The sequence below is a fragment of the Pungitius pungitius genome, chromosome 18, assembly GCF_949316345.1.
Source record: "Pungitius pungitius chromosome 18, fPunPun2.1, whole genome shotgun sequence".
Lineage (NCBI taxonomy): Eukaryota > Metazoa > Chordata > Actinopteri > Perciformes > Gasterosteidae > Pungitius > Pungitius pungitius.
The window spans coordinates 1,588,692-1,640,349 of record NC_084917.1 but is presented as its reverse complement, the minus strand read 5'-3'; the positions used below and the strand labels follow the sequence as shown (position 1 = coordinate 1,640,349).

Below are 51,658 nucleotides of genomic sequence, written 5' to 3'. Positions count from 1 at the left end.
TAATTAGTACACGGAGCCGATCGGGCCGCTCGTTTACAACTGTCAGTCGGGCTCCGGCGCTGGCAGCTGCCCCTCACTCCGGCCCGCCGGCCTGCACCCCCCCTCCCCCCCTCCCCCCCCCCACCACCCGAAACCACGTTTGTTTGGGTTAAAAGCGGAACACGTTTGGTTCCTTTGTGGTGGTGTTTACGAGGAGGTTCTTCTCCATTGTGACATGTGTTCAAACACACTTTGGGGCTTTAGTGACCTGTCACTCAAACAGCCGCATACGCCACACGAAGACGTATTTGGGGATTTGGGGGGAAATATTTTTTTATTACATAAGGTTTGTTTGTTCAGGTGAGATATTACATGACATTACATGTCATTTAGCTGATGCTTTTATCCAAAGATATAAACAGACTAACAGCCAAGGACCAGGTTCTCAACCAATCACAGCCTGTCGGCCACTGGGAGCCTCTGGGAGCCACTGGGAGCCACTGGGTGCCACTGGGGGCTACTGGGAGCCCTCAGAGTCTTGCTGAAGGACACCGGGATCAAAGCGGTGACCTTTCAGCACAAGGACAACGCGCCCCGTGTTTCGTGGACCTTCTCACGTCGTCTCAATCATCTCACAGGACTTTCCCCCCGGAGGCAAAACCCAGAAGTCAACGATGAGATGTTCGTTCCGTGATTCATCTGCGGTTATTTTCAAAAGAAAAAAAATCACATTCATATAGACACAACAACGCAAAAGCAACGCTGGTACTCTGGTAGATCACATGACGCCAAAAACGCCAAAGTGTTGAGAGAAATAGTTTGAGGAGCATCAGGGATTTGAGTTCTTCTGTGAATTGACCAATAAGAGATTGTATTTCAAAGGGTTCAAAAAAGCAAGAAGGATGAGAAATACAAGACATATGTCATGTCAGTTTGTCGTGTTTTATGTATGTACTTAATATAATCATATTATATATCATATTAATCCTGATACTCTACTACCTGCTGATTTAAACATGTGAACGTTGGTAAATATTGATGCTAACATCTGGATTATTTGTTATGAACAAAGGGTTTTCTCTTCATCTATAAATATATTTTAAGTTAAATACTGCACCTCAAAAGGCCTCCTGCAAAATACTTTAATAAAGAGCACAGCACTTGATGTAAGAGGCTACACCCTAAAAAAAAAAAAATGAAAAAAGACGTTGTGACTCCTTTAATCCAAGAGGCTCGACTCTGAAGTACTTAGATGGAATTACATTTTAAAAATAAACAGCCGTTGTGTAAGAAGGTTAATTAGCTCGGCAACGCGGGGCGCCAAGACTCAAAGCTACTATCTTTCCAAATAAACAATTACTCCATCGATTGGGTCCGATAGCTGTGAGCGGAACGAGCGGCGCCGCTCATTAGGGCCGAGGACGCCGCTCGCGCCTCGTTTTCCTTTAGTGCTACAAAGGCCTCGCCAGGAGTATTTCACAATAAAACCGGATCACATTTCACTAATAAGGCAAATCATCTCCGTCTGAACCGATATTCACGACGCGTTCGCTGAGAGTCTCCCCCCCCCCCCCCCCCGCGCCCCCCCCACGGTTCCTTAGATTTTCTGCATTCGAACCCACTTTCTGATTGAAGCGACACATCAAACCGTGGGGGCCCTGCTGCGTCCAATGTGAGCTGACGGGGGGGGGGGGGAGGGGTCACCGTGGTCGCAGACGCGCCGTAGTGTGGGAAAAGCCCACGTTAAGTCCAGACCAGCTCTCCCAGCACAATGCCCCCCCCCCACCCCCCTCTCTCCCTGAAAGGTGGTTATCTCACTGCCTGAGTCACTGATCGGGGTTTTGTCTTGTCACCTTTTTTCCCCTCCAGCGGCCATCAGACGGCTCAATCCACTCCATCAGATCAGAGTGTCCCCCTCCCTCGCTGCTGTTCCCTTTGCTTCCTCTCAATAAAAAGGTCAATCCCGCATCAATAAGGGAGGCTCCTTTCAGCGGGTCTATTCCCCCGAGGTGGCCTCATTACCCCGCGCTGTTTTGTTTGTTTGTTCCTCCGTTAAAGAAGCTGAATTGAGCAGCCGGCAGGGGTGGACTTAGCTAGAAGGGGGGGGGGGGGGGGCAGGACACAGGGACAAGGGGACGCGGGGGGGGGGGGGGTCTCTGTGTCTCTGAAGGGGACGGATCCCGGATCACAGGGAGGGAGGTCACGGGAGGTCGCGGCTAGCTGATGACTGCCTCAGTGCCGATGAGGATGATGATGATGATGATGATGGCGGACACAATCGTCCTTCAGTCCCAGATGACTCCGATGAGCAGGTGCAATTGGAGCGTCGAAATCAAGCGCTCCATCTCCCAAAAGGTGCGCTGTGGGACCGATCCCAGGCGTTTCCTCCATGCGCCATGCGACCGCCCCCCAGCGCATGTTCTCTGGAGCGATCTCACACTTTTCTGTTGGTTGTTACATTCAGATTTAAAGGAATAGTCCAACATTTGCTTCCTCACAGAGATCTGGATGACATGTTTGATGCCGCTGGGCTCGGCTGCACTTGACAGCCAGGAGGCCGTTAGCTTAGCTTAGCTTAGCTTAGCATACAAGAAGAAAACAGGGGTAATCAGGCAGCTGGCTCTGATGACATGGTCACCCACGTATACAATACATGAGAAAGTTGTTGCATTTGGTGAGATTGCCCGCACACACACACACACACACACAGCCTTCACCCAGGAGACCTGTTTTGGTCAATTTAAAAGTTTAGTGCGCAGCACCTTTTGTTCCCTCCAGAGATGAATCATCATGACGTCCTGATGTGACCCCACACAGGGACACACATGTGCGAATGGGAGTCATTGTTCACACATTTGTGTCCCTGGATTTTTCATCCGCACAATGAGGTGTGGGTCACCTCAGCCGAAGGGTCCTAACCCGCTCCCTTCAGAAGGCCACCACATGATGGAGGCTTTGCATCAATAAAAAGGAGAAGATCAAGGAACACTTTGCCAAAATAACAACCGATTTTGCATAAAAAATGAGCTAAATTATCAAAACCGTTGGAGAAGAATTTTCTTTCAGAAATCAACTAATTAGTAAACGTGATTCCAGTCAGATTAACAAATTAAATCAAGGAGATATTGTGAAAAACAGAATACTTATTTACTTGTTATAATTAAGAATTCTGTTGAATGCTACTTTCACTTTGGTAAGATGTAAAGAGGCGACTTCCTCCACCACCGTAAAGATTCTCTCTCCAGCTCCTTGTGAATCAAAAAACAACAACAACAGACCCCCCCCACACACACACAGGCACTGTGTGAAGGACACAGGCCGATTAATTACTCGCAGCACGCCGCTCTATATCTGGAGGAAGGGCGGCGTGTTGTTGCTGCAGAACGGGTTGTAATTAAAGGAAGCCGAGCTGCAGCGGTGGGAAAGGCCACACATCACGTGATGGCAATTTATGCCCCCCCCACCCCCCATCCCAAATGTACATTGAATGCCACCCTCAGCGGTGTGGAGTCAGCTGGCGATCGGTTCGGGTGCAAAGGAATTCGAGGGCCCCCCCGTATACAGAGGACACGTCACGGCGAGGGAGACGCACAAATCAAACCGCTCGCACACAACAGGGAGCGCAATTTGGCCCCGGACACATGTGAGCACGCCCTCCTTCCCAACAGAAAGCGAATTGATTTCGTACGAGTCCTCTTCAGCGCAGGGATTCATGTGAACGAGCTCAAAGTGTCTCCTTCACTGGGCAATGAAAATTGGATACACCCCCCCCCCCCTTTTCTCTTCCTATATTTCTATTCCGTCTTTCTCCTTTCTTATTTTCCACTTTTCTTTCATGTTGTCACGTTCCATCTCGAGGACACATACCCCCCCCCCCCCCCCCCCCATATCTCACGGGCTGTGTATACGTCTGTCTGCTTCTACCTCTCTGTGCATTTTTACACCTCTATCCTTCTCCTCCCTCCCAATCGCTCCATAAAACACTCCTTCTACCCGCTGCTTTCTGACGTCTCTCCTTCCACCTCCATCCATCTCGCTCCCTCCCCTCCCTCCTCCCTCCTCCCTCTCAATCCCCTACCGACAGCCACCCCCCTCCTCCCCCCTCCTCCCCCCCCACCACCACCACCACCTCCTCGCTCGCTCTCACAGCCGCTCACTCCATTTCTCTGCACATGAGATTTGCCTAACAATAAGTGGCTCTGCCAAGGTCAGATAAGAGAAGCAGCCCAGGAAGCCACAGCCGCTGCTTCTTTCATCCCCCCCCCCCCCCCCCCCTTTTTTTTTTTTTTTTACTTCTCCTCTCTCTCCTCACAGCTTTCGAATTATCTCTGCAGCACATAATAATAATTACTGAGGATGGCAACATAGAGATAAGAATGCAGGAGCTGAAATGGCGAGAGGGGGGGGTGGGGTGGGGTGGGGGGTGGGGGGGTGTTGGGGACAGGTTAGAAAAACTATAGCAGCAAGAAGGTATAAAAAAAAGGAGGAGAAGGAGGGGAGAATGGTACAGTGCAGAGAAGAAGAGAGCGCTGTGGAGATAATGGAAATTATGAAAAGAAAAGGCCGGATTTATACTGGGCTTTTCTTATTTTCCGTGTTAGTCCGTCTCTCCTCCTGGAACACGTGAAGACGCACGCTGATGAAGAGCTAGCAGATGCACATCATGTCTGAGAAGAGTGACTTCCCAAAACAGCTGTTTTTTTTAAGCTAACAGCAGTCAAACAGAAGAAAAGCGGATTAATACACGTTTAGTACAGAATCCCTAGTGGTTATTTTTATGTTGATCTAATTCTGCTCTTCGTTATTCATGTGTATTTTACATCCAATATTATGGGAGAGGTTCGTCTTTTTATGTTGGACCAGTGTCTCTCGACCTTAACTGGAATGTAAATGTGTGATTTAAACCACAGCAGTGGAAGTCTTCCACGAGGAGATGTGAGAAGACCCGAGGCCTCGGTACCCGGACCAAGCCGGAGCGCCGCATGGACACCGTACTGACCACGTCCTTAGCTAGCTAGCCGTTAGCCCGGTCCGCTAGCGCCGCTAACAGCTAACGGGCGCAGGTTTCATTGAAGGTAAATAACGACGCCGTCGAGACTCTGAGTTTTTTAGTTTCTGTTATTCGTGTCGTTTCGGGGGCGACGACAAGTCACGGCGTCTCGGATCAGGAGACGAGGTCGTGTTGTTGGAGGCGGGAAGTCACAGCTACGCACTGCGCCGCGTCGCGTTCAAAGAGAAAGAGTGGAACCACAAAATCAGACATTAGGAAGTAATCTCTGTGTCATTCACAGAAGGACAATCACAAGACCAAATTCTCATTAATTTTTTGCCCAACTTCAGTCGAAAAAAAGAAGAAAAAAAAGCTTGTGGACGGCACACAAAGGAAATTGCTTTTCTCTTCTTTTAAATGCCGGCATGTGGTTCAATAGCGCCGCTGCACCTGTGACAATACGCCGCTCGCCGCCACATCAGACCCGCTCTCTGCGGGGGTCAAATTGCCACATTGCCACGAGATGAAGTTTCCCCCCCGAATTGATTATATTTCCGCAATCACTCCGGGAAAAGACAAAAGAAAAAAGAAGAAGCGGAGACGACAATTTGTCTTTGTGAGTCGTTACACCTGCGTCCCACGCCGCGGCCCGCGGGACGGCGGGGGGGCGGGAAAAATGCAGGCAAGGTTTTTTCCGCCCGTTGAAGTCGGACGCTCCCTCGCCCGCCTCGCCCCTGACCTCCGTATCCGAAGGAGCAGGGTGAGCCTCCTAGTCCCCGAGCTGCTGCCCCCCCTGGGCCCCACACCCCCCCCCCCCTCCTCAACCCTCCCCAGAGGACCCGCTATCTGCCGGGCTGAGCCCTCCTGCTCCGGCCTGATACCCGCAGTGGGTCGGGGTGGAGGAGCAGAGGGCCGTGATTTACAGGGGGAACCGGGGTGCTCCTGTGTGTGTGTGTGTGTGTCCTTCTCTCCCTGCATGTAGTGATGATTATCACCAATGTATTATTGCTTCAAACGATGGCAGATTAGCCCCCCCCCCCCACCTCCCCGTCCCCCGTCCCGCTCCCCCCGCCCCACATCTCTCCATCCAGCTGTCGCCCCGGCGTCACCCCTCAGAGTGTCGGGCGTAGTAATGCCATTCTGGCCTCTTCTTATCTTCCAGCTCAGGCCCTGTCACCCGGGTGACCCATGAACTAACCATCAAGAGGGAGAGAGAGGAGGGAGACCAGGAGGAAGGAGGAGGAGGAGGACGAGGAGGGGACCGCGGGTGGTGGTTGAATGGAGGAGGGAGGGGTTTTCGTGGGATTGAAAGGCAGAGTGGGTGGTTTGGAGGGAAAGCTGTCTGGGATCAGTGGAAATCCACCTGCATGTTGTCTGAGACGTCTTACATGGATTTCTGCAAACTGGACGGCTGCCGTAATCTTTTTTTGTTATATTTCTAGAAACACAATTTTTTTCACCAAAAAAAAGTATATTGAGATGTGGGTTAAAAAAAAGAAATCATTGAAAGCAACAAATTTGCTTGTGTGCAGATGGCATTGCACAGACGGCTCTTTTCTCGGGGGGGGGGGGGGGGGGGGGGCGCACTTGGGGAGGAGAGCGTGCTCGGACGGGGTCGGGACCTTCAGGTGGGTCGCCAAATAAACTCGCTCAATTTCTTCCGTTGAATTTAATTCTACGTTTATACCTGCAGTGTAACCTCCGGCCACACGAGGGCGCCGCGATGTTCGTATTTACCCTAAATGCATGTTTGTGATTTCTACAAGACAACGCATGTTTCTCTTCTTAGGAGCTAGAGAGAGAATCATCGGTCCGGGGAGGGATTCGGCCTCCTTGTGATTTGGGCTTTTATTTAACACGCCATTGTTTTGCACTATGTTGTCTTATCTGTCTTGTTGCCCATTGTCTTACGGTCTGATGCTAAGCACCAACCTTCAAGTCAAATTCCTCTTATGTCTGACTTATTTTGCTAATAAATGTCCCTGATTCCTGAAAAGTTTGAGATTGTCCGCCCCCCCCCCCCCCCAATAAAAGAAAGAACATTTTTATTTCAGCTCGACTTTAGACGCGTCCTCGGCCTAATCCCGTCATGATTGTGTGATTTGATCGGGCAGCTGTGGAGCTTTCGGGGATCCAGTCAAACACAGTGAGGTGTTTCGAATGATGGATTCTACCAAATTGCCATTTTATAAAAACGCATATTTTAACATGATTTTAAAGCAATGAGATGCAACCTCTGGCAGAGAAATTTACCTCAAGAATAATGTTAAATAATAACAATGAATGAATGTCTCTTAAAGGTCTGAACGTGAGCCGGAGGAACGAATACGTCGCCAACGGAGACACGATATCGCAAACAGCACCTCCAAGAGATTTAAGGCTGAGCCGCTAACAGAAGAAACGCCAGCGGGAGGACGGCGAGGCGGGGAGACAATGAGGCGCACAGGTCTGAGGGGCCACTGTACGTACATGCCATCTGCATATTTGTCTTCGGTAAAGCAAACTGCAAACACCGATTCCGGAGGCCGACCTTATCTGTGTTTCTTCTTTTTTTTTTTTTTTGCTCAAAAAGCCGCCGCCGCCGCCGCCTGACTGTTAACCCTTCAGAAAATCATCATTCAGCCGCATTGATTAAAAGATGAGTGAACTTATTATGCATTAAAGCGTCATGTCAAAGCCCTGGCACGGCGAGATAGGGGCCTTATCGCGCCTCCACCTGATAAGAGACAACATGGGAGAGGGAGAGAGACGGAGGAAGGCGGGGGGGGGGGGGGAGGGGGGGGTGATGGAGAGAAGGAGAAGCAGAGCGGGGGGGAGAGACACGGGGGCGTGGAGGAAGGGGGAGGAAGGGGGTGCAAAGGGTGGTGGTGGCGGCTGGGAGGTGTGGGGTTGTTATAAGGAGGGAGGGGAGCATACAGTACATCCAGGGGGAGGGAAGGGGGGGGGGAGACAGTTCTGGGGCATCTAATGTTCCCTCTGTCATCGCATCGGCCTTGCTCTCCATTCACTGCGCTTCATGCCATTTTCTGGCCCCCATTTGCATTTTCATGTTTTTTTTTTCTCCATCACCCAATGGTCCATCTTACTCTTTCCTTTTTTCTATGTATATTCTCTCTCTCTCCCCCTCTCTCTCTCTCCCTCTCTGCCTCTCTCCTCGGAAGGTCTTTGAAGGGAGGTCACGAGGGAAACAATGCAAACACAGGCCCCCTGAATAGAGAATGGGAAGAGGACAGCTGTTGGAGATGACAGCGATGGCTGTTAAAACGCAATCTGTCTCTCTTCCCACCGGCCTGTTGCAGCGCCCGCGCACACATGCACACACAACACACACACACATGCACACAACACACACATGCACACACAACACACACACACAACACACACACACATGCACACAACACACACACACGTACAAAACACACACACCGCAGCTCCCGTCTTCTTTCACACAGGCCGCGATGTCACGACGACACTCCCAACTGTCAAACACGAGTGTGGGAGCACGCTAACGGGGCATGTGTCACCGCGCACACACGCACGCACACGCATGTAGATGCGGACGGACTGCATAATGCATGACGGCTACGTGAACAATGAGCACTCGGCGCAGCGCGCTCGAACGAGGACGATAACTCAGAACCTGCTATCAGACATCACACTGTGGAGATGCTCCACCAGGAGGAGGAGAACCGCACTGGAGATGTACTATTGTACTGACAGTAAGCACGTTTTATATGTGGCATTATAACAGATTCATTCATGGGAAAAGGTGTAGGTGGTTTCATGTGGAAACTCTTTTCTTAGGAATCTAAAGTTTGTCAATAGATTACGTAATAAAAAGAAGAGTGCAGTATTTTTATTTTATGAAGTGTTGAAGCTAGACATGTTTAGTATCTCTTTAGTTTTTTAAATATTGGTGAACATGGTCATTTGTGCTACACTGTATAGCTGCTAAAAGCTACGCTACCTGGCTATCTGCTAAACGCTACGCCTCCTGGTTAGCTGCTAAACGCTATGCTACCTGGCTAGCTGATAAACACTACTCTACCTGGCTAGCTGCTAAACGCTACGCCTCCTGGTTAGCTGCTAAACGCTATGCTACCTGGCTAGCTGATAAACACTACTCTACCTGGCTAGCTGCTAAACGCTACGCCTCCTGGTTAGCTGCTAAACGCTATGCTACCTGGCTAGCTGCTAAACACTACTCTACCTGGCTAGCTGCTAAACGCTACGCCTCCTGGTTAGCTGCTAACTGTTTCTGTCTGCTGAGCAGGAAGTGCAGAGGTGCGTTTATTTCTGATGACATCACAGTTGAGAGCAGCGGGAGTGAGAAGAATCACTTATTTTAACGATGAGTTTAAAAACACAAAAAAATGCCAAGCAGTAATCAGCACTAAAAGGTGACTGGGTGGGACTTGGAGGGGGGAGGGGGGGGGGGGGCAAAGAAAAAGAAGCGGGGAGAGGAGTGTCTCTATCTCTGACCTCCACATCCACCTCCTGATGGAGCAGGAGGAGGAGGAGGAGGAGAAGTCTGAGGATGCAGCGGATGACGAGTGTGAGCCGTATCTCACGCAGCCCACACTCCTCTGACAGCAGGAGATAAACACGGGCCGACTGACCACATGATTTATCAACAGGCATTTCACCCCATCCGCTATCTCGCCCTCCTTCACTTTCCCTCTCTCTCCTTCTCTGTAGGCACGCACACACACACACACACACACACACACACGTCCCACTCGTTAACTGTCAAAACGCACTAATGAGAAATAAAGAGATTGTCTACAGTATATTGGATGGAGGGTAAAGAGCGGCATGCCAGCAGACACAAAAGAAAGAAACGAAGACAAAGAAAGACTGAAAGACTTGGAGAAGGGAGGGGGGCTGAGGGGGGGGGGGCTTATTTTAGCGCAATGAGATGAAGCAAAGGACATAAAATGTCAACGAGCAAGGTGCAATATAGAAAAAGGTATCGAATACCGCAATTAAAAGCTTGCATTAGATCTATGCCTCACAGGCAAAGACATAATCACAGCCAGAGAATCTCAGCACGTACACACACACGCACGCACACACACACACACACACATGCACACATGCACACATGCACACGCACACCTTACAATTAAGACAGCTCCCTGTGCTTGGTTTGAGTGAGGGGGCTCCGGTGTTGAAAAAGGTGTTAACACCTTGTCTTCCTGCCTCCTCGCTCCTCCCTCCTTCCTTCCTTTATTCCTCCTGTGCTCTATCCCTTGGCTCAGCCCTTCACCCCCCCCCCCCCCCCCTATACCCCCCCCACACCACCCCTCCTCCCTCAGAGCCAGATTTGGGCGAAAAAGGTGCCAGACACTAGAACCCATATAGAGAGTCACTCTGCTGGAGATGGAGTAGAAGAAAGAAATAATGATGTAAGGAGGAGGGCTGGAGATGTGCGTGTGTGTGTGTGCGTGTGTGTGTGTGTGTGTGTGTGTGACCCGCAGTGGTCCTCCATGTGTCTCGCTCACACAAGTGTTAGCGTGTTAGCTTGTTAGCTCGCCGTTTGGACCGTGCGGCTTGTCCCCTGACAACCTTGATGAGTTTCACTCCGCGAGGCGCTAACTAGCGCGCAGCTGCTCGGCCGCTCTCTCTCCACTTTACGTTCCAATGCCGATCGGGGGGGGGGGGGGGGGGACCTGAACAATATTGTCAAAACATTTGATGGTGATAGAAATAAAAAAAAAAAGAAGAAGATTGTTTTGCTCCACAGCAGCTCATCCGCTGTCACTTGATGCCTTTCCGCTTCCAGTTACACATCAAAGAGGCAAAAACTACTTCTCACCGCTACGTCAATCCCACAGACGTGGTTACGTTGCAGATAACACTTCAAATACGCTCAACAGCCATTAAAGAGCCAACGAAACTAAAAGGAATCAAAATAATAAAAACAATTATTTGATTGGCGAATTAAAAACTCTTAGGCCTTGATTTAAAAAGAAGAGAGATTTGCTGACGCATACTTTCACTTAAAGGAGCGGTTTGTAGGTTTAGTGGCCTCTGGTGGTGAGTCTGCAGATCGCATCCAACGTGACGTCCCTCGCTCACGCCTCCTTTCTAATATATTATATTCCAATGGGATGAAAACCTGTGGATGTGCTCTTCGTGTGAGGTTTTGAACGTTGACTCAAAGGTTTTTTTGTGTGTGTGTGTTGTAGTGTTCAGTAAAATTGTCGCATCATTGCCAAAGAAAACCGTGTAGTTGCTCTACTTTTGGACCGTATCCACTTACAGTACACGCCGTGTATTGATCAGGATTGTTTTAACAGACTGCTGTGAGGTCCATTAACCTGTGGTGATGACAAAGCATTAGGAGACTAATGTGTCCCTGGGGGAGAGTGGGGGGGGGGGGGGGGGGGGTAAGAGGAGGAGGACAACTCAGCAGCTCTACACGGTGAAGTGGTGATGGCTGTGAAGATGATGCATCACGTGTCGGGCTGATGCCAAATCAATATCTGATTTGCACTTAGACTGCGCCAACACAACCCTCAGCGGCCTTGTTAAATACAGTTACCCATGTCGAGCAAATGCATTTTAACACTTTTTATTTTATTTTAACACATTTTCAGTTCTTTTTAAAGCTTGATAGTTGCAGCTGGACTTGAAGTGAACGCTAACTACAGTTTTATTCCTTTGAGTTGGTTGAAGGTCGTTGAGTCGATGTGGGTTGAAGGTCGTTGAGTCAATGTGGTTGAAGGTCGTTGAGTTGTTGAAGGTCGTTAAGGTGGATGAAGGTCGTGGAGTCAATGTGGTTGAAGGTCGTTGAGTCAATGTGGTTGAAGGTCGTTGAGGTGGTTGAAGGTCGTTGACTCGATGTGGGTTGAAGGTCGTTAAGGTGGATGAAGGTCATTGAGGGGGTTAAAGGTCGTTGACTTGAGGGGGTTGAAGGTCGTTGAGTCGAGGGGGTTGAAGGTCGTTGAGGAGGTTGAAGGTCATTGAGTCAATGTGGTTGAAGGTCATTGAGGTGGTTGAAGGTCGTTGAGTCGAGGGGGTTGAAGGTCGTTAAGGTGGTTGAAGGTCATTGAGTCGATGTGGTTGAAGGTCATTGAGGTGGATGAAGGTTGTTGAGTCAAGGTGGTTGAAGGTCGTTGAGGTGGTTGAAGGTCGTTGAGGTGGATAAAGGTCGTTGAGTCAATGTGGTTGAAGGTCGTTGAGGTGGTTGAAGGTTGTTGAGGTGGATGAAGGTCGTTGAGGTGGTTGAAGGTCGTTGAGTGGTTATCAAAAGATTATTCAGACGTGTTCCTGAGAAGAGAAATTAAGGAAACATGGAAGGAGCACCTGGCAGAGGATGCAAGTATCGATGTAAGAGTCACATCTTAGAGTCACGCAGCGGATCCGCTCAAAAGAAACAGCGGAATAAATTGAACTTTTAGAGATTACGTTGTCTTCAAGGCAAAGAAATCCTTTAACTGGTATTATCAGTATAAAGTAGTATCAGTATAACGTATTATCAGTATGAAGTATTATCAGTATGAAGTACACTAAAAGCAGAATAGAGAATAGTTTCATTTAAAGATAGATAGATAAGAGAAAGAGACTCCTCCACCGAGGTACAGAAACATGTTCAACTTTCTGTAAGTACAGGAGGAAATCCTTCTGTTCTCTCCTCCTCTCCTCCTCTCCTTCCTCCTCCTCCTCCCCTCTACTCCGTCCTCTCCTCTTCTTCTTCCTCCCCTCTACTCCCTCCTCTCCCCCAGTTTCCTTTCTCCTCTTCCTTCTCAGTCCCGTCTTTGTGTTGTGGCCCCATTTCAGAGGCTTTTTCAGGGGCTGAAGTGGCGCTCGGCTACGCTGAAGTGTCTCCACTGCTGTGCCCGAGCCTGCAACTCACCCACTGTGTGTGTGTGTGTGTGTGTCTGTGTGTGTGTGTGTGTCCGTGTGTGTGCCTGAGCCTGCAATTCACCAATTTCACCGCTAATTAGCCAACAAAGGCTACCGGCAGGGAGGAGCTGAGGAGGAGGAGGAGGATGGAGAGGGGGTGGCATACGCGGGAGGTCCAGGCTTGAGGGGGGGGGGGGGGGGGGGGGTACTGTGAGGGGGGGGGGGGGGTGATGCTGGCACAGCTGAGACACATAACACGGGACCAGACGTCTTTGTGTGTGTGTGTGTGATGATGAAGACTAACGTATGTGTTTCTGTGTATCTGTAGTAGAGTGTTGGGAGCATGTGTCCCATGATCTCTCTCTCTCACCCCCCCCCCCTTCCCCCACCCTCCCCCGTCTCTCTCTCTCTCTCTCCTGGTTGGTCGCAGCTGTAGTTCAGCGAGTCTTAACTCCTGAGGCTGGTCCCAGCATGCCCAGTGGTTCCACTACGCCTACTGGCAGAGGCTGCTGGTCCTCTGCCATCACTCACACTCCCAGTGTGTGTGTGTGTGTGTGTGTGTGTGAGGGGGGGGGGGCACAGATTCACATCCCCCTTGCCAATAGTTCTAGCAGCATCAGACGGGGGCCTTCCAGGGAGGCTGCCTGGCGAGGGGCCACCGGGGCTGTGGAGATCATCCAATGTTTGGGTTTGTTGGATTTCTGTTTCAGTGTGGTGTGTTTGTTCTGGTTATTCTCTCACACACACACACACACACACACACACACACACACACACACACACACAGGTATGTATACTGACACGCACACATATCATTGGGCCGAAATCCTATTATATCCTAATCAATAGACTTCTCTGTTGCTGTGCCAACATACATGACTCGTAGTTGAAATGATGCAAACTTGATCTCATCCTTACAAACCGGACGCTTCCTGCCAAACGCACTCTTCTGGTCAGGTGGCGTCCGACAGAACGAATTAGCATAAGTTATATGAGGGCGCCTCAGCAGACGGGACCATAACAACCAATCTGCACTTTGGGATTTATCTTGACATTTAGGTTTTACGCTGTGTGAAAGATACTTTTGGATAAATGAAATATTTCTGTGTCGGGATCCAGATCAACGCGGAAAATCGCTCTATAATAATTCCACTGAAAATGAGAATGACGCGATGCTCACAGTGCCGTACCTTCTAAAACTATTGCTATTTTAAAAGAATCCCCCCCACCCCACACACACACACACACGACTGTCACAACAATTATCACAGTTACACATCTTTACAAACTGGTCACGCGTGTAAACTCAGCCGAGGGTCTGTTGGTTTCGGGGTTGATGAGAAACGAACTTTATGGATTAAAAAGGAGACGACTTCTGGTGTGGGACGCGACATGTTTTTGTCCCCGAAACTTTGCTTTGAACATTTAACAGCATTCGAACATCACAGGAATACGTACGAATAGAGATTATTTTAAATGACACGTGGAAATCATGTGAAAAGCACTAAACGGAATCCAAGTGGCTCACGGACACATTCGACTGGAACGTCACCACTGACATTCTCCTCCAGTTGGCCATTCGGCCGGCTGGACTAGAAAGGTGTGTGTGTGTGTGTGTGTGTGTGTGTGTGCGCGTGTGTGTGTGTGCGTGTGTGTGTGTGAGTGAGTGATGGCTTCCTTGCCCTGTCTCTCCTCCAGCTCACCACTTGATGGATTAAAGCTCTGGACAGGTTTCAGCCCTATTGATCTCACCTGCCACGGCTGCTCACATCAGTGTGTGTGTGTGTGTGTGGGGGGGGGGGGGGGGGGCGGTAGATGGGATGGAGAGCATGAGGGGGGAGGGGGGGGGGAGGGATTAAGGAAGGTTTTCACACTTCGTCGGCTTCAACTTTTCTTTCCAAAGGGAACTCTGTGGTGATTAATCAGCAGGTTTTTTCAGGCTGAACTTTGAACCCTGAGCTCTGAAAACAATTGAAAATATGAAAATGGTGAGAATAATTAACGAGGTCTGAAGGGAAGGAGCTATTTGGTAATTAAATTAGCTATTTCTACAGAATCGCATGTTTGCTCTGGTTTGTAACCACCATCCCAACTAATTCAACAAACAAGCACTGATTAAACCAGAAAAATCCATTTCTTCTCAAAACATTATTATTTGTTAATAATTGATTCGAGGCAAAAGAAATTTGATTTTCGAAGTAATTTGCATATTGTGTAAAAGGACAGAAACACATTTATGTCTGTCTCTTCAAAATGACCTCTGATCATGTGAGATTCTATAAATTAGGATACAGATGCTTCCCAAACTATTGGTTTTAATTTAACCAAATCTTTTCAGAATTGATCAAAAGTTTGTAATGTAATTGATCTACGAAGTCATAATTCACTAAATTGGAAAGAATAAACTGCGAGACAAAAGACTGGGCTACATGAAGGAAATAAACTATATTTTATTTTACTATATTATATTTTGACTAAAAACCTAAATACTGTATTGAAAGGATGTTGTAGACTTGACCACCAGAACCTTTACAAAATATAAAAAAATGAAGAACAAGAATTGGATTTTGCTTCATAATCAACGTTGATATAATGATTCAGGCATGTTTGTTTACATGTTCAAATGATTACTGAATAAAACATTACATGTAAAAAATAAAGTCACATGATCACAAACCAGCTCCCCTATGAAGGCACTGACGTCTCCGCTAGCTTAGCTTAGCATGTTAGCGTGCTAACAGCGAACACAGAGGCTAATGGGAGCTCTGGAGCTATTTGGGTACAAACTAACGTTCTGGGACACATTAATAAATGTTCACATCTGAACTGCAGATGTTGAGATGTTTCAGCCGACGTAACATCAGAAGACAAACAAACGTATTTTCTCATTTCGCGCGATAAGCGGGTTTAAGTGAGCGAGTGTGACAATCTCCCGGAGGCCGCGTTTGTCACCGTCGATTCACTATCGGGGGGGTCGTGTGTGTGTGTGTGTGGGGGGGGGGGGGAGGACTATCACCATCCTCCATGCCCGCCTTATCTAACTAACTGATAACTAACACAGCCTGTCACGGTGATAACGAGGTCAATTCAATAGGCTGACCAACGGCGATGTTTCCCCCCCGCAGCGCTAAGCAGCCGCATCTGATGCCGCCGCTGACCTCCGCGCTAATGACCAAAACACACACACACACACACACACACACACACACACACACAGAGGGAAATGAATATGAATGGGAGGCAAATCCATCAGAAACACGCCTCTTTAAACAACCCCCCCCCCCCCCCCCCCCCTTACCCCAGCCCCTCCACCCGCTTATATTTTATTCTCCGACGCGTGGTGAATTTAATAAATATATGCAAATGTGTGCTGTGGAACATGACGAGTGTAAATCAGGCGAGGATGTTCTTTGAGCGCGGCTGAGATTGAGGCTGAGAGCTGACCCCGGGTTAATCATTTTTCACTTCCCTATCGCATCAATTCTGCTGCCTCTGTGTGTGTGTGTGTGTGTGTGTGTGCGTGTGTGTGTGTGCGTGTTGTGTGCGTGTGTTCATCCGAGCCGTGCCGGCGGAGGCAACACACAATTCATTACAAACTTTGTACACATGATTATGAAAGCATTTGCTTTCAGATTTTATGCAAAGCGTGATGTCAGTGCTTCAAGAATAAATAAAAAAGAAAGAAAAAATAAATTAATATTTATTTGGATTTATTTGCACATGTTAATTGAAGTGACAGCCGGTCTTGTTTCCTGGGGTCTGCGGGAGAGATCTAACGGCGCTCCGTCCTAAAGCTACAAAACAAAGCTGCTCCTAAAGCAGGGAGCCGACTCAGCAAAACCCAAATGGTCACAATTACTTTCACAATGTCTTTTAACCCCCCCCCCCCCCCCCCCCCCCCCCCCCCCCCCGCCCCCCGCCCTCCCCATTGTCAGATTGCTGATGGTAACTACAGTGCTGTGGATGGACCTGTATTTTGTGCCTGAGACACGATGGGACGCTACAGGAGAAGTGTCTTAAAGCTGCATTCTCTGTAGTGGCCTCCAGGGGGCGGACTCCTCCGGTCCTATAGAACTCTATGAGAAAATGACTACTTCACTAACGTAGGTGAGGGATGGTTTGGGGCGGGGCTACGCAGTGATTGACGTGTTTTCTACCACACGTATACTGCGTCTTTACGTCACTCCTCTTTACGTCTAAATATGGTCACTTCCTGTTCAGTGGTGCACAGACCAAAGGGTGTTCATGGGCTTTCAGGAGTGACGCTGCTTCCCTTTTGTTTACCGAAAGACGTTATATTAATATTTACGCTATGAATTCACAGAGTAGTTAACGTTGTGTTTAACATGTTTGCTCTAATTGAAAAGCTCTTTTCCTTCAAATGGAACCGATAGAATCCAGAAAGAAATATGCTCGAGTCACGTCATTTTACTTCTACGCCTGAGGCTGTGGTGGAGTCCTGCAAACATGGCCCCCGAGGGCTTGTGGTGATGAGGGGGGGGGGGGGGGGCAGCAGTGAGGTTAGGACACAGGTCGTTGTATCATTTCAGACTTTTCCCCCCGAATGAAAGCACCTGTTAAAATGCGAAGAGGATCCTTCAAACAGAGCTGCTCGGGACTGTGTCATAGCGTGTCATTAAAAGGGGGGGGGGGGGGGGTTACTTTTTAGTAAACCCTACCACTGCTGCAGGTAAACATCAAAACATCAGCCTCCCCCCCCCCCACGTCCCAGCCCCCCAGGCTTCCCTCTGTTCGCTTTCAAATGATTGAGCTTCTAATCAAATGTAATTTAACTCTCTACTATCTCGGCCCTCGCCGCAGCCCTCCCTCCCTCGCCCTCGCCCATCCTCACCCCTTTCCCCCCCCCCCCGTAGCCCCCAGCCCTGGGTCCTGTTGCAAGGCAACCGGTATCTCATTTCTAAAGTGTCAGTTTGCATTATTGTCTTCACGCTTTCCAGCTCTAACCTCTCTCTCTCTCTCTCCCCCCCCCCCCGCCCCCTCTCTCTCTCCCTCTCTCTCTCCCTCCCTATGCACATAAATACTTATACGTGCCCCCCCCCCATGCCTCTCTTATTGTATACAGTGTTTCCACCCCCCCCCCCCCTGTGTACTTTATGCTTTCTATAATAATACCAATAAAGCACAGAAGTAAAAGCAGGTAACTGAACTGAGTTGAAGACGTTTCTTTGTGCCTCGATACGTATATTTATCAATTACATCTTTTTCTTAAACCGACGCTGCATAAAAACGCAGAATCAAAGCAGATTTGAGATGTAAGCCACAAAGCAACATGTTTAGAAGAAAAGCCAAGAAATAAATCATAAATTAAAGCAAAAAACCAGAAAAAAAGACGAGTGTATTTTGCAGTGAGGATTCATCCTGAAGGGCTCTGTGAAATCCTAAAATATCTCTGCTCCATTCCAGACTGTTCCAAGGCTTCCAGGGGTCACATTTCTTTTGATTCGATACTTCGGAGGGAGAAGAAGCCGCGACAAATCGTGAAATACCCTTGAAAGAGCCGAGATGTAATAGTTCACTACAAATGGCTTTTAAATATTATTCAATGAATATAAGTCAACTGACCTCGACTCTATCAGTGAGTTGTTTATATATTTATAAATTAATTCAAGATAAACTCTAAAGATGACCAACTTACAAAATGCCAATTGTCTGGATGGGGGGGGGGGGGGGGGTTATGCATGAAAATCAAATAAATTGCAATTTATGTAAAAGGAAAAACTAGTGACAGAACAGGCAAAAGAGGCAAAATGTCTGAATCTGGGTGGGTGGGGGGGGGGGGGGGGGCTGTGACACTTCTCTGCTCTTCTACTTCCGGAGGAACCGGGTCGAATAACATTTGGACTTCCAGAAGCGTCTTGTGAGGAACGTCGACACTCAAAACTATGAACAAAGTTTCTTATACATTTTGTACAAATTAAAAATTGGTCAAAGGCAATAAACGACATTTCATTATCACTTGTAGAATTGTGTGTATTTTCTCATGAAGACCAATTAATTCCTCTTCACAAGTCTTTAAATTGAGATTTTATCTCCTAAATGATGGAGATCTTAATCCTGCATAATTCACGGGGGTAATTATTTGCTGTGGGCTTTAAAACCGTAAGATTCTGTCCTCGGATTCCTTTCCCCCCAAAAGCAAAAGATCGAAAATGAAAACCACACAAAATCACACGCAAACATTTGAACCTCCACCTGCACCTCCACCTGCCCCTCCACCTCCACCTGCACCTCCACCTGCATCTCCACCTGCACCTGCAGGCCCCCACATGTGCAAACGCACACAACAACGTCATCGCTTTGGACAACAGCAGGTTAACAAGAAAACGAGTGGGCGGCTTGTTGCTTTCGTTTGCGGTAACCATGGCGACACAAACTCATAAGATAAATAATGATGAATTGTTCATGATTAAGCTCAAGATGTAAAGTTCTGCATTCAGAGTGAAAGACAAACGTTATCAGCAACGTTTACTGCCATCATGCAACAAACAAAGGGATCGTTGCAGAAGAAGAAGAAGAAGAAGAAGAAGAAGTTGGCTGCAGACATCAGCCGAGTTCCGCTGGATGCGTGAACCTCTGAAGACGCCAGCGAGAAGGCGAGGAGACGTGTCACATGACGCCAGGAGGCTTCTCCGCATCGATGGAGCCTTCAGGTGAACGGTGAAGATGTTGGTCCACCTCACATGTTGGAGTTTGTGTAAGTATTTCATTTACTGATTCTATCAATTATGTCACATGCTGGGGATACTAAATATACTGAAGTTGGATTTAAGTTTGATGCATTTCTGTATTTTCTTTTGTGACCAATAACGTCAAAGTTAAAGAAGTTGAGACGTTCCTGTAGCAGCAACACTTTCAAATACAAAACACTAAAATACCAGGCAGTTCCGACCCACAATCCTTTGCTCGGCAGACGCACAAAGAGGTTCAAAGTTGACGGAGCGTTGATACGAGGGAGGAGTCCGTCTGGATGAAGTAAAGAGGTGTGTGGATGTATTCATGTGTGTGTGTGTGTGTGTGTGTGGTCCTCTATAAGCGTACGTGGTCAGCGTGTGGATGTGACATCCGGCCCTCGGAGCCTCCCAGGACCTGCAAGGTTAATATTTGAAGGAAGGATGGCCCATAAATATGAGCAAAGGGACTTTTAATTAAATAAGCACTTCTTAAATATCCTCCTGGGCCCGATGCTTTTGTTTAAAGATGATTGATTGACTGCTATCTCTCCAGGCAGGACCATTAGTTTCGCCGTACTCCGTCCCTCCCCATCTTCCCTCCCTCTATTTTTCCAGCTCTGCCAACATCTCTCCTCCCTTTCTCTCTCAATTACCCTCCTTCTCCTAACTCTTTTTACTCCCTCCCTTTTTATTCCTCCCATTCATCCCACCTCCTGCCTCCCTTTTATTTTCCGTGCGTGCGTCTGCTGTCACCTCCCCTTCCTTTTCTCTTTCCATCAGTCCACGTCCCTGAGCTCCTCTCAGGAGGCCCATATTTCTCCAAACTCGTGACAAGGTAATGAGGCCATGCTAAATCCTTCCCCGCCCCGGAGCGACATCACAAGGTGGAGGGGGCAGGTCGGGGGGGGGGGGGGGGGGGGCTTGCTCCAGCCACTCCGTGAGGCATCTGTCATCCGCCTGCACTCAGAGTCAAACCCTCCGATCCGGAGAACTTCGACCACGAAAAAAAAAACACCCAAAGCCCCGGCTCGTCTCTTTCTATGCGTCCTCGTCTCCTTCTGCTCGTTTCCTCCTTCCTCTGGAGCTTCCTCTGCAGCAGCAGCAGCAGCCCGCCACGCTCTGCTGACTTCTAGCTGGAAGAAGGGGATCGGCGGGGGACATCAGTCTGGCTGTGGGCAGCTGAGCCGCACACACACACACACACACACACAGGTGGAGGTGAGGGCATTTGCACTGCGTCGTGCTGCGATCATTGATCCAGGCCGATTGGCGATTGGTACGATCCCCCCCCCCCCCCCCCCCCCCCCCCCAGCGAGCGTTGTGTAACGGTTCCTTTGTCACCTTGAGGCCAAACTGTGGATCTTTATGTTACATCTATGGATCATCAGTTAAGACACGTCACGTTGTAGCGACGCTCGTTGGAATGAAACACACAGCTTTGTCGGTTTGAGGCGTTCTGCACAAATAACTCGCTACACGAGACGCCGTGCGTCCGCTGTCACGTGGACCGAACAGACCTTTAACCACACCACATACTAACAGAGAGGTGGACGAGAGGAGGAGGAGGCAGGAGGGAGGTGATGGAGGGAGGTGATGGAGGGAGGTGAATAATGGAGGCGGTGGGGGGAGAAACCACTCGGAAGGCGCGCGGCGGGAAGCAGACGATGCTCGAGCTCCAGGTATTGGACGGAGAGCCAGGTAACGCAGGCTGCAGCTGAATGGAGGGGGGAGGGGGGGGGGGGGGAGGGGTGTGTGTGTGAGAGAGAGGGAAAGGGGGGGGGGGGGGGTGCCGTATTAAAAATGCAGCAGTGGGGAGCAGGCCGGGGATTCACAGTAATTAGATGACAAAACGGCGGCGGGCTGGAGATGAGAGAGAGGGGTCACACACAATGCCACTGCCGCCGGGTAATTTGTAAGTGTCAATCACTAGCCTACCAGGGGAAAAGCGAAGGGGGGGGGGGGTTGGGGGGGGAGGCAGAGATGGAGGGAGTGAGATGGAATATGAGGGTGCTGGATGGGAAAAAAAAAGAAGTCTTTTTAAAAAATGTTCTTTTAAAGACAGTGAGAGGAGACAGGATGTGGACATTTAGAGAGAGATGCACATGCACACGTATGCTGCCCCCCCCCCCCCCCCCCCTCAACACGGTGTAGAGTATTACCACCGAACTCTCAGAGGGAGAAATCTCAAAACTTGGAGGACTTACATTTAAAGAAGAGCCCGATACACAAAACCACTGCCCCCCCCCCCCCACGCCCCCCCCCCCCCCCCGTTAATACGCCGCCAGCTCTCAAATCAACTGAAAAACTTCTGAATGAGGCTCACGAAGGAGCTGCATGAAATACACCATGTATGTAAATATCCCTCATGTTATGGGGTAATTGTATGGCTTTTGCCATGCGGTTTGACAGACAGGTGAATGTGTGTGTGTGTGTGTGTGTGTGTGTGTGTCTGAGAGGGGGCTCTTTCATTTTCTTTTCAGAGCCGATACAATGGGGGTAGTAGTTGGCATTATTCCAGCGTGCGAGGGGCCGACACAATGGGCGAGCAGCACTGCAGTCTGTCGGGGTGCACGGGCAACACATGAAACCACACACACACACACACACACACACACACACACACACACACGCATGCATGTGTAGATAAAGCAGGGTCAAAACATGTGGCTCAAAAAAGGTGCATAATCTGCATTACATGCAAAACACAGTGCTGGTATTTTGTCAGCGAGACCTGACATCACACCGGTGACATGTGATGGATTCCTCAGGGGGGGGTGAGGGGGGGGGGCATGTCCTGTGCACACCTGGGGAGGTATATGCATGCAAACACACACACACACACGCAAAGTGGAAATAAGGAGGCAGAAAAAGTCCTCATTTGAACACAAAAGAAAAGTATAGAAAGGTAAAAGTTGCAGAAGTACTTTGGCATTGCTTTGAGTTTCTGTTTGTTGTTCTGCTCAAATCACTTTGCAACAAAAACACAAAGGAAAAAAAAGGATCCAGCTCAACAGGTTAAAGTTCCCAAACCGTAAACTGAAGGTGTTTTAATTAAATGCTCATAATCAAAGAAAAAGAAAAAACGTCACAGTTTAAACACGAAGAAAACACAACCCATGAAATCCACGTGAGACGAAGATAGACCACTAACCTCTGCCTTAATTAAAGCGCTGCAACACACACATGCACACAGAACACCTCTGGAAGTGTCTTAATTGGGAAATGATTAAACTCCTCTTTTTCCTCCCTGTTTATTCGTTAGTGGACGATTAGCGGCTCATAATCCACGGCGCGGTTATTGTGCACCTCGCCTCCTTTTAACAGCTGCACACTTGTTCCTCCGGGGGGGGGGAGACAAAGCGCTGCGGATGGAGCCGCTGGCGAGTAAACGCAAACATCACAACATTTAGACAGGAAGCCATTTGAGAAAGTGTCGTCCTTCCCTCTGGAGCTACAGCTTCCTTATAGTAGCACAACAGAGTCCTGCATGGAGGTATTTTTACCACAATGGGGGAGGAAAAGAAAAGCTTCATATTTGATGAGGCAGTATGGCAGGTTTATCTTGAGGAGCCCGGGGGGGGGGGGGGGGGGGGTTTAGGCCTAACGTGTGTCTGGTACTGTGTCTCAGGAGGATGTTCATCTGGTAAAAGATGGTCCATTCTTAGTCAAATAGACCAAAAATGATGCTTAATGTGATTGACAGGTCTCCACCACAGACGTGTACGGTCACCTCCTGTTTGACTGGTGTCACTTCACTTACTTTCACTCATTTACAGTCAATGACCAAAATACAACTATTTAAAACACAAAGGAACCAAGAGAAAAAACAACAAACGCTGCAAAAGATTCCTAAAACTCACGAGGACAGAGGCTCGTCCTCCTGGAACCAACAAAGACACCTGAGACCCGCTCGCAGGCAGCTGGGCACGCGTGCGTGTGTGTGTGTGTGTGTGTGTGTGTGTGTGTGGCAGCCTGCACCCTACGGGGGTCCAAGTGAGTGTGACTCCATTCGCTGCCACAGCTGCCGTTAACAGACGGAACAAACAGCCTCTCGCTAATAAAGTGAATAAATAAGTAATGCTTAAGAGGCCGCGTTTACCTCCTCGACAAAAAAAACTGGGCAGGAAGTGTGTGTGTGTGTGTGTGTGGTACATTGATCTTTGGTGTTTTGCCACTACTCGTCTACTACTTCCTGTCTGTGGCTCATTACTTCATTATTCTATTTGATATTTTTGTATTAATCTGTTTTCAATTGAATGAAATGATCGTATCTTTAAATAAAGCTGACTTTCTTAAAAAGGCCAGATAATAGTAGTAATCATTTAAAGATGATTAGTCAACTCCTCGATTAATTGATCAGCAGCTGTGGGAAGGCTTTAAATGAAGGACTTTGTTAACTAAGTGTTAACAGGTAATAAAGTTAATAATAAATAATAAGTACTTATAAGATGCTGTATGTTATAATATCATCCAAAATATTGGACTAACAAAACATTCACAGACCGACTTGTTTCACCATTTTAAATGTGTTGTGATGAAGCCATTGATTTATTGACCAGGCAAAACATAATTATTATTATTAGTATCATTATCAATCATGTTGCCTCCTTACGTTGTCATAGGCTATGATTCATGAGGCTTTGTAACAGCTGTGAAACATCTGTCTGTCCTTAAAGAGGGACGATTCAGCCAAATCACATCACTTATACTTATATTTTGGGTAATGAAACAATGATGATTGAAATGATTGACAGTTGCTTTCTTCATTATTATTCTTCTTTCTCCATTTAAATAATCAATAGTCAGAGAAAACGTCGATGATTAAAAGAAAGGTGGACAAATTATTAAGGGACTTTCTTTGAGGGGATTTTTAGTGATGACTTTAGTTTTTCTAGAGATGTGGCTTTAAAACATTTTCAAAATATTAAATAGAAACAAAAATCCACAGAACACCCTAATAAGACTAGAAGATTATTATTATTATTATTATTCTTCTTCATACATTCCTGAGATGCTTCGGGGGGGATGCAGAAAACCTCCGAGGATGAAGCCAGAAATATCTGGCAAAAGGGGTTCTTTTTATAATTTGGGAGAACTGCCCTTCGTAGAAAATAAGCAGGAACTAAAGCGACGTTTACGGAGCTCAAGCTGCTGATCCGACTATAAGAGGAAGAACGATGGAGGAGGAGGAGGAGGAGGAGGAGGAGGAGGAGGAGGATCAGCCTGAAAGTGTTCAGCTGCCGGTTCAAAGACTACGGCAGCGAGTGGAGGAGTGAATGGAGACAGAGGCGGAGGGTGGAGGTGTGGGGGGGGGGGGGGACAAGATGGAGAGGGACTGCCTGCACACACTGTCACTGCAGTTAATATAAGGCGTGCAGATAAGAGCCCGCAGACAAACATTGACCGAATCAGGCATTTCAGCAGCGCCGGCCCGACTGTCAGTCAGCCTGAGAGACAGACCAACAATCAGCACTCTGCCTCTGATAAGGGCTCTACTGGGCGCGTGCAGGAAATAGCCAATCTGCAGCCGGCCTGGCAAGGAGGGTGATGGAGGAGGAGGAGGAGGAGGAGGAGGAGGGCGGTGCGATGATGGAGAGCGAAGGGGTTAGAAGAGGGAGGGAATGCAGGGAGACAACAAGGGAGGGAAAGTGGCCTATAAATTTAGAGAGAGAAATGTGGACCAAGAGTTCAGAGCAGAGGATAATACCCGAGAGGAGGAGGAGGAGGAGGAGGAAGAGGAGGAGGAGAGGAAACGGGATGATATTCCTCCACACCTCACCCGAGTGCTCTCACCGAGGAAGACGTTCTGTGGGGAATATATTAAAAATAAGAGGAAGACGGAGAGAAGGAGAGGTGTGACATCGGCTCCTAAAATAGTGTTTCTTTTTGTCATCCGGGAGCCGTGCGCGTGTGTGTGTGTGTGTGTGTGTGCGACGACGTGCTTCAGACCAACACCTCACATTAATGATTCCACCAGCTCATTATTCAGCCGCCGCTCGCCCTGCCTCGCGCACAATAGCATCATTTCATCGTCTCTATTGATTAATGGTGCATGTAGTGTGTGTGCACGCACTCACACACACACACACACACACGCACGCACGTGTGCGTGTCCAGTGTGTGAGTGAAGGATAACACTCCCCATCTAATGGAGCAGCCTGAACCAGCCATGAAATTCCCTCATAACAGAATAAACACATCCAAAAATGCTGGAGTGGATGCCTATGGAAATGCAAGGTAGGTGTGTGTGTGTGTGTGTGGGGGGGGGTAGGTGGGGGTCGGGGGGAGTGCAGGGTCGGTAGCTTGGACCCACACTGACCCCCGTAGGTCACATCAGGAACTGCAGGCGGGCAGCAGGTCGCTGGGATAAATTCCCAGCCGTTTACCTTTGTCAAACACGCTTAGTTTCCTCCCTGCAAAACGGGGGCCAACAGCTGCAGAGCGGTTATTTATTTTTTTGCGGAATTGGAGAGTCGGGGGGGGGGGGGGGGGGGGGAGGAGGCTCCTTGATATCACACACACACACACGCTACCGTGGCCACTGATAACAGCAGGAATGGAGCTAATCACGAGGGCCCCTGTTTGTGTTCGCACACGTTGATGTGCAGAGGCGGTGGGGGGGAGGGGGGTAGGGGGGTGGGGGAGGCATGCAACCCTCCCCGGTCGCGTGCTGCTTTCTCCTGCTCCGTCAGGCCCCATTAAACCTGCTACACCACAGCGATAAGGTGCCATCAATTACAGGCCCGCTGCCGTCGGTGCAGAGAGGCAGCGGCTCATAACCGGGACAAACGGCCGCATTAAATACAGAAATAAAGAAAAAGGCCCTGCAGCTGCGTGAAAGCATCACCTGTGAGCTGGACCATCAGTCTGCTAGTGAATGAGAGGAGAGGACACACACACACACACGCACACACACACACACGCTTTTGTTTTTTAAATAGAAAAGGATGTTTGGGCTCATTTCTTATTAGCTGCTGTGGGCCTCTACTGCCCCCGTGTGGTGGCTGCTGCACCATGCAGGCAGTAGGATCAGAAAGGCTATTTTTGAAAATATTCCTCAAACAGTTAAAACACAGACTTTTTCCTCCAAGCCGACGGGGCAGAGGGGAATAATTTTTTTAAATCGATTGAACCGTCTCAGCTGGAGTGAGATCGATAGCGGCGAGCACTCCGTCACAAAGGAAGCCGCATTCCTCACGGCGCCGACGGAGGCGCCGTCCATCCAGCGAGGGACCGACAACACGACAGCTGCCGAGCCGATGGGTGCAGCAGCTCCATCGCAACCAGTGAGGAAACAACCGGAAATGAGAAGGTTACAAAGAGCTGGAGGAACGCAGCGAGGTCTTATGTTCGAAAAAAGTCTTTAGAATGTAACGAATGTTTTATGTGTGTGGAGGGAATCTTCAACTTAGAAAAAGAGCCAGAGATAAAACTAAGTACAAAAAAGGGTTGAATCAGGAAGGAAGAAGAAGTTAAATTTATTTAAGATGAACCATTATATAAAAAAAGGTTGCACGTTGAATACAGACATTAAAAGAAGAACATCTAAATAAGTTATGATATGTTATTTTCCTCCATCACAGTGACTCTAATGACTCTCTCCCCACAGAGCCTGATTCCACTGGTAGAGTCCAGTAGAGTCTAGAATCAAGTGGAACGTAAGCGGGTGACGATTAGCAGAAAGGAAGCAAGCGTTTTACTACGAGAGACTGTCCATGTATTTAAAATGTTGTAATCCTTTAGCCTCCATTGTGTGGAGGTAGAAGAAGAAAAGGGGGGGGGGGGAGGGTTAACGTAGAAGAAGAGCGATGTATTTACAGACAGGGTGACGTCACGTGGAGTTTATCTGGGAGGAGGAGCTACTGCTGCCCGAGCTCTTGGTCTTCTGCCCCCTGGTGGCGCTGGGCTGCCGCTGCGCCCGCTGCCCGGAGGCCTCTCGGCTCCTCTCGCCGGGGGCCGCTGCGCCTTTGCTGCTGCGCACTGCGGACACGGAGGGAGGGGGGACACACACGCACGCAGAGGTTAAGACAACGTGGTCTTTGAGACGACAGGACGAGGACGTGGGGCAGAAGGGAAACGGTTCCAACTCGGGAGCTTCTTGTAGGTTTGAAGGACATGGAGACGTGACTCCGTTCATAAACGTGTTTCAATGATGCGAGCGAAGCGATTCAAATGGGGACAAAAGGCTTTGTGACGGACTCGGACCCCCTCGCAGTGAGGACTGAAAACGAGCAGACGGGGCGCTTATGTAAAACTAAAAGCTCAGTTTGACTCCTGTTATTTGAATTCTTAGTTAATAATGAATTAACGATTTGTTAGCGTGCAGCACACTGCAGAAGGATCATGAAAACACAGCCTTCACTCAGAGCATCTTTATATCCACGAGATCCTACATGTGTCCTCATCATCACACACTTTCAACACACGGCATGCGGTGGTGGTCCATGCACTGAGGGGCACACAACCCCCCCCCCCCCCCCCCCCTCATGTTGGCAAGCAGGCAGACGGATGGAGGCGGCGGACACAGAGCAGCGGGTGGGGGACCTTGAGAGTGAGGAGAACTAGCGTCTTGGGGGCCGTAGACCACAACCTTAGTGCCGACTCTGGGGGCCCTGGAGCCGGACGGCGGGGGGGGGGCGGCTGCAGGCGGCTTAGGGCTCTTTCCAGAGACCAAAGAGTCCTCGTCTTCAGTGAACAGGAGGCACAGAAAACAGAATCCCGGGAGGACAGAAGAGGAAATTAGAAAAAGCAGCGAGAGGCGCACAGAGTGAAGAGCGGCTTCCGCTTGGGGGGGGGGGGGGGGGGGGGGTACAGCGTGTTCGGTACTTAAATGAAGGAATGCCAAAGTCTTGCATGCTTGGAAAGGGAAGTGAGGAAGAATGACAGCAGATTGGGAGGAAAAGAAATAAAACACTTTTTTTTTAAAGAACTCTTGAAGCCGCTTTCTACACATCAACCTCGAGTTCTTTTCACTCTGCAGACAGAACTATGCTGCACTAAATATGGTGGTTTAATAAACTTTATCTTTATTTAACAGGGGGGGGGGTAAAGGGGCAATTTGTTTCTTTATCTTATCTTTACCGATAAGATCAGAAACTCTATCCAGAGCCAACATGTCCCCCCCTTTGTTGTGGCAGAACGGCGCCTCACCTCAGGAGGAGCTGACCCCCCCTCACTGTCACTGACCTCTGACCTCGGCGGGCGCCGTGGCGGCGTGGGGGGCGGCTGAAGACTCCCCGCAGCCTTCAGCGACCCTCTGGCCCGCGCACATCGCCTTCAGGGTCTGGAAGACGGCCTGGGGAGCCACGTTCATCTTTAACAGGTCCACGATGATCCTGAGGAGGAGGAGGAGGAGGAGGAGAGGAAGGAAGGAGGGGACAAGAGTGTGAACGCAGTGGCGGTGCAGCGTGGATCCGCGTCCTCTGCTGGGGGCGCGAGCCTTACTTGAAGACCTCCTGGTCCACGGTGATGCCCGCCGCCTGCGTGAGCTCGAACAGCTCCGCTTCTTCGGCGCTCAGCACTTTCTTCTTCTTGATGGCATACTTCTGCACGTTGCTGGTGACCAGGAGTGCGGGGGAGTCCGGGGCGGAGGGCAGCGGGGGTTGCGGTTGTTGAGACATCAGCGTGCGGACACCTGAGCCGGAGGCGGATGGATGAAGGACAACAAATATGGTGAAATGGAGAAGTCTGCGAATTTACGCGCCCAAGAACCCAAATAATGAAAATATGGAGGAACTCGCTTGATCGTATTTTAAATATTACAATAACGTCCAGAACAACAACCTTAGGTAAAATGTGAAACAACTAGTTACCGTTAAATCAGCGCAGACGGGTCAACGGTTAAGAGTTTTCATTCGGCACTGCGGTCCCGTCTAGCTAACGTCACTGCCGAGGGGAGGCGCGCAATGATGACGTCACTTTAAAAACAACGGCGTTGTCCTTCGGTACTTGTAGTCAGCATAATTATATTTTTTCGGACGACATAACCAAATAATTGTTTTATTTCATTAGTGGTGGGATAAATATTTCAACCGGAGTTAGCTAAATAGTTTTGTGACTGTTGCAAAACGCATGCGCAATATAGCAGGATGTAGAATGCACGGCAAGTTTTTAGCAATTGACAAAATGTGTGTGAGATTACTGCCCTCTAATGAGAAAAAATACATTTGACCTAATATTAGTCACTTTGTTGCGTTCTTACGGGGAAGAAAACCGTAAACAGAAGAAGGAACGGCCCCTTATGTGTATATGGTTCACCGAGTGAAACCGGAAGTGCTCGCGGGATTGTCCTCTCGCAGCCGCTCAGACCGCTGCGACGACCAAGAATGGCCGCTGCCGCAGCAGGAATAAACAAGCAGGGCGCCGTAGCGACGATGGAGCCGTGTATCCGACACGGCAGGGGACCTCACGGAAGCACTGTGAAGGTCATTTCTATTGTCACTAAATACCAGGCGTGCGCTTGACTGTGTTCGTTAGCGGGAAAGAATCGACAGCAGCCTCTTCTTCGTGGCTTCTGATTTTGGATGAATGTTGCTGCGTTTGTTGGTTGGAGGGGGGGGGCAGACCGACCATGTATGCAAACAGCCCAATCTATAGGAGCTCTGTGTAGCTGTATTGCAAATGTATTTCTCGATTATCTTTTGTTTTATTTGTGCAAAAACCAGCGCATCTTTGTGCGCGGAGCCCGCTACCGGTTAGCCAGGCGGACTCCGTCTGTGTGGCAGTGACGTAATGCGTGAGTGCTGGAACCCCCGAACCGATGTCAACACAGCATTTGTTCTTAGAAATCACCGGGGTCAATGATGTCAAATGCTATGACTCGAAGTGGCTGGTTTCCAGTAGCTCCCCTACTAATGAACGTTGTTTTCCTCTCATTGAAAAGCGCCCATTCACCTCTGCGCTGGAAGGGCATGCAATGACTGACTGTGTGTGTGTGTGTGTGTGTTCCCCCACAGGTGCTGGAGTGTGGTGTGTGTGAGGACGTCTTCTCTCTCCAGGGGGACAAGGTCCCCCGCCTCCTGCTCTGTGGTCACACCGTGTGCCACGACTGTCTGACCCGGCTGCCCCTCCACGGCCGAGCGGTGCGCTGCCCCTTCGACAGACAGGTCACCGAGCTGGGTGAGTTGAGAGGGGCCTCCGTTACCACGGTTACCGGGGTGGGTGGGTGGGTGGGGAGGAAAAAATAGTTTTCTTTTATGGAGGTTTGAACTCTTCTCGCCCTTTTTTTTTTAGTACTTTCTTTCACTCACTCTTTGTAACCTCTTTGAAGGGGATTCTGGAGTTTGGGGTCTGAAGAAGAACTTCGCTCTGCTCGAGCTGCTGGAGCGACTCCAGAACGGAGCGACCAACCAGCCGGGGATGGCGGAGGGGTCCCTGAAGGGCATGGGAGAAGTAAGCCCACCCACATTCACGCGGCCCGGTCGCTTGAACTTCTCGCGCGCTAATCGCCCCCCCTCCCCCTCCCCCTCCCAGTGTATAATCCGGTGTGACGAGGACGAGAGCCACACGGCCTCCATGTACTGCACCGTGTGCGCCACCCACCTGTGTGCCGAGTGCTCCCAGCTCACCCACTCCACCCGCACGCTGGCCAAGCACCGCCGCGTGCCGCTGGCCGACAAGCCGCACGAGAAGACGCTGTGCTCGCAGCACCAGGTCCACGCCATCGAGTTCGTCTGCCTGGAGGAGGTGTGCCAGTCGGGCCCCCTCATGTGCTGCGTGTGCAAGGAGTACGGCAAGCACCAGGGTCACAAGGTAGCCGGAGCCCCAGAGAGCCTCGGCCCTCGGGGGGGGGGGGGGGGGCACGAGCCCCCCTGCTGCTGCTTTCCTCATTTCTTTTGTTTTTCTCCAGCACGCCGTCCTGGAGACGGAGGCGAATCAGATCCGCGCCTCCATCCTGGACATGGCCCACTGCATCCGCACCTTCACGGACGAAGTGTCCGAGTACTCCAGGAAGCTGGTGGGCATCGTGCAGCAGATAGAAGGCGGAGAGCAGATCGTGGAGGACGGCGTCGGCATGGCGCACACGGAGCACGTAAGGCTTTCATGTCGTTCATGTCCTCCTCCTCCTCCTCCTCCTCCTCCTCCTCCTCCCCCTCCCCCTCTGTTGACGCCCTCCCCCGGCGCCCCCTTCAGGTCCCCGGCACGGCGGAGAGCGCCCGGTCCTGCGTGCGGGCGTACTTTGCGGATCTCCACGAGACGCTGTGCCGGCAGGAGGAGATGGCGCTGAGCGTGGTGGACGCGCACGTCCGCGAGCGTCTCATCTGGCTGAGGCAGCAGCAGGAGGACATGACCATCCTGCTGTCGCAGGTCTCCACCGCCTGCATGCACTGCGAGAAGACCCTGCAGCAGGTAGGCGGCGGGACCCTCCTCCACCGCCGGGCCGACGCACGTGCGGTACGGTGATGTGTGTCTGTGTGTGTGTGTGTGTCTGTGTGTGTGTGTGACGCAGGACGACTGCAGGGTGGTGTTGGCCAAGCAGGAGATCAACTGTCTGCTGGAGACGCTGCAGAAGCAGCAGCATCAGTTCACGGAGCTGGCGGATCACATCCAGCTGGACGCCGGCATCCCCGTCACCTTCACCAAAGTAGGCGCCCCTACTACCCTCCATCTACCCCCCCCCCCCCCCCCCCGCGTTCCAGTATGTAACAAGGTGCTCTTGCTTCAGGACAACCGGGTCCACATCGGGCCGAAGATGGAGATCCGCGTGGTGACCCTCGGGCTGGACGGAGCGGGGAAAACCACCATCCTCTTCAAGCTGAAGCAGGACGAGTTCATGCAGCCGATCCCGACCATCGGTGACGCCGCTCGACGTGAATCACGACCCCCCCGCCGCCGCAGGAGGCTGTGAATAACGCTCCGAGTGTTCCTTTCCCTCCGCAGGCTTCAACGTGGAGACCGTGGAATACAAGAATCTGAAGTTCACCATCTGGGACGTTGGTGGGAAACACAAGCTCAGGCCCCTGTGGAAGCACTACTACCTGAACACGCAGGGTACGCAGCATCACCCCAGCGCCTCGCTTCCAACGCCGCCCGCTGGAAGTTAACGCTTTGCTTTGGTTCCGTGCAGCGGTGGTGTTTGTGATTGACAGCTGCCACCGGGACCGGCTGATGGAGGCCCACAGCGAGCTCGCCAAACTGCTGACGGAGAAGGAGCTGCGAGACGCCCTGCTGCTCATCTTTGCAAACAAACAGGTGCTGCAAACACTAAGGAGTGGTAGGAGCGGTGCGTCCCCCCCCCCCCCCCCCCCAGGTGTCGTCTGGTGAGGTGACCGTCCTCCTCTTTGTGCCTGCAGGACGTCCCCGGCGTGGTGTCGGTGGAGGAGATGACGGAGCTGCTGAGCCTCCACAAGCTGTGCTGCGGGCGGAGCTGGCACATCCAGGGCTGCGACGCGCGCAGCGGGGTGGGGCTCCACGAGGGGCTGGACTGGCTCTCCAGGCAGCTGGTGGCCGCCGGCGTGCTGGACGTGGCCTAACAGGAAGTGGATCAAGGGGCGCCGCCCGGCCCCCTTTTATAGACTCGATGTGGGCAAAGACAACAGAGCTGTAAATACTACCTGTAACTTCACCCAAAATACAAATAAATAACCTGAGAAATAAACCTGAGTTAAGACTTAAACCCCCCCCCCCCCTCCCCCCCGCTTCGTGTGTCGACTCCTCAGCTTCTCTCCAGCAGCTCGGCGGGACTCGTCCTCCGTGTCCCGTGAGCATCGCGTCTTAACTTGTCTTTTCTTATGTGAACCTATTTAATGCCACAGCTGGTCTGGACGTGGCTTCCTGTTAGTTACTGTTATTAGTTTTTTTGTTTTTTTATTGCACCGATTCTGCCTGTTTGTGGGCGGAGCCTCTGGTCTTCTGCCTCTCTGTCTGAGGGATTTGATCCCATGATGTCCCGATGCTTTTAAGTTCTGGAGATGTTACACCAGTCATTATTTAATGTGAAACTTTAAGCATAAACACTGACACTTGTTATTAAGGACCCGTTATTAGACTTTGATTTCATCTTCATGCATTGCTATGTAATGTGCACTATGTGTTTAAAAATACTAATAAAAAAATGCACATGTAAAAAGCCTTTCCACGTAGTTTGTGTAACATTTGTTTGGCTTTTTTAACGTAGAAGCACAACGCGCATCAAGACCTTTGTTACACGCGGCTTTTTTGTAATTTATTTGTAATGTTGTTGATGTAAAATAAACAAACTGCCCACATTCCTCAGGCTGCTTCGTCGTCTTCTTCAAACAAACAGCCAACTCGCTGTAGTTTGTCAGATTATCAAACAGAAATCTCCAAATAATTCCCCATTAAAAAAAAAAAGGTTTCGCTCCAAACATTCTTTAATAACTCAATCTGGTAAAAAAACAAAAAGGAATCACTGTACAGGACGCGAGGAGGACGTGCCATCACTTGACGGTGATGTTGATGATGCTGATGTCCTCGTACGGTTTGTCCGTCTTGGGGTTGACTTTGAGGTTGGAGATCCTCTGCACCGCCTCCATCCCTTTGGTGCACCGCCCAAACACCGTGTGCTTGTTGTCCAGCCACGGCTGAGGGACACAACGCGACCGCTCGTTAGTCTCTTTACGCAAACAGGGGGGGGGGGGGGGGGGTCTTCATTATGAAGCGATAACATGATCCTCACACACACACTGTCTCTTACCGTCGGCACCACGGTGACGAAGAACTGGGAGCCGTTGGTGCCGGGGCCCCCGTTGGCCATGCTCAGCGTGTAGGGGCGGTCGTGCCTCAGCGTGGCGTGGAACTCGTCCTCGAACTCGCCCCCCCAGATGCTCTCCCCCCCCATGCCCGTGCCCGTGGGATCTCCCGTCTGGATCATGAAGCCCTGCGCGGTGGGGCGACAAAAGACAAAAAGGCTCAAGATAAGCGGCTGGGAGTTCGGGGGGGGGGGGGGGGTCGAGGGGTCAACGGGTGGAGAAGGTCGCACCTTGATGACCCGGTGGAATATGTGGCCGTTGAAGTAGCCGTTCCTGCTGTGGACGCAGAAGTTCTCCACCGTTTTGGGGCATCTGGAAGAAAGCAAAGAGCACAGGCGCGTTGGTATCTGGTGACCCGGGAGCAGGCGGCGTGATGCTCTGCAGGACGTACTCCACGGGGAACAGCTTGATGTGGATGTCCCCCATGGTGGTGTGGATGATGGCGCTGTCGGACACCCTCTTGGGGCCCTCGGCCTGCGTGGCGGCCATCACCTCCTCCTTGGAGGGCTTCTCGTTGAAGATGTCTCTGTCCGAGTCGGCGCTCTTCGTGTCCTCGGGTTCTCTCTTTGAGAACTTAAGAAGGAAAAGAAAAAAGGAAACGCAAGGACTGAGACGGACTTGAGAGGTTAACCTTTGACCTCAATTGGATTCAATTAGTTTAAAAAAAATTAAAAATCTGAAGACGTCGGGTCCCTCACCATGTAGAAGCGGTTCTTCTTGAAGGCGGTGCAGAAGATGGTGGGGTCCTGCTCCACGTTGTCTAGGGCCGGGTTGTCGGAGGCCTTCATCTCCACGGTGGGGGCCACCTGGGAGGCCTTCGCAACCCCCTGGAAGAGGCCGAGCTGCACCACGCGGATGTTCTCCAGCTTGCCGAGGATCCGCACACACCTGGGAGAACATTCATCCCACGTTTGAGCTCAGCTAGAAGCTCCGGCTGCTCCGGGGCTTCAGTCGCGCCTGCGTACCTGTTGGTCTCCACGTTGATGACCTTGATGCCCAGCATGGTCCCGTACAGCACGAAGTGGCCGGTCTCGTCGAAGATGATGTTGGTGAGTCGGATGCCGTCCACCTTCTCCAGCTCCCTCTCCACAGCCATCCGCCTCCCGAACTCCATGTCGGGCAGCTGCTGCCTCATCTGCTGCAGCTCTGTGAACATCTGGAGGAGGCAGTTTTATGTTCAATCGGAGCTGAGAACAGACAGTTACATCCTGATTGCATCATTTATTCACATCGTTTTCTAAACTATTTGTTAGTGAAAAAAACTTTTTTGTGTGAAACATCAACAAACATTACACAAATGGACCAGAAATAAAAACTATGAAATCACAGACAAACATATTTTGAAATGTTGTAAAGATACTTTAGTCATTATTTACTATTTAACAAGCTGATACATGATTGGTAAAAACTTTAAAAAGCACCAGCACGGTAAAGTGTTTATAGATCATTTACATTTAACCATTTAACAAACAGCTGTCGAATTATCTACCGATCTAGAAACAATTGATTAGATTTGAATGTATTAAAACCCCACTATAATATGCAAATATATATATATGTAAAATGAGTGCTGCATTATAAAAGTATAGGATGATTAACAATTGTTAATAATAGTAAATAAGTTTGAACCCAGCGTCATGTTACTATTTAGTAATGTACATTATATCTAACGGCGTGATGGAGTGCGGTAGAACTCACGGTTAGCGATTCATCGAACACTCTCATCAGTTTCCCCGTGAGGAAGCGGAAGATCCGGACCTTCCGGTCCGAAGCGATGGTGGCCATTTTCTTCCCGTCGGAGGAGAAGGCGAGGCTGGTCGGGTACGTTTTGTGTTTCACAAACTCGTACAAGTCCGTGCCCGTTTTGTACTCCCACTGCACGTACTTGGGGAACCGGAAATCGTTCCGGAGGCCGGTCCAGTACTCCAGCATCCCCGCTTTGTCGGCGGAGACGATGACCCGGTATTTGGGGTTGAGGCGGATCTGGGCCAGCGGCGCCGAGTGCATCTTGTCGAAGACGTGCAGCGGCTGGTTGCTCCCCCGGCCGTCGTAGACGAAGATCTTCCCCGTGGATTTCTCCGAGCACGCCACCGTGGAGATGGGATCCCCGGGGTTGTAGATCCACTCGGACTGGCCCGGGTGAAAGCTTAAATCAGAGGAGAGGGAGAAGTACCTTTAGTGCACCTCTCGAAGCCTTCACCTGCCGCACGTGAAACACAACTACAACAACAACAACTCACCCCAACTTCAGCATGTTGATCATGTCAAAGTTGACGACGTCGAATACTTTCATGGCCTGGTCGTCGCCGACAGAACAGAGGAGGGCTCCCTCGGCGCTGACCGCGATGCTTTCTATCACACCTGCAGACAACACAAACAGACGAGCACACGCCGTGAGTCTGAGCGCACACGCCACGACACGCTGCATCCTGCCAGGGACGCTTTTGGGAAAGCTGAGATGGGGTGAAAGCGTACCGAGGTGGCTGCGAAAGTGTTTGACGAACTCTATTCCGTGGTCTTCCTTCTTCTTCCAAAACTTGATGTGGCCATCCTGGCTGGATGTGATGATGAAGTCCGTCCTGAAAAGAGGAGGAAAGAACAGAAAGAACCTCATAAATAAACAAAAAGGCAAAGCTACTTGTACGGGTTTGGTTGTAGTCGCCGCTGTACAGGAGGAGCTGTTAGAATTACAGTAGAAAGCGGCTTTAATTACGGTACAGCACAACTAAACAGGGGAGATGTGTGGAACATCGCAGCTACACAAAGGCACACAGAGACCATCGACTCACTTGGAACAGACGATCTGTGTGATGACGTCTCTGTGCATGTAGCTCCGCTCGTACATCGCAGCCGAGGGGAGGTTCTCCAGGTAAACGCGCTCATATTCGAGCACTGGAGGGAAAAACAACAAAACGCAAACAACCCGACAGTTAGCCGCAGCTTTGTTAGCATCGTTAGCATCGTTCAGCAGGAGCCAAACAGACGCACAAGTATCGAACCAGCGGAGACGAACCTCTTCTTTTCTTGGCCGTGGACGCCTCGTTTGGAAGGGGTCCGACCCACTCGTCCTCTTCTCCATCCCCTTCCCCGTCCGGCTCGTCCTCGGCTTTTCGCTTAAGTTCCACATTTTTTTCAGCCTCCGCCATTGCTGCAAATCTCCCCCCGTGTCCGCTCGGGATCTCGGTACTTCCGTTTCGTTCGGCGACTAGACTTGTGAATTATTTCTGACTGGTTTAAGGCGAACTCCTTCATATGGTGCCATATTTTATTTTAAGATAATTTTCTAACTATGTATTATATTTTTTATTGTCATTAAAATATGTAGTTAGAATGTTAGATGATACAAAAACAGAACAGCAGCAACGTCCACGGCGTATTCCTCCGGGGCTCAACATAAATTATTGCTGCTCCAAAAACAATACGTTATGAGTTTATCACATTTGTAACATATTTTAAGGTCTCAACCCGAAGCATTTCAACTGCCGTGGAACTAAAGTGTTCATGTGTTTCTGGGGGTTTGTTGTCATGGGACACTCGGGTCAAACCAAAAGTCAAAATTAGGGGTGTCTACAAATGTGCTTAGTATAGATTTGCCGCTAATATATTTTTATATTATACTTACATTAGTTTAATAATGCATATAGATCATATAAACATAGTGAGTGATTAAAACGCTAGTTAATGAAGAAATAAAGACAAAAACTATTTATTCATAAACGCTCCTCCCCCACTCACTCTGAAGTAAACAAAGAGCTCACATGGACGGCCAATATGGCTTCAGTTAAGAAGCATAATATTACTCAATAAAAAAAGCGAGGGACGCAAACACAATAAAACGGTCTACAGAACGATTTGTTATATTTCCAAGTATCAAGTGTTCGACAAAACCTCTGCGGCAGAATGAGTAATATTTACATCCAAGAACCTCCATCGAATGGAAAGGTGAGCGCGACTTTCTGCTCTTAACTTCGAACGTTTCCTTTAATGCGCATTTCGAACCACACACTTCATCCATTAGTCATAACTGTTCTACTCTAAACTGGCTGAATGGCGTAGTTCGTGTCGAATTAAATGCCAGAGCCGTTAATCATTTTACTCGCTCCGTAAATGCGTGAATATGGTTATTATCTCTTGCTCAACCGCCCAAATGTGTGTTCTCGTCTCAGGTGCTGCTGAAGACCTCGGCGGGCGACATTGACATCGAGTTGTGGTCCAAGGAGGCTCCTAAAGCCTGCAGGAACTTTGTGCAGTTGTCCCTGGAAGGTAAGAATTCCGAGCCACTCAAAATCACTCTCCGCAGCGTGCAGAGCTCCTGGAAAGCTGCCCGAAGTCCGGTCGGTGAACGCAGCACACGACAGAAGAGCAGAGGTCTGCCTCTGCGGTGCAGGCCTGCACCTTCAAGCAGGTGCAGAAATACTCGATGAATGTGTGCCGTTTGGGTCTCTCTGCCCCCAGGTTACTACGATGGAACGGTGTTCCACCGAGTGGTGCCTGAGTTCATAGTTCAGGGGGGAGATCCCACTGGGACGGGAACGGGTGGGGAGTCCATATACGGTCGTCCATTCAAGGTCAGACTGCTTCTGCACTCCGTTATTACTCGACGTTTGGAGAGCGTAGCCGGCATCGACGTTAAATCACCTTTCTTTCTATTTAGGATGAATTTCACTCCAGACTGCGCTTCAACCGGAGAGGTTTGGTTGCCATGGCGAACGCCGGCCCACATGACAACGGCAGTCAGTTTTTCTTCACTTTGGGACGCGCGGATGAGCTCAACAACAAACACACCATCTTCGGAAAGGTGAGTCCAAAGAACTCAGAACAGTAATTTACATTTTATATTTACATCCGGCATCTTTAAAACTCCTCCCACAAGCATGAAGCCAGATCGGCATAATGATTCTTCATGTTCATCATGTTCATCTCCCTCTCCTTGATGCTGCAGGTCACAGGAGACACGGTCTACAACATGCTCCGACTGGCAGACGTCGAGTGCAACAACGAGGAAAGACCTTTGAATCCCCACAAGATCAAAACGGCAGAGGTGATCTCTTCTCCCGCCACGTTTGCAACCGGCTCCGCGAATGTTAGGTGTTGAGTTCAAGCAGCGTTCGTCTCTTCCAGGTGCTTCACTCTCCGTTTGATGACATCATACCTCGTGAAACCAAGAAAACCAAGAGGGAAAAGGACAAAGAGGAGGGAAAGAAATCACAGTCAAGAGCCACAAAGTGAGAAATCAGACCTCATCCTTTGCTCTCACTCTTTATTTAGATTTGTTGGGTCTCTTTTGTTCATTTTACTTGATCTTCATCTAATTTATTGATATATTCATTTATTCGATGGCCCATAATGAGACAGCATGACTCAGACACATTGATCATTGATCTCCTCACATTGTCAAGCTGAAGATGAAAGTGAACGGTAAATGATTTATCAGGTCGTAGTAGATCTTCTATTGTCTTCTTCTCCTTTCTGCTCCCGATTCTTCTTGCTGCCTGCGTGAAAACTCTTTTTTTTTTTTTTTTTTTAACAGGAACTTCAGCCTGTTGTCTTTTGGAGAAGAAGCTGAAGAGGAGGAGGAGATGGTGAATCAAGTGAGCCAGGTACTGTAGCAGGGAACTAGAGACTCGTTACCAAAGCGGGTTCTGGATCACAAGCGGACCAGGACGAACCCGTAGTCATGACAACAGAGGACACAAGACCATCTGATTTAAAAGTTTGTGTTTAAAAAGGCTTTGTGGTAGTTGGACTCTGACATTTATGAAATGTTCTTCAGACGCTGAGGGGAAAAAGCAAAAGCAGCCACGACCTTCTGAAAGACGACCCCCAGCTGAGCTCTGTCCCCGCGGTCAACAAGTAAGCAGTTACTGACCCGTCGATAGTCCTGCATCCACCGCCTCCGCCTCCATTCATTCTCCTTGCTCCTCTCTCAGGAAGAAGAAGAAGAAGACGACAGGAGACTCCGCCGAGGTAAGTCGGAGTCTGAGCTGCGCTCCCTGGGGCGCCGCGCTCCGGTCGTAAGTCTCTCTCTGTGTCCTCCAGGCAGACGACGCGGCAGACGGCGACGTTGAAGACGACGAGGAACGGGAGGAGGAGGACGACGACTCCGACGAGAGGGAGCGGAGGAGGGAGCTCGTCAGCAACAAGCTGAAGAAATACAGAGAGGCCGACAAGGCGTCAGAGGAAGAGCAGCCGGAGAAGAAGAGCAGCCGCAGGTACCTCGGCGTGTCTTTGACCTCTGACCTTCAGTGCAGGGGGCAGCTTTGGTTCAGTAGTAGTCGGCAGGTCTTCTTCGAAGTCATTGCTCTGGTTGTAATTAAGCAGGACGACCGCCAGGGGGCGCTGTCGAGCTGCGTGAAACACAGAGATAACAAATACAAACTTTCAACATTTAACTTTTTTATTTGCTTAAAATATTTTTCTGTCAAACTTGAAAACCTTGTAAGGAAAAGGGAAAGATGAGACATCTAAAGGGAGCCGGACCTCGTGTGTTAAAACACTGCCTGGGAGATATTTAAGGGGGGGGCGGTTGACATTGGGATTGACTCGCATGGATCTCCTGCTCTCTTGCGCACACACACATGAAAACACACACAGTGGTGGCTCATTGGACCGACATCAGTGGACCGGCTATTGGAAACAGGAATGTGTGTGTGTGTGTGTGTGTGTGTGTGTGTGTGTGTGTGTGTGTGTGTGTGTGTGTGTGTGTGTGTGTGTGTGTGTGTGTGTGTGTGTGTGTGTGTGTGTGTGTGTGTGTGTGTGTGTGTGTGTGTGTGTGTGTGTGTGTGTGTGTGTGTGTGAGAGTGAGAAAGGAGTGATTTGTCTTTCGGCTCTCCTTTTGATGCCGCTGGTTGGCAGATTATCTCCTCCATAACTTTCTAACAAGAAGCTATCAACATACCCTTCTCTCATTAGCGCTAATGGGATAAGGAGCGTGTGTGTGTGTGTGTGTGTGTGAGATGGACTGACAGACTGAAGTATATTAAACACAAGCGCAGATTGTTTTGCTACAAGAAGTGTAACCCGACTCAGCGGTTTGTCTTGGCAGGGCATCAAACGGCAGGCCGGCGGGTACAGTGTTGCTGCGCAGACAAAGGGGGGCATTGTTGCGAAGCCCACCGCGGCTTTGAGCTTTTTCCTCTCTGCGCACACCGAGGAACACCGAAGAGGAGGTGTGTGTGTGTGTGTGTGTGTGTTTTCTACCTCGACTGCCTTTTTCGTCTCGCCCGAGACAACCTTGGAACAGTCTCCCTGAACTGTCCTACGTCTCCGGGGGCCAGATGAAATCTCTCCCCCCCCCCTCCACTTGTCCACATTGACACATCCTGGTACTTTTATCGTCTCTCATTATCACATGACGGGTGCACAGTGCGTCCTCAGTGGTGCGGACTTGATGATCCCGATTAGGACTGAAGGCTCCACGTGATGTCGGCTCATTAAATGAAGACCCTTCACGGAAGGTTCTCCTCCATCGTCCCTCTGTTTGCTTCACAGCGACCAACCATCACCTCAACCGTTCTGCTCCTCTTCTCTTGTGAGTCCCCCGAACCCAGAGACCCCTTCTTACTCTCATTGTAGAATATTCTTTCATATGTTGTGAGCGGACCGGTCATTTGTATTCATGACCCGCCGTCTCTGAGGACGACGGCGCCGAGCGGGACGCCGAGCTCTTAATTGGCTGCACGTCTGTCGCCATCGGCCTCTCACTGGGTGGGGGCGGGGGGGGCGCAGGGCTTGAGGAGCCGCTGCCGGGGATAATCCGCTTCCTGGCAGCGGGGTTGTGTGTGTGTTTTGGAAGTGGCGGGTTTACGCGTCTCCGGTCCGCCCCCCGTTACGGCGCACTGGAAAGTCTTCCAGACGGTGGGATGAACATAAACATCTCTTTGAGGAGACTTGTGGACTAAGCGTCAGGGGAAGACTCCGCGGGGACGACGGCTCCGGCCGGACCTCTGGCCCGCTGCGTGGGGCGACGCGTCGGTCCACATCGCTCTGCAAAGTCATGCAAATTCCTGTGTTGAGGTTGGATTCCTCCACTCCGGCTCCCAGTCCTCCTGGCTTCTGACCAAGCCATGGAGTGCCCCCCACCCCCCTCCCCCCCACCTCATCTTGTTATTCCAGCACATTCATCCACATCACTTGCTGGGTTGTCAGACTGTGTCGAGTCCAGCGGGGGAGAAGCCGCTTGCTTCCTCGGGGGTTGAGTTCTACTTTAAATATACCGGTCCCCCTAAAGGTTCATATCGTCAGTAATCAAGTTCCTCAAGAGTCTCCATGAAGGAGAATGAGAAGACCAAAAGAATCCCCAGTAGGCCTGCCTGTACAGTCTGCAGAGCGATTGTTGATGAGCCGCTCAGTCTTCGCTGGACTATTTTTACAAGGTTGTTGAATTCCTGTGTCGGCCTCAGACCGCTGCCAGACGCCGCAGAATTAAACGCAAGGTCCGGACTCACGAGAGAGAGGCTCCTGGTCGGCTGCCAAACACTTCGTATGCTTTCTTTATGAAAAGTTAATTGTCCGCAGCTCTCTGGGCTTCACTGTGAGGAGGGACAGTAGCTGCTAGACCAGAAGGGATTCACATAAAAGCACCCGCCATGTGTCTGCTTCTTCAACTTTAATGACTACATCTGATCTCTGCTCGGCCCATCGCACTCTCAAGCTCTCCTTCCATTCACGCTTCCATACATCCTTCATCAAGGTTTCTGCAGCTGAAAATGTGAACGCCATTTTAAGTCTTATATTTTGAGTGACTTGAAGTACCTTCAAGTCTTCACCAGTGGGGTTTTCTTCTTTCTTGTGAAAGCGAAATCCAGGAAACGATTGGAGGGAATGTCTCAAATTTGTCACAAACAGTTGGATTTAATGGGGAACCGGTCAAGGTCACGGCGACCTCCCGTCCATCCCGTCGTCGTGGACGTGCTATCTGAAGGACACCTCCAGGGACTTTGGCCCCATTTGGCCCTTAACGCACACCTCAGTAGTGGAGAGGAATTCGCTGAGCCCTGAGGTGTGTCTTAACAGGTGTTGCCGGGGCTTTTCCTGTCCTTTCTCTTTCTTGGCACCGGGGACTGTGGCGCCGATTGTTTGGTTGTTGCCGCGGATACGTCTCTTGTTTTTAGGCACGGCGTCGTGTCAGGGCAGGCGGAGAGCGATCGCCCGGCCCAAAGGGCTCCTCGCCTCGGCAGAACATGCGTAGAGGCGCCGAGTCGGAGCCTCGAGTCATTTCTCACTAAAACACAAGTCGTGTCAGGAAGCCTTTCTGAACTTCAGGATCAAACGATGTGTAGCGACTGTATACTTAAAGGGAGCGGATCAAACAAACCCTGTATATACAGCACACACAACACAATGCAACAATTCATCTTCTTGTGACCTCTGTTCCTCTTTGCCAGCAAGGGCTTTAAGAACGGGACATCGTTGGACAGCGTTCGCTATGAAAACACAGAGCAGACGATGTGTGTGAGTGTCGCTCTGCAAGCCCACTTTAAACGGGAGGTCTGCAGGTTTTTGGATCTTAAGCTTGGTCAAAAGAACGGTTCTGGAGACTGAAGCTTTCCCCGAAAGTTGCATTGTGGGAGGTTTAGGATCCAGCATCTTAAGAACTTGATCCACAATCGGGACTTACAGCTATTGCCTCATATGTCGTCCTGGGAGAAATCAACTGCATCAAATGATTGACTTTTGTTCCTGTCTTTGTCCTTAAAAAGCGGCATTTTAAGAAACCTGAAAATCATAAATACCTCACTGAGAGTCAAAGTACCTTTGTGGTTGACTACTACAGACCTTAAACTGAAGAGAAACTTGACATTTTGTGTCAGGATCTTGACTCGAGGTGCAGGATCCAGTTTACCTCTTGCGAGGTACCGTCTTTGAGTGCTCCGATTGTCTCGCCCACCTTCGGTTCGTCACACCAAAGGTAACTCGAGTGTTTGGATGGACGGAAAACAGAAGAATGACATTTTATGAAAAGGGGATCTGAATGAGTGGCCAGTCCCAGAGAAGCAGATGTAAGAGACAAAGGCAGCCATTGTTTTGAGAACGGGACAAAAACAGAGCCGTCGGGGGAGTGCGAAAATATTATCACTTCCTAACATAACATATCTGCTCTTGCAACCGGCAGCGGCCTCGAATCACGCTGATGGGAACGCAATTAGCATTCAGACCACTAGCGTTTAGTCTTGGATGAGCTGGATGAGTCGAGGGTGTGCCTCGGCTTGCTCCCGTCGAGATGTCAGGGAGTTTATTAAGGAAGGCCGGACATGAGCGGGGACCGAAGTGCTTTAACGTTGGGCCACTCCAGGAAAGTCTGTCGGTAAGAAGTGGTGTTTAATCCAGAGGGCTGTGCTCTGATGTACATGTAGAGGCTCGTTGGTGGTGCCTGTTTGTCTTGACATGGTGCCCGTTTGTCTTGACTAGGGGCCTGTCGGTCTTGACTTGGGGCATGTTGGTCTTGACTAGGGGCCTGTCGGTCTTGACTAGGGGCCTGTCGGTCTTGACTAGGGGCCTGTCGGTCTTGACTTGGGGCATGTTGGTCTTGACTAGAGGCTTGTTAGTCTTGACTAGGGGCCTGTCGGTCTTGACTTGGGGCATGTTGGTCTTGACTAGAGGCTTGTTAGTCTTGACTAGGGGCCTGTCGGTCCTGACTTGGGGCATGTTGGTCTTGACTAGGGGCCTGTTGGTCTTGACTTGGGGCATGTTGGTCTTGACTAGGGGCCTGTCGGTCTTGACTAAAGGCACGTTGGTCTTGACATGGCGTCTGTTGGTCTTGACTAGGGGCCTGTCGGTCTTGACAACGCGTCTGTTGGTCTTGACTAGGGGCCTGTCAGTCTTGACATGGCGTATGTTGGTCTTGACTAGGTGCCTGTCGGTCTTGGCTAAAGGCTCCTTGGTCTTGACTAAAGGCTCGTTGGTCTTGACTAAAGGCTCGTCGGTCTTGAATAGGGGCTTGTCGGTGTTGACTAGGGGCCTGTTGGTCTTGACTAGGGGCCTGTTGGTCTCTACTTGCGACACTTGATAGTTCATGTTAAAGCCTACACATGTTTTTAAACATCATGTGGTGCGATACACACCTGGTTTTCTTTGCAGTTCTCTCCTCCCGATTAGATCTGCTGAGCGTACTGCATGCTTTAAAATCTGAATCCTGCTACAGTTAGTCATTTCAAAACAACTCACTCGACACCCTTTTAAGTGTTTTCCAGCCGCCTGGAGGGCCGAGCAATTATTTTATCAAGGCTCCATTAATTGTAGTGGAGTAGCACAGGCTTTTATAACGCTGTCTTCATTCCGACACTCGCACGCAGCGTGTGTCTGTTTCATGACGTAATTTGCCGTGAATGTTACATTTTGAAGGGGCAGAACAATTGATATTTGTTTAGTGAACACCGGGCACGTTGAGGGTTTTTCTGTAGTTTGCTTTGATGATGAACATGCCGGGTTGGACAGTAGGGGTCACAAGGTTGCTATGGGCAACCGTTTTGAGATTGGCCACTTCATTTTGGCCTTTTGACTGCTGTCAGTCCCAACAGCAAAACATGCAATGAATAAATATACATATTATTTTACTTGAAACCTGGAGAGACACAGAGGAAGCAAATCCAGTTCCAATTAAATATGCAAACAATTTGACCTGAGAAAAGAACAAAAGTCTGTGAGGTCTTTGGAGGCAAAGTATCCAGACGGAGAATTACAGTTATTCACATGAATCCCATGGTTGTGCACACTCACACACAACTGCATCGTGTCTTAACTTCTCAAAACACAAGGAGACTTTTAAAGCTTGCGTTGAGCCAAAAGCCGAGTTTGAACTCTTGTTACGTGGCCCCCCCCCCCCCCCAGTGATGAGCTGAGGAAAGAGTCGCGGCAGCTCAAGAAGGAACTACAGGCCATAAAGCAGAGGAAAGAAGAAGGCCCCAAACCCCCAGCAGAAGAAGACCAGGAGGGTGAGTGAGAACCTCTTATTCCTTTATTGCCCCTCCACGTCCAGCACAGAGGTCCCGCAGTGAGCTCGCTCTCTGGATGGGTGGTCCGTGCTACATTCTCTGCTAATGAATGCTAAGAAAGGCAACCCTCTGATTTTGTCAACTAGTTGCAGGCGTCGTCCCCCCCCTCCCCCTCCCAGAAAATTGCACGGATGAAAATTGCTGAGTGGCCACCAGAGTTGGACATCCAAATCTTTGTGTTTGTTAGTTTTCAGCTTTAACCCTCCCTGACCCCCCCCCCCCTACCCGCGCTCACCACACTGCAGCCTGTCACAATGCCGCCAATCTTCTTACCAAACCCGCGTGGGCACAGAGGTCTGTTTGAGGTTGTGTGTGTATTGTTGTGCAACCAAACTAAGTGGTCCGTCGGGGGGGGCGTGGGGGGGTCTGCAGGGACCGGTCTAACTGTGGGATCACCGACTGCCAGAATGTACCGAGGACCACCAGACGTTGTTGTTGTCGCCACAGAAACTCCTGGTTTTATTTCTTTAAACACAGACACTGGGCCCGCTCAGGACTCGCTGCTGATTGGTCCGTTTAGGTCAAACATAACGGCCCGAATGAGTCCCGGAGACGAGTCGCCGCTTTTGCACTTCTGGATTCTTCATCTCGTTTTTATTTATTGTGGCCGAAATTATTGAACTTTTAAAAAAAATATTTTTAGTCTTTATTTTCCATAAAACATATTTGGACATTTTCTCCTTAAATTTTTCAACCCGACTTTATTTTAAAAAGAATTCAAACATTTTTCATTTTTACATATTTTGACTTTTTTTTTTCCAAACAGTTTTAAATTATTTAATGTATTATCATTTTCAGACTAAATAAAACGCACACACTGTGAGATGCTGCAAACACACGTCATCCACACAGCACTCGGTTTAACACAAAGATTAACTGAGGCTCTTGGTGATATCTGCATAGACTTGAGCTGTTTCTATAAACACTCAAAGCACAGAGGGGCCTTCTCTTAACAGATCCAGCCCCCCCCCCCTCCAACCCCCCATTGGACCCCAGCCTAAGCTGCTCCATTATCTGACGAGGTGCAAGAGACCTTTTTGTTTTGTGCTCCTCTGGCAGCTTCGCCGCAGGCAGGAGTTCCTTTAAGAGTTTCTCATTACATCGCTGTGCTGGAAGCGAAAGTTAATTCCATCAGATGTCATGGGCCACTGGGCACTGAGGGGGGGAGGGTCGGGGGGGGGGGGGGGGGGGGGGTCTGCTATAAATATGGAAACTCTGCTTTTACTGCTTTTACGGCTGCATCTAACAGTTATCTTTTCATTGATGGATGTCAGTGGATCATTTGGTTGGTTTCCTTTCACCTTCTGACATGTTAAACGCAGAGCCGTGTTGTGTCCTTGTGTGTTTGTGACAACACGCGCCGTAAATCTGTCCCATTCAACACAGCAACAGGTGACTTGCTCTGACGTCTCCGTGTGCTTCTCTTTAATGATCTTCTTCTTCAGCAGAAGATCCCACATAATACAGAAAGTTTGTTAAAAGCTAAAACACAATAAAGACTTTGTACTACCTGTAATGTTGCTATAAATGGGATTTGACCTCCTCACAGTTTTACCGTCTGCGCCCCCCCCCCCTCCTCACCCCCGCCAACATGGCTGCTGGCATGAGCCGGCGTGACGTTGATTGGAAAGCGAATTGTTGACTTTTAAAAATTTTCCTCATTGAGTTTTCATCACATAAATCACAGCATGTTCCTGTAGTCTGGTTCTCTCCTTCTTGGCGTGACCGGGGGCCAGGGGGGGGCGGGGCCAAAAATAAGAAAGCACTGTCCCCACAACACCCGGGCCCAAAGGATCCCGGCCGATGTCGTGCAGAGCCCCGCTGCGTCGCCCCCCAGGTCTGAGAGGTCCTTTCTGCTGTGTTTGCAGCTCTTTTTAAAGAAAAGTAAAGGAGCAGGTTGATTATTTAACATCCACATTATTCATACTTTTATAGTTTAGCCTTCACGATCAACTTTACTTCATTTTTTCCTCCCATGCGTTAAACAGCCGTGGACGTCTATGTTTTCTCTGTGACATCATTTATTTTGGCGAAGCCAGCAGACTGCTCACCGTCTGACACTCTGTGACCTCACAGCCCGAATGACGTCATCGCGTCTCCCGCTCAAGATGAGAAACAACTACACACACCGCAGAGGAGGACACCGCGTATACATATACATTGTATACATATACTTACATATACATTGTATACATATACATATACTTACATATACATTGTATTCATATATATATACATACACATACATACACACATATACATTGTACTCATATACATATACTTACATATACATTGTACTCATATACATTGTATTCATATACATATACTTACATATACATTGTATTCATATACATATACATTGGTATATGAATACAAATTGTTGATCAGTCATATAAACTAAATCCCGAAAATCATCACTTCAACAAGCTGGAACCAGATCTCATAAAGAACAAATAGCAGAGGTTCTCCTCTGTGGAGACCCACAATGCATTGCTTGACCCTCGGGGAGGACCAGGACTGTGAGGAATGAGAGGTTTTCTAAAGGGACCCAGGTGTAGGAGACACTTCCCCTTCAGTCCACAGGGGGCGACGGGGTTCACTCAAGTTTCCGTTTAGTACCTTAATGCACTTCCTGAATAGGTTTTTGTTTTCCTCCAACCAGGTGGAGGAGGTCATTACATCCATGATTCGGTGTGATATTTTTCGATCCAGTGAGCGAAGCGCAAAAGTCTCTGTTGTCTCCGTTGTCTCCGCAGCGGACGAGAAGCCCCCCAACGAGGCGGTGGCTGAATACCTGGAGGGACGGAAGAAGTACGAAGAGCAGCGGAAACAGAAGCTGAAGAAAGGCTCCACCAGGGAGCAGCAGGTGGGAGGAGCACCCGACCATGTCCAGCTCCACTGGTCTACTTTAAGCTGACGTCCGTCCCTCTTGTCCCAACCCCAGACTCTGGCCCTCCTCAACCAATTCAAGTCCAAGCTGTCTTCAGCCATCACCGAGGAGGCTCCCGAGGACGCCGTGGAGGAGCTGGCCGAGGACGACGACAAAGGATGGTCAGTGTTGTGTTATTGTGACCGTAGTTGAGGTTCTGACGCTGGCCTCGTTACCGCGTCCCTGTTAGACGCTGATCTCGGGTCTGCCGTCACTCGGAAGCTCGAGGTTTGGAAGCCGTGGAAACAAAAACACTCCACTGAGACGCTAAAATCCTCCTGGTAGGAATGATGGAGATCTGATGAATGTGTGTGAAAGTTCATGTTGTGTGTGCGTGTGTGTGTCAGCCACCAGATTCTCCATCAGGAAATCAGCCCTGACGCGGCGCTTTCCTTCGTATTCTGTTTTTCACCAGAGATCTCAAAGCTGAAATGAAAACCAGGTGTTTGAATCCCAGCGAAGAGCTTTAGAAAAACAGAACGTGTCGCTGGTGTTAATCTCAAGTCTTCTCTCTGATGGACACGGGAGACGCCTCACTGTGTCGGGGCCAGGTGTGGGGGGGGGGGGGGGGGGGGTCCGTGCCACTCTCAAGTTGCTAGGTGCTGTGGACGGGGTGTGGGGGGGGGCGGTTACAGCGGGTCAGACATTGGAAGTCAAGTCTGGGCCAGAGGAGGTAAACTATTCCATCTGTGTCTGTGTCTACACCCCCCCCCCCCCTCTCCTCTTTCACGGCCTCCACTGGCACACAGAGTTGCTTCCGTACTGTACCTTAAACACCCCCCCCCCCACTACCCTCCCCAACTCGAGCATTAAGGAGAGAAAATAAATTGAGGCGAAGGACCCTGCCGTCGCTGCGGCAGCAGGTTCTGACGGGACGTCCCGGGGCCCCCGGCAGCCCGTCATCACACAGGCTGCCAGACAAATTACGGGAGGCGGCCGGCTGACACGGGAGGGGGGGGGGGGGAGGGGTGTGGGGGGGGTCTGCCAGAGTCTAGCCGTGACATTCTAGATGAGAGAGAGACGCTGGGCGAACCACGTTCATTCTTGAGGGATGATGTACGTCAGCGGAGGGAGGGGGGGTCGGATGGAGCATCTGGCAGTTAGCTCGGGTGGTGTTAGCCGCTGCTTTGAGCTACATGCTAACATGCTGACGTTAGCACGCTAACGCAACGCGACCCGCTAAGTGTGTGTCATCAGGTCAGCGATTTGGTCATAAACCAAAGGGAAACCTGCTGAGATGTTTCAGTTTGATCAAAGTAGGTGGAGGTTGGAGCCAAACGTTCCCCTGAACCCAGTCCAACATTTCGGGTTCTTTAGTAAACGATTCCCCACACCGGTCGGCAACATGGCGCGGCTCACAAAGGACCCGCACGATTGATTGGTGGCCCCCGCTTTGTTGCTCAGATTTACCGATCGCGTTCAAACAGCAGCTGAAGAAATCATGTAAGTTTTATCGGCGCCTGACACCGGTGCCCCCCCCGTGAGGAATGTCCTGATCCTCTAATCTCTCTCTGGGGGAAATGAAAGACACATGAGCGTCCATCCTCGAGGGGCCGCGGCTTTCCTCCTGGAGCCCTGGGCCGCTGAGATGCCTCATAAATACGAGCCGTCTGAGAAGAACCTGCACGAGGCTCAAAGAAATGCCCCTTCTTTGTGTTTGATGCACAAAGGTACACAAGGCCTCTGTGGACTGAGTGAGGGGAAGCTGGGTGACAGGTTTAGTGCCTCAGTGCGTCTTCTCTCCCTCTGCTCCAGGATGGGCCACGTTCTGCAGTTCGACGAGCAGAGCAGGAAAGTCAAGGACGCCGCCGCGCCGGACGAGGACACGTTCGAGATCTACGACCCCCGGAACCCCGTCAACAAGCGCCGGAGGGAGGAGAGCAAGAAGATCCTGAAGGAGAAGAAGGCCAGGACGTCGGGCGCCTCCCAGGACATGTGAGCTGCGGTCCCACGAGGCCTTCAATCCTCGTAGTGTTACGTATGCTTAAATGTCAACTCACTAATAAAGAGCAATTTTAGACAGATTGGACTCTTTTTTTTAAATTATGGTTTTATATTGATGTGCCAGCCAGTGGCCACTTTAATACGTCACGATATGCAAATCCCAGCTGAGCTTCTTTGGTGCCGTTTCATATGAGCACATTGGTTCCTCTACGAGGTCCAAGTGACTGGACGGATCTGGAATGAACGCAATGTCTCCTCACGCAGATTGAGGCCACAACAAAGTACGAGGTTGAACCTCAGAAAGACTTCCTCTCCAACTGAGAATATTCAGCATTGAGTTACACGGAGGGCTGCAGATATCTGACCTCCGAGGCAAAATAGTTCCCTCTTTGGTCGAGGTGAAGTTATTCCACATGGAAGAGATTATTAACATAATATTCAATATTGGTGCAGTATAATTTGGTTTCAATGTGGATGGTCATAGAATATGTGCAGTCATATTCATAAAATAATGTTTCATTATGGTTTTCTGGCGCGGGTTTAATCCTAATGAAGATGATGGTCATGTG

The 51,658-nt window shown here is 49.9% G+C and overlaps 4 protein-coding genes across 7 annotated transcripts; 2 read left to right on the top strand and 2 right to left on the bottom strand.

The window, feature by feature from the left end:
- Positions 1 to 26,966: 26,966 nt before the first annotated feature.
- On the bottom strand, positions 26,967 to 29,487 carry mzt2b (mitotic spindle organizing protein 2B). Of its 3 annotated transcripts, none has more exons than XM_062558733.1 (5): positions 29,325 to 29,487; positions 28,957 to 29,146; positions 28,699 to 28,847; positions 28,103 to 28,197; positions 26,967 to 27,492 (listed from the first exon to the last, which is right to left on the bottom strand). In XM_062558733.1, the coding sequence occupies exons 2-5, from the start codon at positions 29,130 to 29,132 to the stop codon at positions 27,355 to 27,357; spliced, it is 558 nt and encodes a 185-aa protein (XP_062414717.1). In that variant the 5' UTR covers positions 29,133 to 29,146; positions 29,325 to 29,487; the 3' UTR covers positions 26,967 to 27,354. The 3 variants fall into 3 exon arrangements, with proteins under 3 accessions (XP_062414717.1, XP_037340295.1, XP_037340296.1); XM_037484398.2 differs by having other exon boundaries at positions 28,057 to 28,197; positions 29,325 to 29,485; XM_037484399.2 differs by lacking the exon at positions 28,103 to 28,197 and having other exon boundaries at positions 29,325 to 29,445.
- On the top strand, positions 29,166 to 33,127 carry trim23 (tripartite motif containing 23). 2 transcript variants are annotated; one of them, XM_037484396.2, is made up of 11 exons: positions 29,166 to 29,184; positions 30,468 to 30,630; positions 30,782 to 30,903; positions 30,985 to 31,263; positions 31,361 to 31,543; positions 31,645 to 31,860; positions 31,961 to 32,095; positions 32,177 to 32,306; positions 32,392 to 32,502; positions 32,579 to 32,703; positions 32,805 to 33,127. In XM_037484396.2, exons 1-11 carry the CDS (start codon positions 29,182 to 29,184, stop codon positions 32,982 to 32,984), a joined length of 1,647 nt encoding a protein of 548 aa, XP_037340293.1. In that variant the 5' UTR covers positions 29,166 to 29,181; the 3' UTR covers positions 32,985 to 33,127. The 2 variants fall into 2 exon arrangements, with proteins under 2 accessions (XP_037340293.1, XP_037340292.1); XM_037484395.2 differs by lacking the exon at positions 29,166 to 29,184 and adding an exon at positions 29,781 to 29,936.
- Positions 33,128 to 33,822: 695 nt separating this feature from the next.
- Positions 33,823 to 37,488, bottom strand: ppwd1 (peptidylprolyl isomerase domain and WD repeat containing 1). The gene is made up of 11 exons (XM_037484394.2): positions 37,237 to 37,488; positions 37,013 to 37,115; positions 36,699 to 36,802; positions 36,464 to 36,584; positions 35,922 to 36,369; positions 35,189 to 35,379; positions 34,922 to 35,111; positions 34,615 to 34,796; positions 34,454 to 34,535; positions 34,169 to 34,351; positions 33,823 to 34,055 (listed from the first exon to the last, which is right to left on the bottom strand). Exons 1-11 carry the CDS (start codon positions 37,367 to 37,369, stop codon positions 33,912 to 33,914), a joined length of 1,881 nt encoding a protein of 626 aa, XP_037340291.1. The 5' UTR covers positions 37,370 to 37,488; the 3' UTR covers positions 33,823 to 33,911.
- Positions 37,489 to 37,953: 465 nt separating this feature from the next.
- Positions 37,954 to 51,167, top strand: cwc27 (CWC27 spliceosome associated cyclophilin). Its single transcript, XM_037484397.2, has 14 exons — positions 37,954 to 38,165; positions 38,390 to 38,486; positions 38,679 to 38,791; positions 38,878 to 39,021; positions 39,166 to 39,264; positions 39,345 to 39,448; positions 39,754 to 39,823; positions 39,997 to 40,076; positions 40,154 to 40,190; positions 40,263 to 40,435; positions 46,053 to 46,156; positions 48,973 to 49,082; positions 49,161 to 49,267; positions 50,901 to 51,167. Exons 1-14 carry the CDS (start codon positions 38,124 to 38,126, stop codon positions 51,082 to 51,084), a joined length of 1,464 nt encoding a protein of 487 aa, XP_037340294.1. The 5' UTR covers positions 37,954 to 38,123; the 3' UTR covers positions 51,085 to 51,167.
- Positions 51,168 to 51,658: the final 491 nt, after the last annotated feature.

Bases quoted from the DNA above. Each gene is read 5' to 3' on its own strand.
- mzt2b (XM_037484398.2), bottom strand. From the start codon at position 29,132: ATGTCTCAACAACCGCAACCCCCGCTGCCCTCCGCCCCGGACTCCCCC. The intron at 28,198-28,698 runs GTCAGTGACAGT...TGTTCACTGAAG, and splicing joins GGCGCCCGCCGAGGTCAGAG to ACGAGGACTCTTTGGTCTCT. The intron at 27,493-28,056 runs GTCCCCCACCCG...CCGTGTCCGCAG, and splicing joins TAGTTCTCCTCACTCTCAAG to TGCGCAGCAGCAAAGGCGCA.
- ppwd1 (XM_037484394.2), bottom strand. From the start codon at position 37,369: ATGGCGGAGGCTGAAAAAAATGTGGAACTTAAGCGAAAAGCCGAGGAC. The intron at 37,116-37,236 runs GTTCGTCTCCGC...TTTTCCCTCCAG, and splicing joins CACGGCCAAGAAAAGAAGAG to TGCTCGAATATGAGCGCGTT. The intron at 34,352-34,453 runs GTGCGACCTTCT...CCCACCGCGCAG, and splicing joins TATTCCACCGGGTCATCAAG to GGCTTCATGATCCAGACGGG.
- trim23 (XM_037484395.2), top strand. From the start codon at position 29,838: ATGGCCGCTGCCGCAGCAGGAATAAACAAGCAGGGCGCCGTAGCGACG. The intron at 30,904-30,984 runs GTAAGCCCACCC...TCCCCCTCCCAG, and splicing joins CCCTGAAGGGCATGGGAGAA to TGTATAATCCGGTGTGACGA. The intron at 31,544-31,644 runs GTAAGGCTTTCA...CGCCCCCTTCAG, and splicing joins GCATGGCGCACACGGAGCAC to GTCCCCGGCACGGCGGAGAG.
- cwc27 (XM_037484397.2), top strand. From the start codon at position 38,124: ATGAGTAATATTTACATCCAAGAACCTCCATCGAATGGAAAG. The intron at 38,166-38,389 runs GTGAGCGCGACT...TTCTCGTCTCAG, and splicing joins AACCTCCATCGAATGGAAAG to GTGCTGCTGAAGACCTCGGC. The intron at 38,487-38,678 runs GTAAGAATTCCG...CTCTGCCCCCAG, and splicing joins TGTGCAGTTGTCCCTGGAAG to GTTACTACGATGGAACGGTG.